The sequence below is a fragment of the Pleurodeles waltl genome, chromosome 8 (genome assembly GCF_031143425.1).
Source record: "Pleurodeles waltl isolate 20211129_DDA chromosome 8, aPleWal1.hap1.20221129, whole genome shotgun sequence".
Lineage (NCBI taxonomy): Eukaryota > Metazoa > Chordata > Amphibia > Caudata > Salamandridae > Pleurodeles > Pleurodeles waltl.
The window spans coordinates 930,178,750-930,250,838 of record NC_090447.1 but is presented as its reverse complement, the minus strand read 5'-3'; positions in this window follow the sequence as shown (position 1 = coordinate 930,250,838).

The following is a 72,089-nucleotide window of genomic DNA, read 5'->3' as shown; positions in this document are numbered from 1 at the left end:
ACCATGATCGGATATTTTCAAAGAGGCATACTGTAAGCCATTGGAATAATCTTAGAGGGCCTAGTCAACTCATGAAGCATGGAGAACTGATAATATGGGCTAAATCAGAGGGTAGCCTTCTTCCTATAGTGATGAAGAGGACATATAGAAAAATAGAATTTGCTAGAGTCTGGATTAAATAGTGACCTCCTTACCAGAAACAGGACTGGGACCTACCCACCCAAGGTGGGCTTCCAGACAACTATGCAGTGCAGAGACTAGTTAAATGCTGATTGACTGATAGATCTGCACCCCCACCGGGAGACCTGTTGGTCACAATATTGAAATTGTGATACATGTGGTCAGAAATGTTGATGACTGTGAGGACAATTGTAAAACTTACTTTATGTTGAAACTTGATCAACTTAATAAAAATAGATGCATGTAAGCTGTGAGAAAGAGCTCACCCAAAGAAAAGGTTTGCTTCTTCTCTATAATATATCCCAGAGTCTCCTTAAATAAACTAATTTCAGATTATAGTTAACCGGAGGATTACATTTTGTCAGATGTCCGAGGTTCTCATGGTTAGTTTTTAGTTCTAAAAACTTTGAAAGAAATGGTTATCAGCACTTAATTATATGTTCTTTCCAAACATTCATAATTGCTTGTGTCAAGATCTAAAGAGGTATTCCTCATAGGGAATCGGAATAATGTATTGTACAATTATTTAAAATCATTACAACATGATGCAAATTGAATTTAAAAAAAATAAAATATTTCCACTAAATGTTTTAAGTGAGAGTATAAAATCAACACAGAGATACAAGTGACTGTCTCAGGCTCTATTAGCTGCATAGTTAAGCTCCCGAATTGTTTACAGCCTCATGATGCACAAGTACAGTTGTGGACAAGTTGGTTTAAAAATGTAGGCACCTCTGTGCTTATATGACTTTTAAGGATATCTTATCTTCATGATGCTAGGAACTTGTTGGCAGATCCGTGTACTGTTTGTGGGTTGTATGGAGTCACTTTTCACTTCTTGAATCCTGCAATAACCCATTCCCATTTCAGCCGTTTCAACTGTTTTTAGGACAGAATCTGCTGTGGTCCAGACTTTCACAAAACAGCAGATCAGTCTTTTGTCCATTGGTTTGAAGCAAGCTAGTATTGCGGGCCTATACGATTGAACACTCCTCTCAATGAAAATCTGGCTATGAAGAGACATCTGGCTACTCATCAATTGTTTTGTAGATGAAGACAAGATGAATTAAGTCCTCTTCCATCATCCAACAAAACCTGCATACTGCATTTACAGGTAGTCTTAACCAGACCGATGTGTGACTGAGTGAGGAGGACGTTTCCAAGCCAATACTTTATGAACTGTTTTTTAAGTGAATTGAGAAGCTGTTTCCAAGCTAAGGTTTTAGAATTCAGTAATAAGAACGAGGGGTGGTGGCGCTAGAAAAATGTGAATTTGTCCTTGTGTAAAGATTGCGCTGTCACTAATTTATTTATTTTTCTCTTGAACATAGTATATGTGCAATTCATTTCCTAAAGTGGCTTAAGTTTTAAGTTGTCCAGTGTTTTTTTTTTTAGTATTTTCCTGTTCACGATATAGGTGCTTCATTGCTCATTACTTGCCACAGGCATTGATTAAGAGATTTTTCCATTACATTTGGTAGCCTGTAGCAACCTTTCACAAATGCACACTCCCTGGCTACTGATTGTTTTGTGAGGCCAAATTCCATTCTTATCTGAGCAGGGGACAAATGTAACTGTATACCTTGGTGACTATAATGTCTGGACATGGCATCCTCTCTGCAAAGTGCCTTGCAGTCATATGTCAGTGATGGAAGCCTTTTTGTTGACATTACTTTCAGCACTAGGAGTAGCGAAGGTCCCTTAGGATTTGGTACAGATTTTGGAATGCTGCCATTAAAGCCAGTCTTTTAGTTCTATGTTGGTACACACAAGATATAAACAGTCCTTTGTTATCAGACAGAACCCCAGGGTACTTATATTCCTTCACTGTTTCAAACTGATTACCTCTCAAATGCCATTTTTGTGCATTTTATCATCTTTTGCCCCTGACTTCACCTTCGCCTTAGCCAGATGTAATTCCATTCTATTTTCGTAGGTATTTTTTTCAGAGGGATCTATCAATCTTGGGAAGCCAACTTTAGTTTTATTTGTCATGATAAATTCATAGTTTTGGTAAGTGGGAGTTGACCATGTTCAATTGTGCTCTCATATCAGCTAGGTATAGTTTGAAAAGTTTAGTAGCCAGCACACAACCCTGTTTTAGACCTGTATGTGTGTTAATTTTCCTTGAGACCTGTGTACCATCTCCGATTTTGATCCTAACCCAAGTGTTTGTGTACATCCGTTATCTTAGTAGCAATGGTGGTATTCCTGAACTGGCCAGTTTTGCCCATAACTTCTCATGTTGCACAATGTCAAATGCTGCTTTAAAGTCTATACATCAGAAATATAAATTTGTGTGTTTTCTTAGTTGTTCGTCCATAATGAGAGACTGCTAGGAAGTTTGTGATCTTTAGCTGAAGTTAATAGTTCTTGCAGCAATAGTGAGGCAACAGATTTTGCTTCATTATACATTATACATGAAATAGATCAATCTATTTTTTCTCTGGTGATGTACAATGGCCTCCTTTGTATATAGGATTGGTCACCAACCCTTTCATGAATATTGTGTCACTTCATTTTGAAGAAAAAAATTGTAAATCTTGGTTAGTTGTCTTGCACAAAACTCTGAATTTGTCTTGCATATTGCTAGTGGTATACCATTTGGTCCTGAAGCTCCATCCTAGCGACCTCGCTTGATAATTTTTATGATCTTGCTTTCAGGGCAGTAGATTGTATTCCTGATGTCACCAAGGAAATTAGAACCATCCACAGTTTATGAGTAGTGATTTTACGACAGTATGATACTATCTAATCAGTCACAGTTCTGCAGTTTAGGGAAAAACTCACAAAGGGCCTAATTCACAAAAATAAACTTAAACTTACATTTTTGTGTATTTTTATCATTGTGTTCAAAGGAATCTTATGAGTAGGGACTTTAGGGTTGTGGAGTATATACATATTAAAAGATAGGACAGTTATTTTGTTTCATGTGCAGATACTCTGCAGTCGAGAAGATACTACTAGTAAAATACCTTTGTGAATAGCAAACAGTCTTAAAATTACACAAACGCGTGAGTTTACTTTTGTGAATCAGGTCCCAAAAGTTGCATGGGTGCACATGCAGTGCTGCTTTAATTTGTGTAGTACAAATTAGCTTTTAAAGTCAATTGATGCAATTTGATTTGCAGCACAAATGTATTGGCTTCAAACATGATCGACCATGCCCAAAGAGTCTTTCTTTCATTCATCATCCATAAAAGCGACATGCAATAAAAACCACTGTAAAATACATAAAATATAGAATAACAAAATATCATGACTAAACTAATTAAAAGGAGAAGAAAAGAGCAATAGCAGCACATGTTAGTTTGACAACATAGACCTGCGAGATTTAAAAAATCCCCAATGTGCAAAACCGCTTCTTAATTACATAATAACAATAAAGATCTAAAAGTGGGCCTACAATGATCCAACTTTTGACAATACCTTTTTTAAATTGCATCAAATACAGTCTTGTGTATCTTACATAAAATTTGCAAGAATAGGTAAAATGTAACATCGATTGACCAAAAAACATCATCACAAGGCAAGGTACATCATCTAGATTATGTACAGAGCCCAAGGGGAAACACTGCTGATATTTCATTGTGTCAGATCAGAAACGGAACAGTAAAGACCTTCCCAGGAACTGCGTGCCTGTAAAATATAATCAGTGCGGCAAACAACTCAATCAAGCTTAAGTAGGAAGACACACTGTGCTTACTGACTGGTTCTCTTATCCATCTACAGTCCTCAAAGCTATAAATTGCATGTGTCACAGTCCTTTTGCTTACACTGCAACAAGACAATGGGTCAGTAAAAATGGACAACATACCAATGTTACAATACTCAGCCTTCACAAAAGGCAACCACGGAATAAGCATACCTCAATCCAAACACAAGCAATCCATTATAATGTCTTTGGATAGGGAAGGTTCATAGTTCCTTCAAATAGCAAGCCACAACCGAATAGGGCAAACTCTAATCAAATCTGTCAGGTGCGGGAGGCCAAGTTCCTTCTGGCAAATGAGATGCGAGGCTGATATGGGAACAGACAAAAGTATTCTGGAAAATCTGTTCTCCACACGTTGGATGATCTCACAATTCGAGATGCTCCACACATCAGCTTCATACATAGCAAAAGTAAACATTGTGAATTGTATATTTTTAAAAGTGGAACGAAAGAGCCCCCTCCCACTGTTTTGGGAGGCTAGTTGGATGCCCAATAGGCATTGGGAATCTAGTATATTGGTGCACGATATTAGAGGCCCACAATCCTCCAGCAGATAAAGTTACACCTAAGTAGGAGAAAGTACTAATACTGCTTAGGTGCTGTGAACCAAAAGCCATACTTGAACAAAGCTTACTTTTGCGCCTGTATGTGATAATATGTAACTTTGAAAAGTTGGCTTGAAGAGCCAACAAGGCCATTAAGCCTACTAAAGTGTTCACTAGTCGACACAGTGCTCTAGGAGTGTGAGCCAGAAGCAATGTGTCATCAGCATAGAGGAATGCAGGTAATGGCTTGCCCTTAATGAATGGAACGTTGGGCGTCAAACATGCTAAGGATGAAGAAAGTTAATTGATATAAAGAGTGAATAAGAGGGGAGCCAGCACTCAACCCTGTCTCTCTCCCCGCTGTATTGCTATGTCACCTGATACCTCACCCTATGTGCTAATATAAACCCTAGCTCTCATGTCTTCATGAATGAATGAAAGGAAGAGAACTGCTATTATGTCCAAGCCCTGGTTTATTAAAAGAGGCTATAATTTAGATTGATTCACACAGTCAAGGGCTGATAAAAGGTCCATAAATGCTAAGTAGAGCGGAGAATGCTTAGCAACTGTATAATTCCCCAAAAATCAAATTTAAATTCAGCCACTGTTCAATTGTTCCTATCTTATGCCTTAACTCATATTAGCAGGGATGTAGCACTGACTCGACTTGTTCCCATTCTCTAATGTTATTATAGATTACTCTTCTTAAATTTTTTGTCATAGTGTCAATTAAAGAGACTGACCAGTAACAAACATGGAGTGATAGTGGGCATCATCACTCAAACACTGCAGTCTGATTCCCAGATTTGTGTGATATTGTGCTGAGAAATTGCACTGGATCGGGCATCCTCCACACCAGCCTGAGATTATCAGTGGAGAGTTGCAGATCACACAACCCAATATTCACCCAGAACTTCCCCTTAAAGCATAGTGACAGCAAAATCACAATGGGGTTATGGTTACTATGGCTAGATGGAACCACTGTGCCATGAATGAGTAGGTCCTCCAAGCTATGAGTAGCAAATACATAGCCTTTTGTTGAGGACATGCCTCTACCCTGGAAAGTGTGAGCTTTGTTGTCAGTCAAACCTGCAACTTCTATTGAATCAACCAGATTGAGAGGGTAAGAAATGTAATTAGTTCCACATTGCATGGATGAGTGCAGGTCGGTACCCCTCACACTCAAATCATATTGGGAAGCCACACATTAGAATCACCAGCCAGCCAAAGGAACACTGCGTGACCCGACAATGAAAGACCATCCACTTTTTTTTAAAATAAAATGGAATGGGTCAGAAACTTTGTGGGTGGAATACCCGTACAATCATTATTATAAAAATTCACAATGTAGATATTCAATCCATACCTTACAATTATGGCTTGAAAACTGTTATCCATAGTCTCCACTAATTTAACACATCCTCCAAAAGCAAAAATGGCAAGTCCCTCAGATGCACACCAGAATCGCAAAGAGGTAACAGGGACACAGTAGCATTGATAATCATCTATCAATAGAGGCGAGGTGTCTCAAGTTTCTTTGAACAGAACATGTCATAACCTTTAATAAAATGTGGCCAGTCGGGTAAGTTAACCTTAGCTTAGAGGCCTGCTACAATCTAGCACCATCTTAAATAGCACAGTCCCACTTCCGAGCTCTCAATGCGTGCAGTACTGGGGTAAGACACAGGGTTGCCGATAAGTGAAGTTAAAGAATAAATCTCAAGAGCAGGCTTCACTCTCCCCTGTCCTTCAAAACATCCCTCCAAGCAGTTGAGCCAGGGTAAGGAGAAAGTGAGTTGTTACCCTTAGAAGTGGTAGATCACCATGGTGTCAATCTACACTCTCCAGCCGTCTAAGTTGTATAAACACATTTGAGCAGGGAACATTGGGGATCAGATCTGAGCTAACACAAATGTCTGGAATGGATGCCAGGGGCTTATAAAATACCCTAAAGATAGGGTGCTGATCTTGGGTTCATTTAAACTATTACATTCCTTCATAAGGAGTATGCCTCGTACACAAGCAGGTCTCCAGAAGGTAACAACAATGCACTCCCCTCCTATATTTTTCTTTAGCTGACCAAGCCAGACTACCCTTCTCACCATGATGATCTCATTGTAACCCTAGGAATTAAAATGTTTATACTTAAGTAACCAGTGGGCAACCCTATTGCGAAGCTGATCCCACAATTCATACTGACCAACCCTGAGCGGGGGCACCCTGCCACAACTAGAGCATATGGAGAAGCTGTGGGAGGGACAGAATCAATGGCACAAGACAGAATCAGGACAGAATCAATACTGCCAGTGGTATGAGAGAGAGACATAAACAATGTTGAACAAGTAGACACCTGGGGTTGTGCTGGAGTGAGCAAGGCACTGGTATTGGGGCTACAGGCCCTGCACAGTTCATTTTCATCTGTCAGTCGGGACAGTGACCGAGTGGCAACATTTGCCATCCAGTAAAACTCTGCTTTACCCAAACTCATGCTCCATTCTTCTTGCAAACCTAGGGGCATATTTATACTCCGTTTGCGCCGAATGTGCGTACAATTTTTTGACGCACAATCAGAGCAAACGTTGCCCATATTTAAACCCTGACACCCGAGCCCGCGGATGACAAAAATCCGCAATGTGCGTCATTTTCTGGATGCGGCAACCCGCCCTCCGTTAATGATATGCAGGGTAGGCGTTCCCGTCCAAAAAACGACGCACACACCCGTGCGCCGTATTTATGCTTCCGGGCAAAAATGACTCTCGGCCGGGAGGCGGAACAAAAAAATGCTGCAAAGCCTGATGTGCGTCAAAATGTAATGCCTGGGTCAGGGCAGGCGTTAAAATGGGGCAAACACACCTGTATTTATTCAGAACACACAGAACAAACAGCAGAGAAGCAGAGCAGCAACAGGGAGACATGGAGGTGATTTTTATTCAGCGTGCAAGTAGACGCAGAGCCCTGCAGCAACAACAGCAGCTACAACAACAACAGCAGGGACCCCAAAGGCAGCGCAGAAGGCAGGAGAGGATATTCCGCCCAAGAACAACACTGCATGGCCTCAGGGAACACGACATCATACAGAGGTACCAGTTGAACTGGCAGGCCATTCAGCAGCTGCTGAGAAATATTGAACAGCAGTTGGCCCCCACTTTGGTGACACCCCACACCATACCAACAGAAACAAAGCTGCTTGCCGTACCTCACCTGCTGGCAAGTGGCTCGTTTCAGACAACTGGTGCCCTGGTTGGTGGAATATCACAACCATCATTCTCTGCATTCCTGCCAAAAGTACTGGATGCCATCATTCGCCTGACACCCCTCCACATCTGCTTCCCCAACACACTGCAGAAGCAGCAGGAAACAAAACAGGGGTTCTACGCCATCAGTGGCTTCCCACACGTCCTTGGTGCAATCAACTGCACACACGTACGCCTTGTGCCACCTGCTGCAACAGAACACCTCTACCGCAACAGGAAGCACACACATTCAATCAACGTGCAGGCCATAGTCGATCACCAAGGATTGATCAGCAACATTGTGGCTAAATATCCTGGGAGTGTACATGACGCATTCATCTTCCGTCACTCTACCATCAACCAACACTTCCAGGATGGACGGTATGGCAATGGACTACTTGTTGGTAAGTACAAAAATCCAACTTATATACACACTGCACAGCAACCCTCTAGGACAAACAACACATACACCACAATAGCAACACCTACCCAGGAACACACTGAGGTCCTCACATCACTAGCCATGTTTCTGAAGTCACCATTGAACCTGTCACACATTGGAATTTACTCTACAGCTTAATGTGAAGACATTAATGAGTGTGGTTGCCTAAATGTCACCTTGCAAATTGTAAGTGTCACAATAACCTGTACATTAATACATTGCATAAGTCTTAAGGTATGGGATGTCCAGGGTACTTTCATATGAACGTGTTAACTACACTTTCATGTTTTAACTCTGCATGGAACTATCATCTCACCCCCAGTGAAGACACACGGACACGTGTATCACAAGTCACAATGCTAGGGAGGGCACAATCCAAATACACACTGCTGACAAACGGTTAGTTAGCAAACACTTGCTCAGCCAAGGAAAAAACTCAATGCTAAAGTTTTCTCCTACAAGTATAGGTTGTCACATTAGTACACAAAAGAGTCACAGACAACACAAGATAACTACTGCCATCAAAGGTCTGTACAAGAGTGCCTCCTACATCTAATTGATCACATTCTGTGTTTCTCTTTCAGCTGATCAGGGGTATGGCATCCAGCCTTGGCTAATGACACTATTTGGGAACCAGACTACTGCTGCAGAGCGGGCATACAACGACGCCCATAAGAGGACACGCAGCATTGTTGAGCGGACCTTTGGGATCCTAAAGTCAAGGTTCCGCTGCCTTGACATCACTGGCGGTAGCCTACTATATTCCCCAGAGATGGTCTGTAGGATCATACTCACTTGTGCCATATTGCACAATATTTGTGTAAAAAGGAACATTCCCCTCCTTGAACCAGACCCAGACATGCCTGAAGATGACGAAGAGGAGGATGCTGGCCTGCAACAGGAGGGGGAACAACCAAACACGGCTGGTGTAGTGCGTAGGCGCCAACAGCTTGTAAATAATTTCTTTTCATAATTTCTTATATCAATACTTATTGCACAATTGTAAATAAACACAGATAACAAACACCACATCATGCTTTGGCCTATTCATTTCTGCCCACCTTTAGTTTGAATTTGCTGAAGAAGAATGTCGTCTCATTGAGCAATAATGACATAACACTCATCACACAAAAAATATACACCACAAATGTCTGCACAGAGGCTATGATGTTTCATGATACATTACCATCCACAGAGGCCAACAGGAGTACAAATGTGGCAATGACACATGCCTGATCCAGACACCTGAGCCATTATCTCACTCAGCACAAAAATGTAGCTCATTTGAAAGTCTCATTACACGTGTTCAGTGACAGGGTGGGACCATCCATGTGTACGTGACCATGTCCTCAATGGCTTTTCTCAATTTCTGCTACAAACAATGCCCAATTGGAACAAGATTAGCTGCCACTAACTCATGAGGAGACCTTGAAGTTACAGTGACAACATACACCCAGACAGTTGATAGTGGATCTACATTCGCCCACACATATAAACATATGTCATCCAATCAACCAATTATTTGCGATCACAGTAGTGTCCCTGTTCGAACCTAGCAGGAAGAATGTAACATGCCACTAAACCAGGTAATGCATAAAGGGCCACATGCATCAACAACCTATTTGTCATCAGCACATGAGGAATGCTGAGATTTAGCAAACATTTTCAGTGCAAAATGGTATGTCAGATTGCTCCAAATAATTAATAGGGCAAACGTCAAATGGGCTAATGGGATTATTGAATGGCTAACAGTGATTCATACCCTATGGCCTTCCATGAGCCTGCTGCTGCAGGTTTAGCATAACAGAATAAATGAAAGCCATGGATAAATTAGCAAATCTGGAAGGGCAAACCCTAGGGTGCTGGGGGCCTAAGTCCACCTCTACCGCCCCCCAAATATACAATAATTATGTACATGTGAAGTAAACACATGCATAAGGCACATGTGTGGCCTACATGTCAAAAGTAAAACACATATAAGATACACAAAATCATTATTAGGACATGGTTAGCCCCATAAAAAGTGTAAGTGACAATTGCACTACCTGTTTGGACTATAGATAAATGCATTACCGTGATAAATGTGGGCACATTTTTGAGAAGGAATACATCCTGGTATCCCATTCATCATTTCAAAATAGCCATCAGCAATTACCCAAAATATGTGTACAAATATGGTTAATAACCATTTTGAGCAATCATTAATATTACAGTGTGAATGCCTTCTATACATCCAATAAGGGCCATGGCCCTCATCCTGACCTTGGCGGGCGGCGGAGGCCGCCCGCCAAAGTCCCGCCGTCAGGTTACCGTTCCGCGGTCGAAAGACCGCGGCGGTAATTCTGACATTCCCGCTGGGCTGGCGGGCGGCCGCCTTCAGGCCGCCCGCCAGCCCAGCGGGAAAGAGGCTTCCACGATGAAGCCAGCTCGGAATCGAGCCGGCGGAGTGGAAGCTGTGTGACGGGTGCAGTTGCACCCGTCGCGTATTTCACTGTCTGCGCAGCAGACAGTGAAATACATTTAGGGGCCCTCTTACGGGGGCCCCTGCAGTGCCCATGCCAGTGGCATGGGCACTGCAGGGGCCCCCAGGGGCCCCGCGACCCCCCCTACCGCCATCCGGTTCCCGGCGGGCGGACCGCCGGGAACTGGATGGCGGTAGGGGGGGTCGGAATCCCCTCGGCGGCGCAGCAAGCTGCGCCGCCTTGGAGGATTCCAAGGGGCAGCGGAAAACCGGCGGGAGACCGCCGGTTTTCCTGCACTGACCGCGGCCAAAGCGCCGCAGTCAGAATGCCCTGCGGGGCACCGCCGGTCTGTCGGCGGTGCTCCCGCCGACCCTGGCCCCGGCGGTCTAAGACCGCCGGGGTTAGAATCACCCCCCATGTGTCATAGCTAACCACAAATGTGTATCACATAGCACCGTTTGGTCATGACAAAGTTCCTTTCACAACTTGAAAAAATGAAGAAATTTTTGTCAAAATGCGTCATATTTCCACGCATACAGCATGGGCGTCATAATTTTTTGACGTACAGGAGTGCACAGAATGCAGAGTCAAAAAATTTCCTATTACAAATAATAGATTAATAAGCTGCATTACATGTTCAAAATATTTTCTATGATGCGTCATATTTCCACGTATACAGCATGGGCGACATAATTTTTTTACGTACAGGAGTGCACAGAATGCAGAGTCAAAAAATGTCCTATTAAAATAATAGATTAATAAGCTGCATTACATGTCCACCATATTTTCTATGATGCGTCATATTTCCACGTATACAGCATGGGCGTCATATTTTTTTGACGTACAGGAGTGCACAGAATGCAGAGTCAAAACATTTCCTATTAAAAATAATAGATTAATAAACTGCATTACATGTCCACCATATTTTCTATGATGCGTCATATTTCCACGCATACAGCATGGGCGTCATATTTTTTTGACGTACAGGAGTGCACAGAATGCAGAGTCAAATATAATTTTCATATTTGGTTCTCATATTTGACAGCAAATTACATTTCTACTCTAGAACTGTAAATTCAGCCTCACACAAATGTAAGGGAACAATGAAGAAATTAGTTTTGACTCTGCATTATGTGCACTGTTATGCGTCTAAAAATATGACGCACAATCTGTATGCGTGAAAATATGACGCATAACGGAAAAATAAAAACGGCGGCCATTTTATGCAGGAAGTGATGTAATAGGATATCCTGTTTACATAATCTGTACTGTGAGTTTACTTTCACTTTCACTTTGCAGTCTCTTCTTAGATTCTTCTAGACTGTGTGAAAAGTGTTGTCCTGTGTTTTACTGCTTCTGTGTCCTGTGTACCTTGTATATTGTGCTTTTGTGATCATAGTCTTGTTGTCTAATATTGTCTTAGTGTGTTTTGCATACTTTTGTCAAATCCAGTGTTTCTTTTTTTTGTCTGTGGGAGTCTGTTCTGGGTAGTTTAAATTTGGGGTTAGCTGGGCTATTTTTCTTAAGTTTCCTTTTTCCTTCACTACTCTACCTTTCCCCATTTCCCCCTTTTACATTTTTTCTAATTTTTTACCCTTTCTAATAGTAAAGATGTCAGGTAGGCCACGGCTTGCCAGGATGGGTGAGGAGGAATTGGGGGGATTCATTTGGCTTGTTTGCCATTTCCTCCCACTCATGCTGGAGGCTGGGGGCCGTGTGATACAGGGGTATCACACGGAGGCACGTAAAGTCCTGTGGGGGAAGGTGCGCCATCACTTGGTCCGGGTCTACGGTAGCATGAGGAATGACCATCAACTCAAGCACCGCTGGGCTGATCTGATATCCAGGGAGCAGGATCTGCTGGACCACCTGGGAATCAGGATTGATGGCCATGTTGGTGAGTACAAATCAATTACATGTGAATAATTGAAAGCTGTGTGGGGACATGTGATGATTGTTACCCAATCTGCTAGATAAGTAGCTGACTGTGTGTAATGCTAGGGAAACCTAATGTGTATTTGTTGCACAATGTGTAGGAAGACCATTGCTAGCAGTCAGATGGCTCATGTTTTCAACACATACCGGATGCCTGTAGCTGTATGTAATGTAGTGTTGCCTTTGTGTCAGACAAGCGACACGTTAATGCCTCTATTTGAACTCTACAGGTCATAATTGCCAGTGAAAAAAGGGATGTTGAAACATCATTCCTACATATGTAGACGCCATAGCTTGACAGAAATTTGTAAAACCATGATGATGCTATAAATGAGTGGTGCCTTCAGGTCACATGGAGTTAGCTATGTTGTCCAACCCGATATTGTTGGGGCATACTAATGGAGGTGTATCTTTGACACCACATGACTGTCCTGGCCACTGCATGTGTGTAGTAGGGTGTGTAACTGTAGCAGGAGACTCCTCCAATGTAAATGTTGATTAAGAATTCTTCCATGCAGTATGAGCATGTGTGAAAGTGTATCATTACGCATGTCATATTCACACAGTGTCATTGTAACTGCAATTGTTTGTCAGTGCACGGAGTCTGAGTATATTCTTCCTTCCATGCTTTACAGGTGGACCTGCACCGTACACCGTGGGAGAGGTGGCTCATTTTGAGGACCCCGACACCTACAGTGAGTGTGGCCTGAGTGCTATTTTTATTGTTTGCTAGTGATGCATGATGGACTACTGTGTGTTCAACAGAATTCAAGGTTTGATGCGCTGCCCGTTCATTGGTATTGTTGCATTAGTGGGATTTCAAATATCACTTCAGTTTCTGTAGACCAATGCTTAGCCATCTCTCAGATTTAGGGGCTGTAGGTCATTCCAGTCGGCCCGCTATGGGGAGTGGGATGAGTCATGTGGAATACACTGGTTAATGTAAGAGTTGCTCTGGGACTTGGCTTGGACTGAGTCTGCATATCAGACTGACATTCTCCCAGATAGCTTCTGCAAAAGGCTTGTATTAAATATGCAGCTTCCTAGTTGAGGATGGACTGAGTACACTGTAGGTTGGATCTTCCGGGGCCATGTACTTCCACAAGTTGAACTAGAAGTGTGTGGGACTAGAGTGCGATGGCCTAGGTGTTCATTCGACTCATGATCATGGGTGTTCTTGCTCCTCTGTGTGTGTGGTAAAATATGCCTCACTGGTAGTATGTGATGTTGGCCTGAGTCAGTGCATTTTGACATGTGTGGACCTTGGATAGGACAATGTTTGGCTGACTCCAAAGTGTTGCTAGCCCTTCATTGGTGTTGTGTGTGGAGGCAAATACTTGTTGACCTTTCTATACACTCCAGGGTGTGCATTGAATCTGGGATTGTTGGTTGTTCTTCCCACCCCACCCTCAAAGACTGCCATGTGATTGGGAATGGGGTACCTAGGACTGTAGCAACCAGTATGTTACACATACTTGTGACCTTTTGCAACTTAGTTTAGAACCTAGTGTACACATTTGGTTATGGCACATGGGTTCAATATTTGCAAACAACAATTTACAAATGGCATTGAGTGAGGGTTGTGATAGTTATCACATAGAGTGACATATTTAGTGAAGTCAGTATGCGGAAGAGGTTCAGCCATAATGTCAGCTGCATTAGCCATTATTTGGATGAGAAGTTTAGGCTGATTTCACCCATCATGTAGAGACATGGATATGCTAGGTGTGAGATGGCCTTTTGTATGCAGGCTTCACATGTACTTCCTCTGAGACTTTCAATGAACTATGTTGTGACAATTGCTGTAACAAATACAGTACAAGTAATGTGCAAATGACCCATTGTGCAATTCCACCCAATGCATTTCCTAAAGTAAATAGTTGCCATTTCTCTTCACAGCTGCAAACATGAGTGCCGCAGAGAGACACCAGTTTGAAAGGCATGCCATGCGATACCGGCACATCCTGCAGGTGCAGTCGGGGTACAGGAGGATGGCCCGCAAATACCAAGCAGATCGGGCCTCCGGGGCATGGTGGGCCTCACCACAGGGTGGCCCTACATTGCCCTCAACAGCCACCACCACCACATCCACCAGGTCTCCCCAAGTGGCCCCAGCAACGGCGGGGACAGTTGACCCTGCCACATCAGCAAGACCTGGACCCAGCCATTTTCAACACCCAGGACAGTCCAGTGGGCATACAACTACTGCCACACCGTCCACCTCGGCCAGCACACAGACTGCAGCAGCCCCTCCTGTAGACCCAGCCGCATTCCTGGCATTAAGCCGTAAATTGGACAAAGTTTTTTCAAAGGTGGACAAGCTAAGCCAGGATGTGGCATATATTAAGAAAAGGGTTCGGTCCATCAGGCGGACCCTACGGAGGGCCAACCTCTAGGACTTTTGCCATGTTTTACTTTTACCCCTCCCCTCTCTCCTCTTTCCTATTTTGTACTGATAGTTGGGTTTTGGGGATTAGTGTTAGGTTAGTGTAGGTTGTTAGCTTAGTTAGTGTTAGGGAGGAGGGTGGGGGGTCCTTATTCTTTCTATTTTTCTTTTTTTTTTTGTCAATGTTGGGATTCATGTTTGTAAAAAAAAATATATATATAGATATATATATATATAAAAAATCACCAAAAAAATATATGATTGTTTAGGATAGTATAGTATGTGTGTAGGTTAGTTTGTGTTGTCCTGCATGTGTCCTGTCTCATAATGGTGGGTGGGGGGTTGATGTTTAGATCGTTTCGTTATATGTGCAGAGTAAGTTTAGCTTAGGTTAGTTCGGGACAGTTGTGGGTTAGTAGTAGTCAGGTTAGATTAGTGTAGGTATGACTTTTCCCTTAGTTGCCTCTTGTGTGAATAAATAGGAATAAACATATAGTTAACCCTTTGCATGATGCGTTAAGTGCTACTTTATCATGGCCTTGACATCAGTGTAGGTGAATGTTTTTCTATGACATTAGTGTCCTATGCTACCCACCACAGAAAATGGAGGTTTAACATGCCAGCTACCCGTGTGCTAACTTGGTAAGTATCCACCATTTGGGAGACCCACCATTGGTAGTTTACATCGATCACCAAGGATTTATGTTAATGAGTAGGTATTCTACATCACAAAGTGTGCTTCCAGACTTGTTATTGTGGGTAATTTAATAGGTCGGACTGCAGTGTGATGTTCAGGGAGATCTTTGTAGATGAGGTGTTGTTAACACTCTTGTCTTGTTGCCTTCATTGCTGACCTAGATCATGTGTGTAATAATTCAGCATGACTTTCCTTCATGGAAGTATACTCAGAAAGGGTGATTGATGCAGTGTTTTCTTTTTTTGTTTGCTTAGATTTTGCTGCATAATTTCATGTTTTAGTATTGCATGGTGCCTACATTTATCAGCCACCATTAGTTGACTAGAATTGCTATAGATGGAGCATTATTCTGTCCAACACAGCATGATTGTGTGTGGTTTGTCCCTCCATCAGTTATTCTCCTCAGGATGGTAAGGCTATGATGCAATCCTGGCCATTGCACAGATGTATCAGAGTACATGATGTCAGGACAGTTGTATTGACAAGCTACATGGTTGCCACACAGGCAGAGTTATCTACTGCACAGTTGATGTGTCAAATAACACAGAGACATATTAGGTGTGCAAGTGCTATTTATTGATAGGTGCTGTAGTGCAAAATGTCCATTGTCCATGTTTGCTGAGTCCGTTCTGGTGCATTCTTACATGGTGATCCTACAGAAGAGGTGTGGATGATGCTCCTGACATGCTGGGGTGATGTCACAGACAGTGCAGAGGGACAGGATTTGGCAAATAGTAGGAGAGAGACATTCACTGGCAATGGTGACAAGTCATACAGTGGATAGAAGAACAGTCATTGAGTGTAGTTGTAGTGAGACTGGCATTTGACAAAACGTAGGACCTTGGTCAAAGTAGGCCATGGTGCAGGGACTAGTGCTTCCGGGTACTCTTCCGTGAGAATGTGATCTGTTCCATGTCTTCTTCTTCTGATGTGTGTGTTGCCTGGTTTGTCCTTGTTGTTGTTGGTTGTGAAGGGGCAACACACACCTCAGTGTTAGAAGACGTGGAGTCAGACATCCCGGGGGCTGCTCCCTGTGAAGTTCTTAAGGGCAGTACTGCTGCAAGGAGGGCCTGCTGGTTTTTGAGAATAGCAGCCACATCACGATGGTAGGCAGCCAGGTCGGCCCTGAGGGGTTCAATGTTGCATTTGTGCACACGTTGACTGGATTGCAGTTGTAGGTGTTGTGTCAACTGGATTACAGCTGTGCTGATTTCTTTCTGTGTTTTCGCAAGTTCCTGCAAGAGAGATGTTAGGGCTTGCATTGCAGCTGCCTGATCTGCAAATGATGTCATGCACGAACGCACCCCCTCAAGGCTGGCTGCCATGTTTTGCATCCCCACCCACACCTCCTTGGCCAGCTCCCGCTGTACACTAACTACGGTTCTTTCAAAGCTGGTGCCAGTGTCGTCAGAGTCCTCAGCTGTGTTGGAGCTGGCAGGTCTTACAATTGGGGTGGTGGGTGGGTCTTCTGTGATGGCTGCTTGTTCTGTGCTCCTCCTTGTGACTGAAGGTGGGGTCTGGAGGGTTTCAAGGACCTTTTGGATGGTCTCCTGGGAAATGTTTATGGGCTCGTCATCCATGTCATCAGGGAAATCAGGGACAGGCATATCAGTAGGATCCATGTTTCTCTGCAATAAAACAGGGTACAATTAGTGTGTCTGTGTTGTGACAATTTTGCCGTAACATGCAAGCCTTTTGATGACTTTACTTTGTGCTCTGGTTTGGTATTGGTATCTGCTGTCCTTCATATGGGCATTGTTATAGGCCTATGGCCCACCTGTGTGTCACATGTATGATATAGAGTTATCAGACTTGTCTGCCTAATCGCCTCTAGGTGTTGCTTTGTACCAATTAGGGAATAGCCATCTTTTTGTCCTACTCGACCCTCCGTGTATATCTATTCGTATGGAGAGACATTTTGTCGCGTGGGCTCTTATTATCCTAAATGAGACTACTGGATTTCTAGGCAGCAGGATAGCTAAGGGTGTGGGGGACTGACCCACTTGTAAAGAACTCTGTCACCCTAATTCTTTTTTTTTGCTCTGGCTAACTAGCAGTACCTCATGTCTCCCACGGCAAATAAATGATTAGGCAGCCGAGCGCATGACATCTTTGGAACTTCTCAGGGAAGTCGTGGTCACTCAGATCCAAACCAACTCACTCATTTCCAGTATGATCTCATATACAAATGACAAAGACAGTATTTGTTTTATATGATGATTTCATAAAACAACTGAATTTTGGTAGAATTGAAATAGTCACCAGGAGAGTAAAACATTAGAACAAAGCTATCATGGTGCCTAACAGTTTCTACTCTCCCTCTGCTTGTTCTATTTAGAGCACAGCATGTTAAGCTTCTAGCTTGCCTTTCCGAATCCCTGGGGAGACATCAGCCCTCATACCTGAGCAAAGGCCTGTGATCTGGTTCAGCATCTGCAACAAGGCAGGCAGCGTCTAGTTGTGGTTCTCTGTTCGGAAACTCCCTCTTGCGTGTATTGGGACAAGGAAGTGATTTTATCAATAACATGTCATCGTGATCACAAAATGTCCCTACGCAGGAATGCCAAATCTAAACTCCTACCACGTCTATTGGCAATGTACCAGACTGTATCCTTGACTGAAGCACAGAGTGAATATGTTATGAGAACTCCAGTGCTGAAATAGGCAAAACAGTGTGAAATGAATAAAAAACAACACCGTAGAACTGGCTATTTGAAAAATAACAGTACGAAGCCTAATAAAAAGCATTTAGTGCAAAGTGCACAGAGGCTCTAAGCTGTCAGCAAATGAATAAAATACATTCAGGGCAAAGTGCACAAAGGCCTAAAGCCTGAAGCTAATGCGCAAAGGATATGTTAAACTTACCACACTACACTTTCACTGGCTGTGGGTGTTGTGATTGCCCTGGCAGCACACTTGCCTCTCAGGACCTGCCCCAAAAACATTTTATTCACATTGACCTAAATGTTATTGTTAGGTGGCATATCCTATGCATGGCAATGTTAGGATGTGATATGGATGTAAACATTGTTGATGTTTCTAGATGATGTTGGGTAATGTGTGTTTAATTGGATTGCCCTGTTTATCGTATCAATGTCCTATTTGGTTCTCAGACTGTGCAGGTGTGTTTCAGTGACCAGTTGCATGTGTCCCCTCCTCAATGTTGTTGTCTGAGCAGTATGACATTAGTGATGTTGACTTGTTAGCCAGGCACGTGAGGGACCCTGACGTATGCAGCATGTGTGTGTCCTTAGTGCTGTGTGGCTCCTATTGCTGTTTACTTTGGCTGATGTATGTGTCTACTATGGGCATTGGCATTTGAGTGTACTGGTGCCTTTGTCTTATTTCTAGAAATAGTTGCAGATGTCATCCTCACCCCCTAATTTAGGTAGCTATGTTTAATGGGGAGGTTCCTGCCATTTGCTACTATAGCTGCACAGAGATCAGAGGTGTTATTGTCAACTGTTGTCGCAGTTACATTGCAGTTGTTGTTTTGGCTACTGGATTACTGATAGGGACCTAGTTGATGTAGGATACATTTTGACTGACGAGTGCCTGGATGTAAGTTTGACGTAGTGGCCTTTCCACCTGTCGCTGCTTTCCCTTAGCTCCATTGTTGTCATGACAGGATGGCCCCATGGGACTGTTGTTGGTGCTGTATTTTGTCGTGCCCCAGCTTCTGCCTGTGCTGGCCATGCCCCCCTGCCGTGCCCCTTTACCCATTCCACTTCATATATATGATGACTTACATGCATTGTGTAGTAGGTATTCCCCCCCCCCCCGGTTGCAGTTATCATTATTGCATTATAATTCCCCATGTGACTTACCCTTCATGTGCGTTGTCTCGTGGTAGTCTGCACTGTCCTGTCCTTGAATCCCTGTGATGATCTCCTCAGGGATGACGGCTGCGACCATCTCCTCCATGTGGTCCAGGGCCTCCTGGTGTGCTGGACTCCCATCTCCAGTCTGCAGTGCTGCCTTCCTGTTCCTGCCCATTTTTTCCTTTGTCCTACGTTTGCAGTCATGCCAGCGCTTCTTACACTCGGTGACCGTTCTGCGTTCTTCAGCCACAATGTTGATCTTGTCCACAATTTTTTGCCATATGGCATCTCTCCTGCTGATTGGCAACTTAGAGGTGATGAACAGTTGGTGCTGGTGTTCCGTCACCTCCTTAACCAGGATTTCCTGCTCCTCTGCACTGAAGCGACACTTTCTTTTTTTTCTATAAATTTCCTGGTTCCTGTATGGATCATCGTGGCTGGTTCCTGGTCTGCTGTCATCTTCCTGGGGTCTGTTGTGGCATCTGGGATCCATTTTGGCTCCCATTTTGGCAGTGTTCGTGGGTGAATTTGACGCTATTGCATCAAAAAAAACGGCGCTTTCCGGGTTGCGCTGTCGTAAATCGACCCACAGTCATTTGCGTCGCGTTAACGTTGGTTTCCTTTACGACTTGATGCCGCTGTGTGTGTCACGAAATAATGACTCCCACCTGTTGGTTGGGCCGCCGTGCGTCAAAGTATAAATTTGACAACCGCATGGCGCATCGAAATGGCGTTAGCCGGCGGTAATTTTTTTGGCGCAAAACTGCAACGGCGCAGCTTGGCGTCAAAAAGTATAAATATGGCCCCTAGTTCCTTTATAATATTACTTAGGTAATGACCCCAGGAGCCTTTGATATTACAGCACTGTGGCTTCTCAATTTCAATCCAGCATAGATTGCTGATGGTACGAATCTCTGCTGCTCGAAGTCTCCAACAGAATTTTATATATGCACTTTTACTCTGATATTTAGATTTTTTCAGTCCAAATTCGAAGCGTACCTGAGCTGGTGACACTGAATTTGGAATCTGGAACACTGTTTCGTCGACCTGTGTTTGAATTTGGTTAAAAGAGACTGTTTTCTGGCCAGAATTATCTTGGCCCCATATGTGACTGTTGGCATTAGCCGTGCTGACATAACAGAGAGCAGATGATTATATGAAGGGCAACTCAGTTTTTGTTTTAGTATCTTGAATCCATTGATCAAGGATTGTATTTTTGCATGAGCAGCAGCAAGTTGAGATTTAAAGGTCAGATGTTGATCCACTATGAAGCCCAAGTAATTATATGAAGGAACAACCTCCACCTGAGTTCTGTTAATAAACCATGCAAATGTCTTACATCTTGGGTCCACCAATCAGATTACTTTAGTTTTGTTCAAATTCAATTCCAGACCTTGCTTGACCATATACCCAATTAATTAATCAATTCAGGGAGGTAAACCAATCTATTGCTTCCAGGGCCAGAATGGGCGGATGACTATTTACAGGGTCAAGAGCATTGGGCAAGTCGGCAAGATTTAGGTTAAACAGCTTAGGGGCTAGGACACTTCCTTGCGTTAGACCATTTCCAGTTTGCATTCTATTAGTGACTTGTCCACCTTCTCCAATATTGACATGTGTCTAAGTGCCCGAGGATAATTCCATCATTGCACTCAATAAGCTGCTGGGAACATCCCAACCTTTCAATTTTCCTCATAGGAGGGTTCTTGCAAAACGATCAAAGGCAGACTTAAGTTCAATAAAACATGCATATAAATGATTTTTCTTCAGTCTGGCTTTTGTACCAAGCAGAGCCAGTGCTGCCCAATTGGTTGAAGTCTCCATGCCTACTCTAAAGCCTGTCTGACTTTGTGGTATAAGCTGTTTCTCATGTATCCAAACCAATAGTTGTTGAAACAGACAAGATGAAAAAGCTTTGCTTCGACATCAGTCAAGGCCATTAGCCTACAGTTTATTGAAGAAGCGGGATCACCCATCTTATAAATTGGATGAAAGATATTGCCTTTCCTTGCATCTGCTGGCTGTTTTATACCGTGAAGATCTTTAAAAAGAAGTGCCAAATAGTAAGCCCAATATGTTGACTCTCCTCTAAAAAAGGGCATTTGAAATTCCACTCTGTCCAACGGCTCCTTCCAATGTTAACTTCTTTATAATGCCTATCAGCTGTTCAATATCCATGAGAACATGGTCTTGATCAAGCTTGGGCAGGGAGGCGTCTGTTTTCAGCTTCACTCTAATGCCAAAGTTGGCTAAACTTGAAGTACTGTGATTTACAGCTAGAAAGTCCTTACCCTTCATCTTTTCATCTGGGGTCTGATACATTGCTAAAACAACAGCTTGACAAGTAGCAGCATCTATACCTGCATTTGAATGTCAATTTTTTCCCTGGAGTAACCCATTCACCAATTGCCAAAACGTTGTATTATTCTTCTGCTTATTGTACACCAGTAGGTTGGACCACAGGTCTTCATAATATGGCTGTGTTTCAGCCCAGCAGTCTATCTTGTATCGTAATCTTAGTTTAAGAGTCTTGATTTTTCAGGGTTCATACCTCGTTGTGTATCTTTAGCCCCTTTTTTTATTTTTCGTGAGACATGTTTTTTTAGTTAATGCAGCATTCTGTTGTACCATGGTTACCCTTCAATACCACCCTTAACTTTATTGTTTGCCTCAAATGCTGTAATTGAGAGATTTTTTTTAAATGGGAAATGTATTCAATAATGAGTCACACAGTTGCTTCCATGCTTTCACCCTTTCTCAAGAGCTCAATTCTGCTTTTTCCTGCTTTCCAAATTATTTCTTAAGCTCTTCGACTGACCCTGCACAGAAGTATACTTCTTCCATAACTTTCTCAATTCCCGGCCCCTGCCATTTTAACTTTTTTATGTTATTAGTCTTCGGGGCTACAATTCTAATATTTGCAGATGGTAACCGATCCATTCAAGCTGTATCTTAATAGATTGTGGAAAGTGATCGCTATCTGGGCGTACATCAATGTTATCAGCGGAGACTAATGGCAGTGCTGCTTCACTTATTAATGTGAAACCTATTGTTGATTTTTTTGGTCCACTAGAGAAAGTTACAGGCGAAATGGCGTCTGCCCCTGAGTGGGTCATCAAGCGACAAAAGCCTAGATTTTTTAACCTTTTATTCAGATATATTTCGAGGTATTTTAGTTCCATTTTTGTGAAACCTTTACTCAAGTCAGTGTTGAAGTCACCAGACTCAATGAAGATGGACTCCTTGTACTGCCTGTACAACATTTTTGGAATACTTATAAGTATTTCCATGTTTTCCCTATTTTGATCCATGTTCAGGTGGATGTGTACATCAATTAACAGCAATATTGTGTTAGCAACAGATCGAGGTTGAGGTTCTAACTTCATTGACAGCAGCGAGTCGATTCTAAGGTCAATATGTTTCAAAACACAATTAACTTTGGTTGAACAAAACATTTAATGTCCAAAATGTTGAGACTTTATTGCAGAGACGTACTTCCCGACATAGCCTGATATTTGAATTGGTTCCATACACCAGGTTTCCTGGAATATAATAATGTCAAACTGCTGAAAGATCGACAATGCCTCCACATCTGTTGTCATATGTTTCAGACCATGGGAGTTCCAGGAGAATATAGAAATACTGTCATCAGCTGCTGTTTGCTATTCAGATTTTCCATCAGGTGCACTTGCTTTTATGATCATTTGAAGATTGACACTCTGGCCCTCATTATGACCGCCAGGGCCACAGTAGCGGTTTCACTGCCAACAGGCTGGCGGTGAAGACCGCCACATTATGAGTGTGGCGGGTTGGCATCTGCCAACCTGCCACATCACCACTCATACTGTCAGGGTGGTTAATCCTGCCGGGCCAGAGATGAGCACCTCAGACCCAGGGGTCCCCAGAAGACGGCTGGCGGTATTAAGAGCCACAAAAATCCTGGCAGAAAGGCTACAGGTGACAGGGAATTTCTTTCCTGTCACTGGTAGATGATTCCCCCTCCCAGCAAGCACAATACCCGTCCACCCCCTCCGACAGGTACAGAGTCTACCTCCAGGTACAGCACCCATCTCTTCCACCCCCCTTCCAGCTACATCACCCCCCTCCCTGTATACATGCACAAAGACACCCACATGTACCACGCATACACTCATTCACCTACACTTACATACACTCATTCACTCACACATATCCATATTCGCATTCACCTCAGCACTCATACACACATTTAACTACATACACATACACCCATACAAACATGCATACACACACACACAGACAAACATGCCCCACCCTCCCACCCCTTCCCCTGTCGTACGATCTACTTACCTGGTCCGGGGAGAAGGTCATCCAGCAGGGAATGGGAAGGGGAGCTTCCACCTCCGTCAGAGCCCCGCCATCAGGGCACCACCACGCCGTATTATTGCACATAATATGGCGGGCAGTATCCTTCTGGTGGGGGGGCAGTGGTGGAACCGCCCATGCACCTCCGCCCGCCAGCACGACTACTGTTGGATTTCCGCCCCAAGTGTGGCCGAAATCCAGCAGTACCCGTAATATGGCGGGCAGAAGACCAGATCGGAGGCCTGCCAATATATACTTGTTGATTCATGAAATTCTGATTCAATGAACATTTTTGTTTTCTACAATGATCTGCTCTTCTGAAAGAATAAATTGAGTTATATTTACTCAGGAGTTCCTGTACATCAGCAAAACTTATCAAAATACTTTGGTACCAGATATGTAATTTGGACCAGGAAGCATTTACCTAAACACTGAGTATCAATACACGAGTGCCATGACAATTTGTTCTTACTGTTATTAGTTTCCTAGGAAACACTGGAGGAGGTGGGAGGTTCCTCCTGCCATGAGCACCGTGCCTACATTGTTTTTTGTCTAAAAATGTGGGGATTTTCTGTGAGCGTTGTTTCCTATGTATTTCTTCCTATTTTTTGCATATAATGTATGGTTTATAGGAGGGCTGCTCCAGACTCTATATTTCTCAAGATACATCTTGTCTTCTTCTTGTATATTCCAATTTGGTTGTATAACATGGACCGGGAGAAATTAGCAGCAGATTTAGTTGGCAATTTAGAACGGACAGGATCTGTACCAAAATCTCTGATAACTGGCACACAGCATACTAAAATGGGTCTACGTGACAAATTTATTCGACTGGAGAAACTGAAGAAACAGGAGGTTTCCAAATGGTGGGATGGAGCCACTTTGAACAGTACTTAAAACTCAAAAGAATACCTAGGGATCTAAGATCACACATCTTTCCTACCTTTGATGATTTAGATCCAGATCTATTGGACAATTGGGAGCAAGAATTAATTTCTAGCTCTTTTAGACTAATGGGTTTACTAATAGAGAACTCAGAGAGAAAAGTGAATCGCCTAGTGACACAAATATCTGTACTAGAAACATAAATTAAAGACATGAATTTAGAGGAACCAACTGCAAAGAATTATAAAATTCTAAATGAGATCATGGAGCAGTATCAAAATGACGTCGCACAAAGAAAAACACGCAAGCTCAGATGTGACGAATTAGACTATAAAAACAGCAGAATTTTCACATTCTCACGTAAATATGACCATCTGATCAAAAGGGTGGAGCATACACAGAGTCAGGATATGGGCTCCTCGTCCTCACTAACCAGTGTTTCCACTAGTAACAGTGATATGAGTGCGGTCTCAAACATCTCTAGACAAGACGTCACATTACAGCAAGGTGCCCCTTGTTTTTTGGCAGAAGTCCAAAGAATAAGACAAGGGCAATGGGAGACAAGTCGACGCAAAATAGACCCAGGAAAACAAGACATAGTAGGAGGGGAGGTAAACACAGAAGTAAAGAAAGGAATGGTAACCAGATCATGGAACAAAGAAAAATAGATTTACCTAATAATAGTTCCATTAATGTGATTAATCTTTCGGATTTGGATCTCACTACACATGACTTGACCTTACTCGGTAGAGGACTTGGGTTCTGTCCTGGAGATTTTGGGGACTTCCAGAAAACCAAAATTGACTTTTTTAAGTTCATTAGACGCTTAAAACTCAAGAAATATTTTGCCAATAGCACTGAGAATAGAGATGATAGCATCCTCTCAGATAGACACAATGATAGTCAATCATTGTCCATCAAAGATATTCATGACATGGTCACCTTACTGTCCATTACGGACTATGAGCAAGATCCTACCACTATCTCACATATCCTACAGGATCTTGACATTCCAGCAGATACATTCTATAGTGGTTTGAAGACTAAATCAAAGTGGACACCAACTCTGATGGGTGGTAACTGCATAGACACTTTTTTCAAATTAGTCTGGCGCGACTTTAACAGATTAGAATTAACCAAAAATACACAACAACACATGTGGCATCAGAATCTAAGTCATGAGGAAAAGACTATTCTAAGGGAACTACGCTCAAGGACGGATATTGTCGTTAGGGAGGCGGACAAGGGCGGCAATATTGTAATTATGAATGCGACAGACTATGATCGTGAAATGTACAGATAGCTTGGAGATGTCACCTGTTACGAAAAGGTCCCTGTAGATCCCATTCCTGCACTTGCTAATAAGATCAACAGGTTTTTACAAGAATGCTTAGACCGTTCACTCCTTAAAGAAGATGAATATATGTATCTACGCATTTGGAGGCCTAGGAATCCATGTATCTATGTACTACCAAAAATACTCAAAAACCCCACAACTCCACCAGGCAGACCAATTGTCTCAGGCATTGATGGCCCTACAGAGAGACTTTCGGAGTTTGTAGACATATTCCTACAGCCCTTTGTGGGAAATTTACCTTCGTATATAAAAGACACCAAACAGATACTGAGTATATTAACTGATATTACCTGGGAACCGGGGATGATCCTAGTAACATTAGATGTTACTTCCTTATATACCAGTATTAATCATGAACAGGGAAAAGACGCTTTGCGGTCCTTTCTCCATAGGAAACAAGCGAACCTATATGATCACACTAGCATGGTACTAGAAATGGTAGACCTGATTCTAAATAACAATGTTTTCCTATTTAAGACTGAATGGTACCATCAAAAACTGGGCGTGGCAATGGGGTCTAAGTTCTCGCCATCCTATGCCAACCTCTTTATGGGTTACTTTGAGCAAAACAAGATTTGGAGCAATGATGGTGGCAGATGGGTTTCAGACATACTCTTCTGGGGCCGTTATATAGATGACTGCCTAATGATTTGGACGGGTGACTTACAAAAACTGGATGAATTCATTGCTTATTTGAATGATAATAACTTCAACATCAAGTTTACCTCTGAGTACAGTACCACTAACATTGCCTTTCTTGATGTGGAGCTTTTCATTCAGGATAATAAAATAGAGAGTCGCCTATATAGGAAAAGTACTTCGTGCAATTCTATACTGCATGCACCGAGTGCTCATCCTAAACATCAAATTGATTCTATACCATATGGGGAAATGGTGCGAGCTAGGAGAAACTGCAGTCTACAAGATGATTTTGTGAAATGTATTGAGGACATGAGTAGTAGATTCAGTTCACGGGGGTATCCCTCTCATGTTATTAACAAAGCACGCAAAAGGATCATGCACGTGAAAAGATCAGACACACTCAGTCAGAAATCTAGGCCAAAAGACAGCGGTATTCGCTGTATAACTAATTACATCAAAACAGCTATTTTGTTGCAGGAATGTATGAAGAGACACTGGCATGTACTAACGTCAGACTTTACTTTCAAAAAATTTATCCCAGACACCCCAATACTTACCTTTAGAAGGGGCTTAACCCTCAAAAACATGCTATGCCCCTGTTATCGCACTAAACTGATCCAGGAGAACCGGCTTACTAGCCGTAGCAAAGGTTTTTTCAAATGTGGACACTGTGGTATGTGCAGATGGGCCAAGTCGGGAATCTCCACTTTTAAGAGTTCCACTGGAGCACATTTCAACATTAACCAAAACATTACATGTGAGAGTAATTATGTTATCTATATGATCACTTGTAAATGCGGCCTATACTATGTGGGCAGTACTATTAGGCCACTAAAGGTGAGGGCCAGTGAACATTTTAGAGCACTAAGACAGGGGGATATTAGATACCCCATAGTGAGCCACATGAGACAATGTCCGAAACAAGAGCGCACCTCGAATTTCGAATTTTTCGGATTTGACCAATTAGGTAGAGACCCCAGAGGGGGCAACAGAGAGTTAACCCTCAGGAAAAAAGAATGCTGTTGGATTTTGAAACTTAGAGCTGTGGAGGAGGGTCTCAATACTAATTTCGAGATGGAATATTTTCTGGGTGACAAATAGAACACCTATGGAGGAACTGAGTGTTTGTGTATTACCATCTGTACAAGAATGTCAACCAATGTGGATATACTTGTCTATGTCGATATTAAGGAAATGTTGATTTTCACGTCATGTTCATAGTTCATATACATCTCTAGGCTATGATACCAATACTAATTCTAATACATACAATGAATAGGTACTCAAGAATTATCTATGTATAGAGCTGTGGAGGAGGGTCTCAATATTAATTTCGAGATGGAATATGTTCTGGGTGACAAATAGAACACCTATGGAGGAACGGAATGTCTGTGTATCACCATCTGTACAAGACTGTTAACCAATGAGGATATACTTGTCTATGTCGATATTAAGGAAATGTTGATTTTCACGTCATGTTCATAGTTCATATTCATCTCTAGGCTATGATACCAATACTAATTCTAATACATGCATTGAATAGGTACTCAAGAATTATCTATGTATACATGAGACTCTGTCTCTTCTTGTTTATACCATGTATATCTGCTCCTATCTCAATCCTCATAATCTATTTGAACTTTTGAACCCATTGCCAACAAATTTCTTCTTTCCTTGTGTTATCTACTTTATGTGCATACTATTCGGACTGTTGTGCTGCACATATGTGTACCATGTCCTATTTTAGCTAATGGCCTCAACTTGTTACAGTAACTCTATACGTTATTTTCTCTTATAATTATTTGTTGATGTCCAAATTTCGGTGTAACTATCTTTTCACCGTTTGACTCATATATCTACACCTTTCACAATTTTAAATATTTCTCAACTCTAATACCTTTTTGATGCTGGGCTTAGATATGCTTACCCCACCATAGCGTGGGATGTGTTTCAGTGTAGAAAGCTACCTTCCTTTTATGCTTCCGGTAGCCTAATCTCACCCGTTTTGATCGCTGGGTTGGTTACGAGCACAATCCAACCAATCTAAGATGGCGCCCGCGAGAGCGGACTCGGTCCATTTTCCATTTCTCCTTCAATGCGTCGGGACGACGTGTTAAATATGGCGGCCGTTAGCTGTTTCGGCATTACAAATATACCGGTTGATACTCGGCAGCTCCGTGCTATGATTTGAACACGGCCTGCATTCAACGAATTTTCTATGTGGTAGGTGAGTTACTTAACTTACAATACGACTCCGTTTGACAACTTTAAGATAGAGATTTCCAATTGAGGGGTTTTAATGTTCACTTCTGATACATGATGTTGTTTTTATCTTATCCCTGACAACATCTATGTTTGTATTCCATTTAGAAATACCTGCACATCACCTCTTCATACCTTATGACATGTAATATGGATATAACGAGGTTAGTCTTAAAAAAAAAATGTCTATGTTATTGGACCACTTACTTGGGTGGATTTAGTTTATCCTTTTGAAGGTATTGATTACTTTAGGGGTGTCTTTTATCATCACTATTTTAGATACTCACTACAATACAAGGATAGATTTTTCCAGTTATGTTGACATTCGAGTAAGGTAGGCTTATGGATATATTATACTATATTAATCCAGGATTACTAACTATTGGTGTCTTCTTACTCCATTATTGTGATTTGGAGTGGTATTATTTGATGGATTTACACTTTTTTATCTTTTTCTGATTTACAACGGCGTAATTTTCGTCGTATTTCAGACAAAGTCTGGGGCTAGGATCTCTGGGCTTTTTGTCTCACATTAATGGTGGCTTTGGGAATTTTACTACCGGATGTTTTTGCACTTTTTCTTTTCTAACTCACAGTGGTCTCGTCGTATTATAGATTATATGGGCCAATTAGCTTCTGCTGGACTTGCGCACTTATGTTCTCATAACACTCCGACTAGAAGATCAATAAATGTAGCATCTTCCATCTGGATGGTTTTGGTAACCTCCTTTTCTGTTGTTACTATTATAATATATTTTTTAATTATTCACTTTTCCCACCTTCAAATGATCAACTATGTACTTATTTGATCATACAACTGTCACGGGCTGAAGGGCTTAGATCGTCTATTGTTAAGTAATACTATTTTTTCTGTTAAACAAACATAATATAGATTGCGTATACTATAGCTATAGTTATTGTTTTATTTATTTCAGCCCTGAGGAAGTCTTTAAGATTATTATCTTACTGGACGAAACACGTGTTGGCGTTTGGCTTTTGATGATTCATGAAATTCTGATTCAATTAACATTTTTGTTTTCTACAATGATCTGCTCTTCTGAAAGAATAAATTGAGTTATATTTACTCAGGAGTTCCTGTACATCAGCAAAATTTATCAAAATACTTTGGTACCAGATATGTAATTTGGACCAGGAAGCATTTACCTAAACACTGAGTATCAATACACGAGTGCCATGACAATTTGTTCTTACTTGTTGGCTCATGCCTTGATGGAGAATATTTTAGCACTTTTCTATAGTTAGATTTTCTCAACTACTTGGGGTGATTTTAACTTGAACCTCTCTTTTTAACACTGAGCCCTCCTTCTCGTTTCCCAGGAGCAAGGGGCTGGGGTATCAAATAGGTTCAAGTCTTTGTAACACAATACCCCATGAACTAAAGGTGTCTTGCTGTTTGAGGATTTGATCAACAATGGCTGGAGAAGCCCAGCAAGTTAATTTAGCCTCCCTATCCCTGTTATTCGGATGGGGGATAAACTCCACTGATCGAAGCTCTGTCATAGTGATATGGGCCAGGGACTGAATTTCTTTTATACGTTTGATGATTGTTCCTCTATTGAAAATGTCAAAAGGTCCCTTCGAATTATAGGAAATGATTAGAAGAAGTTTGTTATCGTCCAAATCCACTTGGAATATCTGGCATCCTGTCGGTCTTATTATTGAAAGAGATTTTAAATAACCTTTGGTGTTGATCCTTACCAATGGTCAGCATGTTGTTTTTCTCAAGGTGATATTGTGATTTTGGGCATTTGTGAGTTACTGCAAGATTTTGGTTGTTTTCCCAATATTTATTTGCTTCCAACCCTGCATTGTCCCATTGAGTCCCTTGGTCTGTACTTTGGCATTTGTAAGGTTCCTCCTCCAAGGGTTTGCTTACTACACCCTCCCACTGTACAGTGCTTCCTTCCCAACAGCCATTAGCTATTTGACTTTTTTCATTGAGTGACTGGTTTTGTTGTTTTATTTGACTTCCACATGCATAAGCTGCTAGCTTGGAGTTATCCTGGCTATCGTGCTGTGTTTCCATCTGCTGTGCTACATTGGTGCTGCCTTCTACCTTATCTCCCTGACTATCCCCTCTAAGTCTTTGCCCTTCATGCCAAAGGTTTTAGCAAATGACTTCCATATGCTTTTTGCTGGCCCACCTTAACCACCTTTGTGCTTTCCTCTGTCGTATCTTTTCCTTTTTAGTGAGTGTGGTAAATGAGGACTTGTTCACTGTGGGCTCATTAGAAACTTCTCCTACAGACTCCTACAGACCCCCTGGCGGGACTTGTTCCTCGGATGCTGAAGCTCTTCTCCTGTGGGGGAAATAAATAGACTCTGAGTTATTGCTTTCTTGAGTTTGGACCACTTCACAGTCAACCTCTTTCTTGGCTGCTGAATTTTCATGCACCATTTCTTCCCGGCTATAGGGTCTGTCCTGGGTTCAAAGGGCCTGGGCCCTTACTTCAGTCAAGATGTTGTATAAAATGTCTGTAGCTTTTTTTGAGTTATCACCTATGGAGGCACATTGACATGACACTTGCTGAGTATAAGTATGGTTTTGGGCCCCTCTTATCAAGTCGTTTAATGTTTGGAGCTTCTTATCAATACTCACTATGTGCGCTGCCAAGATATTGATTAGATCTGCCTGAGTTTCCTGTTTATTGGCTTGATAGTTAACAGCCAAAGACATTGCATCCATGGTTGATAAATGCAATGTTAATGTTAGTTACCTCTGGGTAGACCAATGCAGTGACCGTTGCGATATCATGCTTATCTGAGTTTCTTGGACTCCTTGTGATGAAGGGGGATTGTATCTTCACCGGTGAGCTACTTTTGCAGGCAGTGTGCTGGGTCAAAATGTCTTTTAGGGATTCCAAACTCCCCTCTTCTCCTTGCATGGTATAGGTCTTCAATTGCTGACCCAAGGTTGTCAGTCCCTCACAGGCAACCTGCTTAGATATGAAAGCATCTGAACAAGTATCTGAAAGGTCAATTAAGAGTGGGTCCTGCATCATTATACAATTGCTGTCTGTTGACCTCTTCAGTGCTTGTGAGGTTTGTAAGTGGGAGTTATGACTCCAATTATTCCAGTGACTGAGATTTAAAGTGCAGAAAGAGATTGTAATTGTGCACTTCTGCCATGATCACCATACTTGGCTTACTGAGGTGTGGATTCAGTGAGCTACTCAGCTCTGGGTCAACTCGTGGGCTGTCCTTGTCCTGGAGGGACTTCACAGCAGCTGCAGGAGTTTTCTCAATGTCTGTATACGTCTGTGGGAGGAAGATAAAGTACCATTAAGAGCCTCAAAGAGATTAGCTGTCATCTTAGTTATCAAAAAGACCATGATTTTGTATCCCTCTTTCTTATCATAGCCAACTAATTTATTAATGGTTTTAGTGGTTTTCTTACAGACTGGTGATTATAAGGGGATTTCCTCCTGGTAGGTTCACCCTGGCGCTCAACCGGGACTCTTCCCGTTGGCCCAGTGGAGCACTGCCTTTGCCTCTTTACTGCTGTCATCCTTACTTCTCTTACTGTTGGTATCAGGATTGATCAACCAGTACCGGCCTGCTTGTACCAGTACTTCTGCCAGTTCTTGGGACGCTGAGGCAGCTTCCCTTTAGGCACAAGCCGCACTGGTCTATTACCGACCGCTTATATGCAAATAGGGTGGGCTGTAGCCTATTTCCTTGGAAGATCTCGCACCCTCAAGCCTAAAGCACCAGGTACCTAATTGCTATCTTGTAGCTTGTGGTGCATGGTATCCTTCTGTTACTTCCTGCTAACTTGTACCTCCATGCAATACTCAGTTAGGTCAGTGATACGGGTTAGAATAGGAGTTAGTGCTTACTTGTTTTGTTTGCTTTTCTTGCTGTATTTTCCATTAAAGCTCCTGGATCCCTGAAGTCCGGACTGGTCAACTCCAGCACTACCACTAGCAACACCTGCAGCACACACGCTTCCTGTTGTGTCCTGGACACTTGAGGAACCTGGCTTCCTGCAGCTAATGCTGGCTTTCGATGTCCTGCTTGCCTCCTCCCTTCGATACCAGGGCCACAAAACCACTGGGCCACGGGACAACAGGATTCCACAGGATGCCGCAGGATGCCACCGAATGGTGAATGCGGCCACAGTCCAAACTCCTCTGTGCTGCGGACAACTGCGTCACCTTGCAACTTGTGGCTCCCTCTGCAGCTCAGCAGTTGTGAAGCTCCTCTCTGTGCCTTTTTCCTGTGGCCTTTTCCTTCCCTCAGGCCACTGGTTGCTGGTTTCCAGCAGCTGGATTCCACAAAGCCAGCCAATCTCTGCCCTTCTCTGGCCCTTATCTAAGCTGTGCTGTGCCGAGATTGACTGCCAAAGGGGTGGGGAGGGTGTCAGGCCCCTCAATTTGAGGCCTGCTCATGGTCTGCTCAGGATACGCTTGTGTTCTGCAACTCAGGGCACCCCCACACAGCACCCCGTCGGAGTACAGTGGAAGCAGTAGCGGTGACAGCTCCTCGTGCTCCCGCTCCTCAATCTCCCACTTCTCTCTGCCAACAATCACACAGCAAAAGCATCAGCGCACCAGCACATCAACAATGGTTTAAGTTTATCCGCCATAATACTCCCTAGTTTCTCACACAGAGCATCCATCTTTAAGGGGTCCTGAGATATAATATTGCAAGTCTGGCTGACAGAGGACTGCGTGGATTATTGCATTGAGGGCTGAATCCAAAAGTGCTGTCAGCTTGTCTTACTTTGATTTGAAGGAGGCTATTTCCACTGGCCAGCACATTCTCCCTAGGTTGTCATTTCCATTTGACTGCTAGGATTGGGGCCTAATGCAATGTTTCAAGATTGCCCAAAACTGGTACAGTCACATCAGAGTTGTCTGCAACTGCTAAAGGTTTACAGTTGCTAGGCCAAGCAAGCCCAGGTGAGAGACCAGTTCCAGAGGCAATGCTATCCTCTTGAGGCTGGGGTTCATCGCCTGCAACAGGAGAATGAAGTACTGACAGCAGCCCATGCTCCAATGAAAGTCTACGCTCTGCAAGCTCGATTTTGTTGGCAATCATCCCTACAGCCCTTTCAAGCATGCTATCAATAGAGACAGAGGGGCAAGTGGCAGGAGCGCCCCCCATCATTGTGCTTAACCATAGTAACCAACTACAAACTACAAATGCTCCACACTGGGATGGAATACACAGCCACAGGAGGCAAGTCAAAAACTCACAGAAACTCTGTTGAAAGGTGCAAATAGTCTAACCCCACCTGGGTGCCATACAGTGGACAGAAACAAGGAAGCACCCACGTAAATCCTTAGTGAGGGTGAGGCTGACACAGATGGAACATAAGGGGCCTAGCCCAGCCTCCTCAGGACTCTGGCAGGCATGGATGGGCCTGCCCTTGGCTTGGGTTTCATCTGGGTGCATCCCACACATGTCCCACAGCGAGAGCGAGAGCGCTATAAGTGCTGATGCTATCTCCTCCTCCCTGCAGCAGCTGAGACCGATAACGCAATGAAGTGATGATGCGCAGTACTCCCTGGGACCATGAGTCCCAAAAGGGAGAGGCGAGGCAGAGCAAGGCAAGGCAATCTGTATAGTATCCCCCCAAAGAGTCAAGTGAGCAATAGTAAAGCATTCCTAGGGAGATGTAATAGTAAGGCACTGCAACCATCAATATGAAAAAGACCCAGTGTGTGGACAATTAATCTAAATTTGTTGGGCAGAATGAATTGCTTTATTTTCCTAAAGAGACAACATTGTTAATTTGTTCTGAGTCAATTTAGTAAAATGCTACGCAAGGTCAAGATGACAAAATAACAAAAATGGCAAGGCCTTTGCTGAGAACATTCAAAGTTAGGAGACAAGGAGTCAGATATGCAGCCTGGCTCTTTTGCCCAGTAGTGTATCATAGATAAAGAAGAAGCTGTGGTAAGGCATAACAAAGAGCTACCGTACAGCCTGCCAGCTGACTTGCTCCCCTAAACTAATCAGGGGTTGGACAAGGGCCAGAATTCTTCCAGTCCATTCCAACTTTCCTGGTGTCCCTGGGGCATGAATTAGAAGGGCTGCAAATACCAGACCCAGTAATTCCAGGCCTAAAAACACCGGACACAGAGACCTTATTGGTGCTGCAGTGGCTTTGGGCAGCTGCAGATCCTCGTCCAAGAGTTTACTTTTATAATGTGTTACATGAAAATTAATTTGTTGGAAATTGTTAGCTAGTCTGATTGAAGGCAGCCGCAAAAGCTGTCAAGTTTCAATAGACACTGTGCCTAATTTTACTTTGGTACTCTGTCACCACTCTGACTGATGTCTCTAAAACTGATGAGCTAGCAGATAGGAGAAACACAGCTTGGGTGTAAAAGATCTAGGGGATGATTTAGAGGTTGTCGGATGGTGTAGTGTCTGTTGGCATTGCGGAGTACATTACCTCCATAATCTTGTGCGGCCCCCATCCACCTAATTATGAGGTAGCCTGTGGGCCAGCATAATTTCTGTACATTGGAGGAAACTGCCATCACAGTGGTTGCTCTCAATGTACTTAAAGTTTGGTGGATGCCCGCTAAGCTGTCCACCAAACATTTGACATATTTTTTAGTTTTGCAGCACAAACTCCCAATGCATGAGTTTGTTTCAGAAAACAAAACAATAATGATCCCCACACCCTGGAAGTTTACTCGCAGGGAGCTGGGGTCATTATTGTTTTTTTTTTTTTTTACTGTCCCTCACCATCAGGTTTTTCCTGGCAGTGACGGACAGTAATAAAAAGCAATGACACCGTCCACCCTAGGTAATGTACTTCCTCTGATGGGCCATCTGTGGAAGCATGAAGACAACTGGGAGGTGTCGATGAAGTACATAAGGTTCACCAGTTTCTAAGCAAGGAGGTCTAATGAGAGTTTGGCAGGCCTGATACATGATACTCTCTGCCCAGCTCTAGGCTAGGCTCATACTCTACAAATATAGCAACATTTTGTTCCATTCACAAAGGAAGCACCTTAAAAACTGCAGACAGAATAAGGCTCTCACTCTTCGTGATATGAAATTTAAAACAAGTTTCTAATTTGATAGTAGTACAGTTTCTTGAACATAAAATATACACCCACTGGAATGCTCAGTGACGTGGGTATAATTTGAGTAGAAATATCATGTCTCTGTGGGAAGCTACCTTGAATTGATGAAATTCCGTGAGATGCTTCATAAGTTCTTACATTTTCATTTGAATAGAAAAAAAAATCCCTCTACATTGAAAAGTTCACAAGAAAAAGTATTCTTTTCACAGTTTTTCACTTACAATGCTGTTGATGTCGAATAGCATTGTGCATTGACTTACTAAAGTATGCAGCCCATTATAAACTCCACTCCTACGCTTCTTCGAAACAACAAAATGTCATGGCAACTATCAATCACTTTCTGGCTTGTTAAGTATGGTGGTGAAGGTGTCTTAATTATGTCTGGTATTTGTCCTTCAAGGCACATGGGCTCCTCTTTCTGAGTTTCTTCTATGTATGTTTATTTGACATTACCTATCACATTCTAGTGCTTTTGTCTTCACATGAACATCATTTAGCAAGAAATTACCTGTTTAACTTTCCTGCATAGCAGACATCCGACATCATTCTCAAACAGCAAATAAGTGAGAGGATACTGGAAGCATCCAAACACCAGACTTAAAACAGCAGGACAATAGAAGGAGGAAACAATTGAAATACATTTAATGTTTCTAGTGTCATTGCTGTATGTGGTTAGTCGTTGTGAAATGAGAATGTTATGTCTTCTTTTGGAAATCATTCATTTTTGGTCACTTATTTATGTGCGTACACGTCAGTAGAAACTACCTCTCTATAAATACAAAAATAAAAAACTCAAATGAGGTGTTTTAAAAAATGCAATTATTTGTTTCAATAAAGGATTAGTCTCTTTGACTTTTGACCCCTTCGCAGCCAAGAACGTAACATTTACGTCCTTGGCTGTGGCTCTGAGGCACCAAGGACGTAACTGTTATGTCCTGGTATCGGCTCATGGGGGAAGCGCTAGCGCTCCCCCCCATGAGCCTCACCTCAGCGCCCCACTGCACGGATGGAAGGAGAATCGCTTCCACTTCCCACCCACCTCCGCCCATGGTGTCTGATGATGTCATTGCATGATCATGAGCTGACCTCATCAGAGGACTGCCCCTCAAATGCGATCGGGCAGCAAAAATGCACACTAGACACCAGGGAATTTTAATTTTCTTGTAATTGACATAAGGAGAGCAGCCCCTTGGGCGAGGGCTGCTCCCCAGGCGGGCCTAAATTATTTTGATGCCAGTTCTGGGGGCAGAAACACCCTAGACACTAGGGATAATTTTATTTTATTTTCTTTATTTTTTATATGTGGGGAGCGACACCTTAGGCAAGGGTCGGTCCCTAGGGGCAAATTTAATTTTAGTCCATTTCTGCCCCCGTTGGAGCAGATCTGCATAATTTTATTAGTCCAATCTTCCCCCAAGGGGGGCAGAAACCACTAGACACCAGGGATTTTTTTTTTTTTTTTGCAATTGACATGAGGGGAGCAGGCCCTTGGGCAAAGTCCGCTCCCCAGGGGGCCAAATTATTTTCAGTCCATTTCTGCCCCCCCGTGGGGTCAGATCGGCTAGACACCAGGGATGATTTTATTTTTGTTGATTTTTTTTATATGTGTGGAGCGACCCCTTAGGCAAGAGTCGCTCCCTGGGATGCAAAATTACTTTTAGGCCATTTCTTCCCCCCTTGGGGGCATAGCGGCCTATTTTTATTGGGCCGGCCTATTTTTATTAGGCCAATCTGCCCCCAGGGGGGGCAGAAACCACTAGACACCAGGGATTTTTTTTTTATATTATTCAATGAGGGGAGCGGCCCCTTGGGCAAGGGCCGCTCCCCAGGGGGGACATATTTTTAGGCATTTTCTGCCCCCTCTGTGGGCAAATCGGCCTATTACAATTAGGCCAATCTGCCCCCGGCGGGGCAGAAACCCCTAGACACCAGGGATGTATTTTTGTTTATGTTTATTTTAGTTTTTCATATATGGGGAGTGACCCCTTAGGCAAGTGTTGCTCCCCTGGGAGGCAAATGGTATTTAAGAAATTTCTGTCCCCCTTGGGGGCAGATCGTTCTATTTTTGTTAGGCCGATCTGGGGGTAGAAATACTAGACACCAGGGATTTTTATTTTTTGTGTCAATTTCATGGAAGGGGAGCGAACACTTAGGCAAGGGTTGTTCTCCTGGGGGGAACATTTATTTTAGACCATTTCTGCCCCCCTTGGGGGTGAATCGGCCTATTTTTATTAAGCCGATCTGCCCCTTGGGGAAAAAAAACACTAGGCACAGGGAATTTTTTGCCCATTTCTACTCCCCTTGGGGGCAGATCGGCCTATTTCTATTAGGCAGATCTGCCCCTGGGGGGGCAGAAACCACCTAGGCACCAGGGATTGGTGTGTGTGTGTATATGTGTGTTTTGTTTGGGGGGCAGCCCCTTGGACAACGGTCACTCCCAACGGGGGCACACTACTGTTGGCCATATCTGCCCCCTTTGGGGCAGATCAACCTATTTTGGGATGCCCATCTGCCCCATAGGGAGCAGAAAGCCCACCTGAGAGTAGGGCAGATTTTTTTTTTCAAAATAAGAGGGTGGTATGGTCATACCCACACCCCAAATAAATGGGGACAAAGTTGTTCTGCCCACCAGTGGGCAGATGGGACAATTACCCCAGATCCACACCCTGGAGGGGGCAGAGAGTCTACTAGATACCAGGGAATTAAAAAAAAAATAGTAGGGTTGTGGCTACCAACCAGTATGGGTTTGGTTATGCCCCACCCCAACTGAAGAGGGTAACAGTCTTTCAGCTCTCCCCCTGCACACTAAAACATCTTATCCCATGGCAAGAAAAAAGACAATTGATTATTTTGAGTTATGGTTTTACATTGGGGCCATGAGAGCTTGGCTAACTCTCAAAATCGGCCCACATGGAATGGTGAGAGCTGCACTTTTTGGACTTTGGGATGCTGCCATGTAAAAAAATCCACAAGACCTAGACACATCTGAAAACTAAGGGGCATATTTATACTCTGTTTGCACCGAATTAGTGTCATTTTTTTTTACTCTAATTCGGTGCAAAACTAACTCCATATTTATACTTTGGTGCTAAACCCCTCTAGCACCAAATTTATGGAGTTAAAGTCATTTTTTGAAAGTGGAGACCTACTTTGCCTTAATGAGATGCAAGGTAGGCGTTCCCGTGCAAAAAATGACAGTGACAGAAGTCACAAAAAGTTTTATTGTAGAAAACCTGAGTGAATCTGGAGAGTCAGCAAGATACTTTTGCAAATTGAAATCTTTTGAAAACTGACCTATCTGGCAACTTACTACAACCCAGTCCAACATGGAAAACCATGTATTTTAGAGACCTTAACTCATGTTTTTATTAGATTGATGCAACAAGATGATCGCCATGAAGCATGAATGCACTGTTAATGTAACATCAAAACAACAGATTAAAAGAAATTGCTTACAGGGTCAAACCAATTGTGGTTAATAGGATAACCCTTTACTAAGCAAGACACTTAAAATGGTATAAAATAATCAAAGGAATGAACAATAACGAAACCCAACCCTATCCTGATCACAATCACAAATCAAAACAGGTGAAAGAATCACAAACAAATTCTTATTTTACCCCCAAAAATCAACAATGCTCAATATGACACTGATATTATTATTTGCATATTCCAGAAAGTTATCTTGATTTAATGTGCTCTTCTCCTCTGATGCTCCTGTGATGGACACTCTATCAAAAGGTAGCAAAGACGTTGTGGTCACCAGCCCTGTGATTTTGTAAAGTGCCGAGTTTGTAACCAAAATGGCTTTGTACATCTGTCTCTAAGTATACATTTAACTGATTCACTCATTCATGACCACACAAAACTCCAAACCATCCATTTTTCCTTCTTCCAGACTACATCATAGTTATCCCTAAAAAATGGGTTACAGATCTTAATATGTTTTTGTCTCTCCATTGGGGCGTCTGAGTAGGTGTGAAAGGGCCTAAGCTAAATCCAACATCTCAACAGGGTACTGTGCATTCAATAGCCAGTGTTTCAATGTACGCAATACGCAGTGTTTCAAAAGTCACAACACTAAACTACTTTGCTTAAATCTGATTGGCAGTTTGATTGTTTCAGGGCAGGTTACATTCACATTTTTACTTTTGATTGTATTTAATAAACCAGAGAAGCTTATAAATTGAATTGCATTTCTATTGTTTTGTATTACCACATTAATGTAACACTTCTTACCAGTGACAAGGCAATAAAGCATAGCACTTTTGAGTTAATGGCAGCGGTGACTGCCAGATATGTCAAAGGGGCCGGGGGGACTATGTGTGGTGATGGGGGATTTTTTTTTTTTTAAATGGAAAACACTTACCGTTTCCCTTGCGCCGTCCATCTCCCGCCGCCTCCAGCCACCTCGCTCCTCTTGTGATCCAGCATTCACTGGGACAGCAGCACAGCCTCCCCAGCAAACCTGGTGCTGCTTACATGCTAAACAGAGAATGTAAGCAGCGTCAGGATTGGTCTGACCGACTCTGACTCCCCCTCAGACACAACCCTGGGGCCTGTGCAGTTTCTCTAGCCTGGCTGCTTATACAGCTGGGTTGGAAAAACCTAAGTGCATGTGTGTGTTTGGCTGGCCACAGACGGCCAGCTAAACACACATGTGCACTTAGTGCACTCTCCCCTCCTTCCCCCTCCCATCTCCTGTGGCCCAGACCCGCCCTTCCCTGTACACACTGCTGGCTGAGCCAGCAGATGAAAAATGAATAAAAATAAAAATGATAGCAAGCTATTGTTTTATTTTACATCTGCTGGCTCAGCCAGGGGTGACGCCCCTCCGCAACTGCAGAAGAGCCCCCCCTGGTTAATGGTGAAGTAGGAATTCTATTGGAAATTGTTTGAAAATTACAACCTTTTGGGTGATGTACCTCCAGATTTGTACTTTGATTGTTTTTGCTGGCTGTAGAACTCTGTGTACTCTACCCCTGCTAACCAAAGGTGAAGTGCCTGTACTCCCACCTCAAAAAATTGGTATACACTGATGAGCATATGTATTTTGCATATACATCTATACTATATGGTACAATTGCGTACCCAGGGCCTGTAAGTTAAATGTCACAAGTGGTCTGCAGCACCCAGTGTGCCATGCACTACATGACATTATAAATATAACTGCAGCCCTACCATATGTATCTTTGCTGTGCAGGGGTAGTCAGCAAATTTAACCTGTCAAAATAAATTTTCTAGACAGGGCTAAATATTCCTTTAACATTTTATTAAGTCACCCTATTATAGGCCCTGCTGCCCTTATGACAGGATGCATTGTATTTGAGAGTAGGACATGTAAATGTTGAATGCTGAACATGTCCTTACAGTGAAAGGTCCTAAAAACTATCTTTACTGTTTCAGGTTATTCTATTCCCTAGGGAAGGATTGGTATCCAATAATAAATCTATTTTAATATGTTTATCCCCAGCTAGGAAACACCTATAGAATAAATGATTGAACTTTTAAAAATATGTATCATGGGCCTAATTCATTAGTGAAGTTGGATTTGTAATACATAATTTAGAAATTATACCTTTTTTCTGACTAAAGACTCTAGAGGACTATTTGAATTAGTTTCAGCTGTAACCTGCAACTAAATAGCCCCTTTCATGGAGGTGTGAGCTTGCTCTCCGAATAACCGTGCAAGGTCCTCAAAACCATACACCTGCTCAGCTTCTGGATACCCTGACGGTTGATTTGAGAGCAGTACAAACAACATAGCATAACAGGACATGACATAATATAGCAGGTGAAACAAAGACCTTGAGTGTGAGGTGGTGTTCTGTTCCTCTGTAGGGATGACCATCCGTACTGTGCCCAGAAAAGTAATTAACTTCATAGAGGCCTAACCTGTCACAGGCAAATGTTAGCTGCCACCTGAGCAGGGCCCACGTTTGCCCCCCCAGTCAGGCATGCTTCAATTCCAGTGGGTTGGAAGCTATCCCCAGAACTGGTTTAGAGTAACTCCAGAGGGGAGGGGTTTCTTATTTCCCTAGCCACTCCTCTGGGGTGGGCACAGAGGCTCTGCATTAGGGGAGAAGGTTTCACTATATGCAGTGGTTCACACATAAAGTGCTGCAAAAGTGGGTAGGTTTTTCTCTGGGAACTTTTACTTACATACTTTGGATCTCAAATCAATGTCCAACAATGCTACAAATACCCCTATCAGTGCCAGGGAAGGAATTACCTAGCAATGATAGTGCCTACCACCATGGTTTTCGTGGCGATAAGATTGCACAAAAACCATGGCGGTAGGATCATAATCCAGAGGGTGGGCTTGTGAGGGCTGCCTGGCTGGAGACTTCGGTCTCCAGCCCCGTGGCTGTTACCACCCTGTCGGATGGAGTAGTACATATTTTTGGGGAAAGGTACTGCCAGCCTGTTGGCAGTACCTTTCCCCAAGTCTCTCTGCTGAGACTCTTACTCTGCCAAGTGGTGTCCATTCAGTTCCTGGGACCCTGAAAGAAGAATCTGGCAGCCCAAGAGTGAGAAATCCATGCACAGACTGCCGTGCGGGGAAAAGATCGACGCAACCCCAATCTGTGGGTAAAAAATTCACACACTGCTGGCTTCAAGGCTGAAAATCAATGCTCGCCTACACCGGAAAATCAACGTCCGCGGGTGGAGAAACGACTTGCTGCATCGCTGACGGAGGCTGGTGAGATCGCAACCCGCACTGCGTAAAATTGGATCATCGTGCAGCAGGATTTCTAACACAAACATCGCAGGGTGTGCAAAAAATGACAAAAAGCCTGCCAGGACCCGAGAGTGTGGTTTGAATAGATGCATCGCTCTCCAGGGGAGAGAAGAAACAACCCACGCTGACTCAACTGAAGAAGAAACGACGCAAGGTCTTGCTCATGAGTGAAATTGACGCATCGTAGGCCCTTTCTGACGCACACTCACCCATGCAGGTTTTTTTTGTACTCAACCAGGTACATTTCCACACTAACAGTGTTAGCGTTGTGTTTAAATTTTCAGGAAGACTCTTTTTGTTTTTTAATTAATAACTTGAATTGTGTATTGTGGATTTTTGTTGTTTTGGTCTTGTTTTGTTTAGATAAATATTTTCTATGTTTCTAAGCCTGTATTGTGTCATTTTGTAGTGTTTTCATTGAATTACTGTGTATGTTGTTACAAATAATTTACACTTAGCACTCTTCAGTTAAGCCTGCTACTCATGCCAAGCTTCCAAAGGGGCGAGCAGGGGTTAACTGAGGGTGTTTCTCTTTTACCCTGACTAGAGTGAGGGTCCTTACTTGGACAGAGGGTAACCTGACTACCAACCAAAGACCCCATTTCTAACATTGGTGATCAGTGGTTGGGATTTGACTTGTATTTGTACTTGACATACAGTGATTAAGTGTGCACTACTGTTTTGAGTTCAGACCACTACGTGACCACATAGTACTTGTCTTGTGATTCTTGATTTTTTCTCTTTTTCTTGGATTTTCCCTTACATCCATTTTTGTGGTAATCTTTGATTGACTTCTGAACCTCATTGGGAACTTGTTTTCTGCCTTTTGGAACTTTGCTCTTTTGTTGTCTTTTCATCATGTCCCAATCTGGAGATGCATCAGTTGGAGCTGCTTTTGACCTAGAGAAATTGGAGAGCTATACAAAGGCGGCTCAGTTGAAGCAGTTCTGTAAAAGTTTTGACTGCCCCATTAAGAGCTCATCCAAGAAGGAGGAGCTGCAAAAGGCGCTGATGGCCTGGGTGATAGCCAAGAGCACTGAAGGGCACACAGAGGATGAGGAGGATGAGGAGGAGGAAGAGCATTCAATGCACAATAGTATTGTGGGTGGGCCTCTTATACCCAGGTAGAGGGTCTTCCGGGCAGGTAGCAGTGTCTCATCTGAGGGTATGACACCTGAAGAGTTGCAGGACAGACAGGCAGAGAGGGAGCACAAGAGGGAGTTGGAGAAAATGAGGATGGCCATAGAGGAGAAAAGGTTGCTGTTGGCTAATGAGCTCAGCTTAAGGGAGCTGGATCAGAGGAGCCAGATTAGTAGGGATGGTAGCAGCCACATCACAGTGCAGTCTGAGAGTAAGGTGCGCATTCCTAACGATCTTGTGAAGGATTACAAGAGGGAGGATAACGTATACTTGTGGTTCAAGGGGTATGAGTCTGCTCTCCACCTAAATCTGGTCCCTGAAGCTCATTGGGGGGCAGGTCTTTGGAAGCACTTTGAGGTAGAGGGGAGGGATACACTTACAGCCTTAGGGGATGCTCAGAATCTCACCTACACTATCATTAAGGATGCCCTGCTCACAAGGTATGGATAAGTTTAGGTCCTATAAGAAGAATGAATCCTAAACATGGTTGGAATGTGTTGATTCTTTTTGCAGGTCACTGGATGGTTGGTGAAGGGCAGTAAGGTAACTACGTATGAGGGGCTTTACAATCTGATTGCTTGGGAGCACTTGTACAGTTTATGTTTTCCAGAGCGGTGGCAGCACCTAATTGACAGCCAGATGATTTACCCTAGGAAGCTTGCGCAGGAAGCGGACTGCTGGGAGAGCACCAGGGTCCAAAAGAGGCATGGGGAAACCACGTCAATGGTGGCCAGGGTCCCTCTCAGAAGAAATGGGGTGTTAAGGGTAAACAGGGCGAGTTCTCTAAAGGGCCCCAAACTGATTCCCAGGGTAAAGATTCCTAAACCCCAGTGAGAAGATCCATGGTTCTCCAAAGGGAAGCCAGTGGCAGGGGGACCCCCATGTAAGTGTTATGCATGTGACCAAGTAAGTCATGTGAGGGCGGACCCCAAATGCCCCAAGAGTACACCGGCACCCACTGATGTGCTGTCCCAGGGTTTGGATAGTGTAGCGCTTTGGGAGGAGTTGGTTCCAGGTGGGTGGGAGCCAGCTGAGATGACCCTTGTCTCACTAGGGGACATTGAGATGATCCAGAGAACCCTCATACCTGAGAACACTAAAAATTACAGGCAGTGGGTGACCATCAATGGACAGAGGGTGGAGGATCTGAGAGACACAGGAGCCAGTATGACAACAGTGAGGAGTCACCTGGTGTCTGAAGAGCAGATTGATCCCCGGGTACTTCACCAAGTGGTTGTAGTGGACAACTCAGAGCGCCTGTGCAGAGTGGTGCAGGTTCCCTTTGAATGGGGGGGATCTCAGGTTCCTTAAAGGTAGCTGTGAGTACTACCATGGATGTAGATTGTTTGCTGGATCCTGGCTCCAAGTAAGACATCTCCAGGTCTTACTTGGAGATGTTGGGTCTGCCTGGGTGGGTATGCGTATCCACCCGGTCAATGGCAGCCCGTCAGGGTGGTCAAGAGCCCCTGGAGCCTGAAACAGTGCCCAAGGGACCTCCAAGAAGAGGAAGGGCAGGGGGAACAGGAAACCAGCCCCAGAAGTTCCCACAGTCTGGGAGGAGGCTGAGCCTGAGGATGACACCCCGGAGCCTACAGGGGAACAGGTGGCTTGACTAGGTGTGGTCCCTGAGCTGTCTCACTGGCAGCAGGAAGGGGGGCCCACCAGGGAAGCATTCTGCGCAGCACAGAAGACATGCCCTACTCTGGAGGGTTTACGTCTGCAGGCTGTAGACCAGGTGGCTGTCAAGGAGCAAAGGATCCGACCCAATCTGTTGGGAGGATGACCTCCTGTATAGTGAGCCTAAGGTTCCTGAGCCTGGGTCAGCCTGTGTGCTGGTGGTACCCTAGTGCTTCAGGGCCTTCCTCCTGGGGTTGGCTCCTGATGTGCCTTTAGCTGGACATTTGGGTCAGGACAAGACCTTTGAGAGGCTTGTCACCCACTTTTACTGGCCCTTAAAGCAAAGGCACTCGGATGCACTTTGCAGGTCTTGCCAGACTTGTCAGCCAAGTGGCATGAGTGGGGGGAAATGTAAGGCTCTCCTCCAACCTTTACCTGTTGTCAGTACTCCCTTTGAAAGAGTAGGAATTGACATTGTGGGGCCTCTGGATCCCCAGACAGCCATGGGCAACAGGTTCATCCTGGTCTTGGTGGACCATGCCACCCGGTACCCAGAAGCCATTCTTCTGAGTTCAATCACTTCCCCTGTTGTGGGTCGTGCTTTGATAGGGGTTTTTACCTGCATGGGGTTCCCCAAGGAAGTGGTATCTGATAGGGGTACCAACTTCATATCCACGTATGTGAAGTCTTTGTGGAAGGAGTGTGGGGAAACCTACAAGTTCACCATCCCTTACCACCCCCAAAGTAATGGTCTGGTTGAGAGGTTCAACTGTACATTGAAAGGCATGATTATGGGCCTTGAGGCGAAAGTGGGACATCCTCTTGCCATGCCTTCTGTTTGCTTACAGGGAGGTGCCTCAAAAGGGACTTGGGTTTAGTCCCTTTAAGCTGATCTTTTGCCACCCTATGAGGTGACCTTTAAGTGTGGTCACGGAGGCTTTGCAAGAAGCTCCTAGTAAACCCTTGCAGGATGTATTCAGTTACATGCTGATTCTGAAAAACCAGACTGCCCGCTTCAGGAGTCTTGCGCAGGAGAACCTGGAAGCAAGCCAGGAGGACATGAAACGCTGGTATGACCGGAATGCCACTCTGGTCGAGTTTCAACCTGGACAAAAAGTGTGGGTGATGGCACCAGTGGAGCGTAGGGCACTCCAGGACAAGTGGACTGGGCCATTTGAAGAGCTGGAGTGCAAGAGTGAAGTCACCTACCTGCCGGACTTACAGTCTCCAAGGAACCCTTTAAGGGTCCTACATGTCAACCGCCTCAAGCCGCACTTTGAGGAGACTGAACTGTCCATGCTCCTTTTGACAGATGATGAGGTAGAGGAGGAGAGTGAGCCTCTTCCTGACCTCCTGTCTGCAGGAGAGAAAGATGGGTCTGTGGAGGGAGTGATCTTCTTCCCCTCCATGACTGAAAAGCAGCAGAGGGACTGTCGCCAGGTGTTGGGATAGTTCGCCTCACTGTTTTCCCTGATCCCAGGCGTCACACACTTGTGCACACATGATGTGGACACTGGGGACAGTCCCTCCATTAAACAGAAAGTTTAAAGGTTGACTGACAGGGTCAGGGCTTGCATTAAGGATGAAGTATCCAAAATGTTAACCTTAGGGGTTATTGAGGTTTCCAGCAGTCCTTGGGCCAACCCAGTGGTATTGGTCCCAAAGGCTGCTGCACCTGGTGCCACTCCAGAACTCAGGTTCTGTGTGGACTACCGGGGACTCAATGGGGTCAGCAAGACTGATGCACACCCCATCCCCTGAGGTGATGAGCTCATTGACCGGTTGGGAGCTGCCCAGTACCTCAGTACGTTTGACTTAACGTCTGGGTACTGGCAGATTGCCTTAACTAAGAGGGGGTGTGTGAGTGCGTGTATGCGGGCGGGGGGTGCTGCTGTGTCTATGGGTAATGTGTGCTGTTCGGCAGGTGCGCATGTCTGCATGTATGTGTGCGGGTATGTGTCCCCGTTGTGTATGTGTGTGTAGGGGGTGTGTATATGTGCATGTTGGGGGTGTGTGCATGTCGGGGTGCATGTATGTGCATGTCGGGGTGGGGGTGGGGGTGGGGAGGGGGTTCGTACCACCTCTGGGGGGTGGCAGGGGGGTCGAGGGTGTGGGGGGAGGACTCGGGTGGGTAGTGGGGGGTGGGGGAGACCCCTATCAGTGCCAGGGAAGGAATTCCCTGGCCCCGATAGTGCTTACTGCCATGGTTCGCACGGCAAGACAAGGAATCCACAAACAGGCAGAGTGTGGCTCACTTTCTGAAAGTGGCATTTTCAAACACACAATCTTAAAATCAACTTTACTAAAAGATGTAGTTTTAAATTGTGAGCTCAGATACCTCAAACTCCGCTCCCAAAGGGAATCTATACTTTAATCATATTTAAAGGTAGCCTCCATGTTAACCTATGAGAGGGACAGGCCTTGCAACAGTGAAACACACATTTAGCAGTATTTTACTGTTAGGACATATAAAACACATTACTATATGTCCTACCTTAACCACAGACTGCACCCTGCCCTTGGGGCTACCTAAGGCCTACCTTAGGGGTGCCATACATGTAAGAAAAGGGAATGTTTAGGCCTGGCAAATGGGTACACTTGCCAAGTCGAATTTACAGTTTAAAACTGCACACACAGACACTGCAGTGGCAGGTCTGAGCCATGTTTACAAAGCTACTAATGTGGGTGGCACAACCAGTGCTGCAGGCCTACTAGTAGCATTTGATTTACAGGCCCTGGGCACCTCTGGTGCACTGTACTAGGGAAATCAAATATGCCAATCATGGATGAACCAATTAAGTATACATTTTGAATAGGATTGCTTGCACATTAGCACTGGTTAGCAGTGGTAAAGTGTCCAAAAAGTGTAAAAGTCTAACACATGTGTCCCTCAGGTGAAAGTGGGGTGCAACTATCCAACCGCATGGGAGTTCTCATCTCCCCACCTGGTCTCTCAAGTACACCACAGAACCCTGCCCTATTTGGGACTTGTCTGCCTTAATAGTGAGGCTTTCCGTCTTCAGAGCCTCGAACACTCTCCAGAGGTGTTGCAGATAATCCTCCCATGAGGAACTAAGCACAGCAATCTCATCCAGGTAGGCAGCACTGAACTCATCCAGCCCAGCCAGCACCTGGTTGACCAACCTCTGAAAGGTGGCAGGGGCATTCTTCATCCCAAATGGCATGACTTTAAATTGAAAGTGTCCATCTGGGGTAGAAAATGCTGACCTCTCCTTGGCCCCCTTAGTTAAGGCAATCTGCCAGTACCCAGACGTTAAGTCAAACGTACTGAGGTACTGGGCAGCTCCCAACCGGTCAATGAGCTCATCACCTCAGGGGATGGGGTGTGCATCAGTCTTGCTGACCCCATTGAGTCCCCGGTAGTCCACACAGAACCTGAGTTCTGGAGTGGCACCAGGTGCAGCAGCCTTTGGGACCAATACCACTGGGTTGGCCCAAGGACTGCTGGAAACCTCAATAACCCCTAAGGTTAACATTTTGGATACTTCATCCTTAATGCAAGCCCTGACCCTGTCAGTCAACCTTTAAACTTTCTGTTTAATGGAGGGACTGTCCCCAGTGTCCACATCATGTGTGCACAAGTGTGTGACGCCTGGGATCAGGGAAAACAGTGAGGCGAACTATCCCAACACCTGGCGACAGTCCCTCTGCTGCTTTTCAGTCATGGAGGGGAAGAAGATCACTCCCTCCACAGACCCATCTTTCTCTCCTGCAGACAGGAGGTCAGGAAGAGGCTCACTCTCCTCCTCTACCTCATCATCTGTCAAAAGGAGCATGGACAGTTCAGTCTCCTCAAAGTGCGGCTTGAGGCGGTTGACATGTAGGACCCTTAAAGGGTTCCTTGGAGACTGTAAGTCCGGCAGGTAGGTGACTTCACTCTTGCACTCCAGCTCCTCAAATGGCCCAGTCCACTTGTCCTGGAGTGCCCTACGCTCCACTGGTGCCATCACCCACACTTTTTGTCCAGGTTGAAACTCGACCAGAGTGGCATTCCGGTCATACCAGCGTTTCATGTCCTCCTGGCTTGCTTCCAGGTTCTCCTGCGCAAGACTCCTGAAGCGGGCAGTCTGGTTTTTCAGAATCAGCATGTAACTGAATACATCCTGCAAGGGTTTACTAGGAGCTTCTTGCAAAGCCTCCGTGACCACACTTAAAGGTCACCTCATAGGGTGGCAAAAGATCAGCTTAAAGGGACTAAACCCAAGTCCCTTTTGAGGCACCTCCCTGTAAGCAAACAGAAGGCATGGCAAGAGGATGTCCCACTTTCGCCTCAAGGCCAATAATCATGCCTTTCAATGTACAGTTGAACCTCTCAACCAGACCATTACTTTGGGGGTGGTAAGGGATGGTGAACTTGTAGGTTTCCCCACACTCCTTCCACAAAGACTTCACATACGTGGATATGAAGTTGGTACCCCTATCAGATACCAATTCCTTGGGGAACCCCATGCAGGTAAAAACCCCTATCAAAGCACGACCCACAACAGGGGAAGTGATTGAACTCAGAAGAATGGCTTCTGGGTACCGGGTGGCATGGTCCACCAAGACCAGGATGAACCTGTTGCCCATGGCTGTCTGGGGATCCAGAGGCCCCACAATGTCAATTCCTACTCTTTCAAAGGGAGTACTGACAACAGGTAAAGGTTGGAGGAGAGCCTTACATTTCCCCCCACTCATGCCACTTGGCTGACAAGTCTGGCAAGACCTGCAAAGTGCATCCGAGTGCCTGTGCATTAAGGGCCAGTAAAAGTGGGTGACAAGCCTCTCAAAGGTCTTGTCCTGACACAAATGTCCACCTAAAGGCACATCAGGAGCCAACCCCAGGAGGAAGGCCCTGAAGCACTAGGGTACCACCAGCACACAGGCTGACCCAGGCTCAGGAACCTTAGGCTCACTATACAGGAGGTCATCCTCCCAACAGATTGGGTCGGATCCTTTGCTCCTTGACAGCCACCTGGTCTACAGCCTGCTGACGTAAACCCTCCAGAGTAGGGCATGTCTTCTGTGCTGCGCAGAATGCTTCCCTGGTGGGCCCCCTTTCTGCTGCCAGTGAGACAGCTCAGGGACCTCACCTAGTCAAGCCACCTGTTCCCCTGTAGGCTCCGGGGTGTCATCCTCAGGCTCAGCCTCCTCCAAGACTGTGGGAACTTCTGGGGCTGGTTTCCTGTTCCCCCTGCCCTTCCTCTTCTTGGTGGTCCCTTGGGCACTGTTTCAGGCTCCAGGGGCTCTTGACCACCCTGACGGGCTGCCATTGACCGGGTGAATACGCATACCCACCCAGGCAGACCCAACATCTCCAAGTAAGACCTGGAGATGTCTTACTTGGAGCCAGGATCCAGCAAACAATCTACATCCATGGTAGTACTCACAGCTACCTTTAAGGAACCTGAGATCCCCCCCCATTCAAAGGGAACCTGCACCACTCTGCACAGGCGCTCTGAGTTGTCCACTACAACTACTTGGTGAAGTACCCGGGGATCAATCTGCTCTTCAGACACCAGGTGACTCCTCACTGTTGTCATACTGGCTCCTGTGTCTCTCAGATCCTCCACCCTCTGTCCATTGATGGTCACCCACTGCCTGTAATTTTTAGTGTTCTCAGGTATGAGGGTTCTCTGGATCATCTCAATGTCCCCTAGTGAGACAAGGGTCATCTCAGCTGGCTCCCACCCACCTGGAACCAACTCCTCCCAAAGCGCTACACTAGCCAAACCCTGGGACAGCACATCAGTGGGTGCCGGTGTACTCTTGGGGCATTTGGGGTCCGCCCTCACATGACTTACTTGGTCACATGCATAACACTTACATGAGGGTCCCCCTGCCACTGGCTTCCCTTTGGAGAACCATGGATCTTCTCACTGGGGGGTTGGGAATCTTTACCCTGGGAATCAGTTTGGGGCCCTTTAGAGAACTCGCCCTGTTTACCCTTAACACCCCATTTCTTCTGAGAGGGACCCTGGCCACCATTGACGTGGTTTCCCCATGCCTCTTTTGGACCCTGGTGCTCTCCCAGCAGTCCGCTTCCTGCGCAAGCTTCCTAGGGTAAATCATCTTGCTGTCAATCAGGTGCTGCCACCGCTCTGGAAAACATAAACTGTAAAAGTGCTCCCAAGCAATCAGATTGTAAAGCCCCTCATACGTAGTTACCTTACTGCCCTTCACCAACCATCCAGTGACCTGCAAAAAGAATCAACACATTCCAACCATGTTTAGGATTCATTCTTCTTATAGGACCTAAACATATCCATACCTTGTGAGCAGGGCATCCTTAATGATAGTGTAGGTGAGATTCTGAGCATCCCCTAAGGCTGTAAGTGTATCCCTCCCCTCTACCTCAAAGTGCTTCCAAAGACCTGCCCCCCAATGAGCTTCAGGGACCAGATTTAGGTGGAGAGCAGACTCATACCCCTTGAACCACAAGTATACGTTATCCTCCCTCTTGTAATCCTTCACAAGATCGTTAGGAATGCGCACCTTACTCTCAGACTGCACTGTGATGTGGCTGCTACCATCCCTACTAATCTGGCTCCTCTGATCCAGCTCCCTTAAGCTGAGCTCATTAGCCAACAGCAACCTTTTCTCCTCTATGGCCATCCTCATTTTCTCCAACTCCCTCTTGTGCTCCCTCTCTGCCTGTCTGTCCTGCAACTCTTCAGGTGTCATATCCTCAGATGAGACACTGCTACCTGCCCGGAAGACCCTCTACCTGGGTATAAGAGGCCCACCCACAATACTATTGTGCATTGAATGCTCTTCCTCCTCCTCATCCTCCTCATCCTCTGTGTGCCCTTCAGTGCTCTTGGCTATCACCCAGGCCATCAGCGCCTTTTGCAGCTCCTCCTTCTTGGATGAGCTCTTAATGGGGCAGTCAAAACTTTTACAGAACTGCTTCAACTGAGCCGCCTTTGTATAGCTCTCCAATTTCTCTAGGTCAAAAGCAGCTCCAACTGATGCATCTCCAGATTGGGACATGATGAAAAGACAACAAAAGAGCAAAGTTCCAAAAGGCAGACAACAAGTTCCCAATGAGGTTCAGAAGTCAATCAAAGATTACCACAAAAATGGATGTAAGGGAAAATCCAAGAAAAAGAGAAAAAATCAAGAATCACAAGACAAGTACTATGTGGTCACGTAGTGGTCTGAACTCAAAACAGTAGTGCACACTTAATCACTGTATGTCAAGTACAAATACAAGTCAAATCCCAACCACTGATCACCAATGTTAGAAATGGGGTCTTTGGTTGGTAGTCAGGTTACCCTCTGTCCAAGTAAGGACCCTCACTCTAGTCAGGGTAAAAGAGAAACACCCTCAGTTAACCCCTGCTCGCCCCTTTGGAAGCTTGGCATGAGTAGCAGGCTTAACTGAAGAGTGCTAAGTGTAAATTATTTGTAACAACATACACAGTAATTCAATGAAAACACTACAAAATGACACAATACAGGCTTAGAAACATAGAAAATATTTATCTAAACAAAACAAGACCAAAACAACAAAAATCCACAATACACAATTCAAGTTATTAATTAAAAAACAAAAAGAGTCTTCCTGAAAATTTAAACACAACGCTAACACTGTTAGTGTGGAAATGTACCTGGTTGAGTACAAAAAAAACCTGCATGGGTGAGTGTGCGTCAGAAAGGGCCTATGATGCGTCAATTTCACTCATGAGCAAGACCTTGCGTTGTTTCTTCTTCAGTTGAGTCAGCGTGGATTGTTTCTTCTCTCCCCTGGAGAGCGATGCATCTATTCAAACCACACTCTCGGGTCCTGGCAGGCTTTTTGTCATTTTTTGCACACCCTGCGATGTTTGTGTTAGAAATCCTGCTGCACGATGATCCAATTTTACGCAGTGCGGGTTGCGATCTCACCAGCCTCCTTCAGCGATGCAGCAAGTCGTTTCTCCACCCGCGGACATTGATTTTCCGGTGTAGGCGAGCATTGATTTTCAGCCTTGAAGCCAGCAGTGTGAGAATTTTTTACCCACAGATTGGGGTTGCGTCGATCTTTTCCCCGCACGGCAGTCTGTGCATGGATTTCTCACTCTTGGGCTGCCAGATTCTTCTTTCAGGGTCCCAGGAACTGAATGGACACCACTTGGCAGAGTAAGAGTCTCAGCAGAGAGACTTGGGGAAAGGTACTGCCAACAGGCTGGCAGTACCTTTCCCCAAAAATATGTACTACTCCATCCGACAGGGTGGTAACAGCCACGGGGCTGGAGACCGAAGTCTCCAGCCAGGCAGCCCTCACAAGCCCACCCTCTGGATTATGATCCTACCGCCATAGTTTTTGTGCAATCTTATCGCCACGAAAACCATGGTGGTAGGCACTATCATTGCTAGGTAATTCCTTCCCTGGCACTGATAGGGGTATTTGTAGCATTGTTGGACATTGATTTGAGATCCAAAGTAGTGTTGTTAATTCTACTTTGAAGAGGTATGTCCTGTTGGGTAGTTAGAGGGGATCAAAAACTACCCAAGGGACCTCTGGGTCTACTGTGCAGGATCGGCCAGATGGTGAACATTAACTTCATCAATGGAAATTAATCTGTTTGCTCTGGAACCAGGCAGCGGTGGTAAGATGACAGTTCTGGTACCTTGTACTCCCAGGACTGGGGCTGGTGCTCTGTAGGATGGATTGGATTCTTTCTTTACAGCGATCTTCTCATGAACCTGATCGCTGACTTTAGGAATCCAGCCAGTGGAAGTTGTTGGTAAATTCCTTATTCCTAAAAAGGCAACACTGGTGGATGATTTACCATTATGGAATTGCTTAAGCTCCTGTAAGAAGGTGAGACCTTCATTTATGTCAAAAGGTGTGAATGCTACCACCAAACCGGGGCCATCAATATCTGGGACATACATAGGTATCCCAAAGAGAACCTCATGAGGAGTGCATTCCCCCAAGGACCGTCTTTGCAGATTGTTCAGTGCTCTCTGGCCCCCATATAGGTTATGAAGGCAACTGTGGCCAGAACCTAATACTCTAGCTATTCAGGACTGCGTTAGATCGCGGTTCTGCCTATCAACAACTGAATTTCCCTCGGGATGGTATGGTGAGGAGTAATTGAGTTCAACACCCATCATCCCTATGGTGTCCCTGATTGCCTTAGAGGCAAATTCAGGGCCCTGGTCTGAATGGAATGCTGCAGCTGCATAGATACTGATAAAGATTCGCAAGTCTTTTACAATAGTTCGAGCGTCAGCCGACCGCTGAGGCCATACCCACAGGAATCTAGAACAAGAATCTACAGTGACTAAGATGTATTTGTATGCACCATCAGGTTGGAGTGGAGCAGAGTGGTCCAGGTACACACATTGTAGTGGCCTCCTGGACACTAAGAGGGATGTCTGCGGTGGGTGTTTAATGTTAGAGCCCTTTATTTGCTGGCAAATGTCACAACAAAGGACGTATCTTTTTGTCTGTTTGAATAGACCTGGCCACCAGAAGCATTTCTGTAAGAGTGTTACTGTGGCTGAGATACCAGCATGTGCAAAAGCGACACCCTCATGCGCTGCTTTTATTAGATCTAATCTCTGGTCTTGATTGGGGATCGATCAATCTCCAACCTCAGGAATTGTTGTGTAGGCAACATTCTGTACACTTATGTGGTAAGACTCTTGTGCAGTGTATGCTTTTGGGAGAGACTTGACTTCAGCCGAAGCTTTCACGGCATTCAGAATTTCATTATCCCGTCTCGTCTGAGAACGAGTCACTGCAGCCACAGAATCCTTAGGTAGTGGATGTAGTAATATGAGTCACAGACAAGTAATGTCAGCAATCCTGGCTCTATGGGGGTCATTCCAACCCTGGCGGTCCGTGTTAAAGCGGCGGCCAACCGGTCAAAAAAATGGAATTCTGACCCTTGCGGAAACCGCCAACACAGACCGCCACTTTAACACTCCGACCGCCACGGAGGGACAAACAAACAGCGCGGCGGTTACCGCCAACAGACAGGCGGGAGACAATGTACCGCCCACCCTATCACAACTCACCAATCCGCCACATTTTACGGGGCGGGAGCCCCGCCGATAAAAACACGGCGGAAACAGACTACGAACGGGAAAACGCTCACCTCTACACACTCCACGAGGAATCTGGACAGCATGGAACCAGAACTACACATCCTACCAGCTATTGTCTACCTGCTCCTCTACCAGGAGCACGAACGCCGGCGCAGAAGACAGCGGTGAGTACTGCACCTACGACACAGGGGAGGGGGGAGGAGAAAAGATTACGGGCACACACATACGCGACACACCCACCCTCACCCACAACTACCTACACATCAATGCAGAGCAACAACTCAGAGTGACACCCCCCAAACCCCCCGGAAGAATGCCAAGACAAAATAAAATGATCATGAAATGTAAATATATTGTAAGGCTAAGTAAAAAATTATTTCCAACATCTATAACTATATACACATATGTAAATTGTCCTGTCCAAATTGGGTTTCAGTCATTGTACGTGGGCCAATGGGCCTCAACACATGGGCAAAGCCCACACAGGAGACCTGAATCCATTGGAGAGAACACTGCAGGGGCATCAGATAGAAAAACTACAGGCACCTCAGGGGGAAGGGAAGGGGAGGCACCTCAGCCACATGAGTCCACGACACCAGATCCACGAGGGGCCTCCATGGCCACTGTCCCATCCTGGGGAGTGCAAAGCCACAGTCTCTCAAGTCTCTACAGTGGGTGGGTTTCCAACTGTGCCATCCTGGGGAGTGCAAAGCCACAGTCTCTCAAGTCTCTACAGTGGGTGGCTTGCCCACTGTGCCATCCTGGGGAGTGCAAAGCCACAGTCTCTCAAGTCTCTACAGTGGGTGGCTTGCCCACTGTGCCATCCTGGGGAGTGCAAAGCCACAGTCTCTCAAGTGGATTACAGACTCCACTGGTACTGGAGGAGGTATGGTGCCCAGAGTGCATCGTGCAGCCCTGCCCGACACAGATCCGGGCCTGCCCCTTCTGCCAATGGGCCAGCGGTGCTTGACTTCAAGGGCCCAGCGGAGCGGTGCTTGAGACGGCGGTGCCCAGCGAAGCGGTGCTTGAGATGAAGGGCCCAGAGGGGCGGTGCTTGAGATGAAGGGCCCAGCGGAGAGGTGCAGAGATGAAGGGCCCAGCGGAGCGGTGCTTGAGACGGCGGTGCCCAGCGGAGCGGTATTTGAGATGAAGGGCCCAGTGGAGCGGTGCTTGAGACGGCGGTGCCCAGCGGAGCGGTGCTTGAGATGAAGGGCCCAGCGGAGCGGTGCTTGAGATGAAGGGCCCAGCGGAGCGGTGCTTGAGAGGAAGGGCCCAGCGAAGCGGTGCAGAGACGGCGGTGCCTAGCAGAGCGGTGCTTGAGATGAAGGGCCCAGCGGAGCGGTGCTTGAGATGAAGGGCCCAGCGGAGCGGTGCTTGAGACGGCGGTGCCCAGCGGAGCGGTGCTTGAGATGAAGGGCCCAGCGGAGCGGTGCTTGAGATGAAGGGCCCAGCGGAGCGGTGCTTGAGATGAAGGGCCCAGCGAAGTGGTGCAAAGACGGCGGTGCCCAGCGGAGCGGTGCTTGAGATGAAGGGCCCAGCGGAGCGGTGCTTGAGATGAAGGGCCCAGCGAAGCGGTGCAGAGACGGCGGTGCCCAGCAGAGCGGTGCTTGAGATGAAGGGCCCAGCGGAGCGGTGCTTGAGATGAAGGGCCCAGCGGAGCGGTACTTGAGATGAAGGGCCCAGCGGAGCGGTGCTTGAGACAGCGGTGCCCAGCGGAGCGGTGCTTGAGATGAAGCGCCCAGCGGAGCGGTGCTTGAGATGAAGGGCCCAGCGGAGCGGTGCTTGAGATGAAGGGCCCAGCGGAGCGGTGCTTGAGATGAAGGGCCCAATGGAGCGGTGCTTGAGATGAAGGGCCCAGCGAAGCCGTGCAGAGACGGTGGTGCCCAGCGGAGTGGTGCTTGAGATGAAGGGCCCAGCGGAGCAGTGCAGAGACGTCGGTGCCCAGCAGAGCGGTGCTTGAGATGAAGGGCCCAGCGGAGCGGTGCTTGAGATGAAGGGCCCAGCGGAGCGGTGCTTGAGACAGCGGTGCCCAGCAGAGCGGTGCTTGAGATGAAGGGCCCAGCGGAGCGGTGCTTGAGATGAAGGGCCCAGTGGAGCCGTGCTTGAGATGAAGGGCCCAGCGGAGCGGTGCTTGAGACGGCGGTGCCCAGCAGAGCGGTGCTTGAGATGAAGAGCCCAGCGGAGCGGTGCTTGAGATGAAGGGCCCAGCGAAGCGGTGCAGAGACGGCGGTGCCCAGCGGTGCGGTGCTTGAGATGAAGGGCCCAGCGGAGCGGTGCTTGAGATGAAGGGCCCAGCGGAGCGGTGCTTGAGATGAAGGGCCCAGCAGAGCGGTGCTTGAGATGAAGGGCCCAGCGGAGCCGTGCTTGAGATGAAGGGCCCAGCGAAGCGGTGCAGAGACGGCGGTGCCCAGTGGAGCGGTGCTTGAGATGAAGGGCCCAGCGGAGCGGTGCTTGAGATGAAGGGCCCAGCGAAGCGGTGCAGAGACGGCGGTGCCCAGTGGAGCGGTGCTTGAGATGAAGGGCCCAGCAGAGCGGTGCTTGAGATGAAGGGCCAGTGGAGCGGTGCTTGAGATGAAGGGCCCAGCGGAGCGGTACTTGAGATGAAGGGCCCAGCGGAGCGGTGCTTGAGACGGCGGTGCCCAGCGGAGCGGTGCTTCAGATGAAGGGCCCAGCGGAGCGGTGCTTGAAATGAAAGGCCCAGCGGAGCGGTGCTTGAGATGAAGGGCCCAGCGGAGCGGTGCTTGAGATGAAGGGCCCAGTGGAGCGGTGCTTGAGATGAAGGGCCCAGCGAAGCGGTGCAGAGACGGCGGTGCCCAGCGGAGTGGTGCTTGAGATGAAGGGCCCAGCGGAGCCGTGCTTGAGATGAAGGGCCCAGCGGAGCAGTGCAGAGACGGCGGTGCCCAGCGGAGCGGTGCTTGAGATGAAGGGCCCAGCGGAGCGGTGCTTGAGATGAAGGGCTCAGCGGAGCGGTGCTTGAGACGGCGGTGCCCAGCGGAGCGGTACTTGAGATGAAGGGCCCAGCGGAGCGGTGCTTGAGACGGCGGTGCCCAGCGGAGCGGTGCTTCAGATGAAGGGCCCAGCGGAGCGGTGCTTGAAATGAAGGGCCCAGCGGAGCGGTGCTTGAGATGAAGGGCCCAGCGGAGCGGTGCTTGAGATGAAGGGCCCAGTGGAGCGGTGCTTGAGATGAAGGGCCCAGCGAAGCGGTGCAGAGACGGCGGTGCCCAGCGGAGTGGTGCTTGAGATGAAGGGCCCAGCGGAGCGGTGCTTGAGATGAATGGCCCAGCAGAGCAGTGCAGAGACGGCGGTGCCCAGCGGAGCGGTGCTTGAGATGAAGGGCCCAGCGGAGCGGTGCTTGAGATGAAGGGCCCAGCGAAGCAGTTCAGAGACGGCGGTGCCCAGCGGAGCAGTGCTTGGGATGAAGGGCCTAGCGGAGCGGTGCTTGAGATGAAGGGCCCAGCGGAGCGGTGATTGAGATGGCGGTGCCCAGCGGAGCAGTGCTTGAGATGAAGAGCCCAGCGGAGCGGTGCTTGAGATGAAGGGCCCAGCGGAGCGGTGCTTGAGATGAAGGGCCCAGCGGAGCGGTGCTTGAGATGAAGGGCCCAGCGAAGCGGTGCAGAGACGGTGGTGCCCAGCGGAGCGGTGCTTGAGATGAAGGGCCCAGCGGAGCGGTGCTTGAGATGAAGGGCCCAGCGGAGCGGTGCAGAGACGGCGGTGCCCAGCGGAGCGGTGCTTGAGATGAAGGGCCCAGCGGAGCGGTGCTTGAGATGAAGGGCCCAGCGGAGCGGTGCTTGAGACGGCGGTGCCCAGCGGAGCGGTGCAGAGATGAAGGGCCCAGCGGAGCGGTGCTTGAGGCGGCGGTGCCCAGTGGAGCAGTGTTTGAGATGAAGGGCCCAGCGGAGCGGTGCTTGAGATGAAGGGCCCAGCGGAGCGGTGCTTGAAATGAAGGGCCCAGCGGAGCGGTGCTTGAGATGAAGGGCCCAGCGGAGGGGTGCTTGAGATGAAGGACCCAGCGGAGCGGTGCTTGTCTTGAAGGGCCCTGTTCAGCGGTTCTTGAGACGGCGGTGCCCTGTTCAGCGGTGCTTGTTTTGAAGGGCCCTGTTCAGCGGTGCTTGTCTTGAATGGCCCTGTTCAGCGGTTCTTGACATGTGTCTCCAGGGCACCATATCCGGCCAATATATGGAGTTCACTCACCATCCCACTTCTCGCTTGCGGGGCCCTCCTGTGCTGGAGTCCCGGGCCCGTGGGTGTCCTCCATCACACCCGGAATGGGGCTGGTGGGGCCCTCCTGGGCAGCTCGCCTGCTGCCGGACTTGTCGGCCGGGCTGCCCTTGCCATCCTTCCATGATTCTCTGTGGCCCTTGCCTCCCTTTGTAGATGTGCCAGGTGGCACCCCACTTCCTGACGGTGCCAGGGTAGTGCCTTTGGAGGCTGCCGTCTCTGGCCTCTCGCGCCGGGCCTTGCCTTTCTTGGATTTTTTCCCAGGGGGTGGGCTGGCTGTCCCTTTACTGCTGGCCGATGTAGCTGCCCTTGAAGGTGGTGGACTCCAATATCCTTGTCCTATGGGTCTTGTAGGTGCAGGGGTTGTGGTGGCTGAGGTGCTGATTGGACTCTTACGAGATGGAGGGGGTGGGTCAGGTGATGGAAAGAGGTTAATTTTGGACAGGAAAAACTTTTTAGGAGCAGTGGGAAGGGTCGGTGCAGTGGGTATGGGAGTGGAGGAAGAGGATGTGGTTGTAGGAGAGTCAAGTGTGGTGTCTTTGGGTGCAGGTGCTTGTGACGGAGGCTGTCGTGAGGTGGATGGCTGTTGGGTGGGTGGCTGCCTGCGTTTGTGTGGTTTGGAAGAGGGGGTGACAGACACACTGGGAGAGGATAGTGGGGGTGGTGACTGCACGTGTGCGGAGTGTTCTGGTGGGCGTGCTGGTGATGGACGTAGTGGCTGATGATGTTGTGCATGCAAGTGTGAGTGGAGACGTCACATGGAGGGAGGAGGGAGACGAGAAGGAGGGGGACACAGAGGAGGCAGTGGCTGTTGGTATGTCTGCATGTGGCTGTTGCTTGTGTGAATGCTTGTGTGATGTGTGGTGCTTATGTCTGGATGAGCTGCCCTTGGGTGTTGAGGTGTGTGCAGGCTGGTCTGTAGGTGTGTCTGGGATAGGCAGAGGAACAGGGGAGTGGGACTGGGTGGAGGAAGTTGGAGGAGGGAGGCAGGAGACAGGGACAATGGCTGCCGTCAGTGCTGAGGCCAGAGCGTTGAACGATTGCTGATGGGCAGCATGACCCGAATGAATGCCCTCCATGTATGCATTGCTTCGGTGCACCTCCCTTTCTACCCCCTGGATGGCATTCAAAAGGGTAGACTGCCCAACAATGAGTGTCCTGAGGAGGTCAATGACCTCCTCACTGAGGGCAGCAGGGGTAACTGGGGCAGGGCCTGAGGTGCCTGGGGCGAAGGAGATGCCCGCCTTCGTGTGCGAGCGGGCACGGGGCGAACGCTGAGGGGCTGCTTGGAGGGCGGAGCTAGTGCGCTGGGTGGCGGCTGTACCTGTTGTTGCGGTGGGCACGGATGTTGCCGCCACCACAAGGGACCTCCCTTCCGAGGACGTCTCTGTGTCGCTGATGTCTCCACGTGTCCCTGTTGTGGAGTTGCCCTCGCCCTCCGTCTCACTGGTGTACTCCGAGTCGGTTGCATGGCCCTCCAGGGCCATGTGAGATGCAGCTGCCTCGTGCTCCGATGCCACTTCTCCTCCGCCTGATGATGCTAATGCACACAGGAACAGGAAGAGCAGCAAAAAAGGGGGGGGAACATAAAGACATGTTGAGTGCATGCATTGGGAACACAGTTGGCGGAGAGGACAGACACAGAAGCCCCCTGCACTACGCCGCGCACTTGGGGTACACTACTCAATCATTGGGACTTGGCCTACAAGCCTATGGACGACAACTGCACACATAGGTGACACAGGGCCATGGATATCTGTACTTGGCACCCTACAGAGGTGGGGGGCGGGGGCACAGGGCCATGCCTTACGGAGGGGCCTAGCCTACAGAAATCGCCCTGGCCTAGGGATACCCACAGCCCTCCTCCCCCACCCAGACACCTCCACTGCACGCTAAGATAGCAGAATGTGCTGGTACTCACCCCATTGTGTCTGCTGTGATGTTCTCAAGCGCCCATCCAAATCGGGGTAGGCCACCGCCAGGATCCGAAACATCAGGGGGGTCAATTGACGAGTGGCACCCCTCCTACGTTGGGAGGCCATCCCCAGCAGAGCCTCCGCGGTCTTCCTGCTCCCGCAGCGGATGTCCTCCCACCTCTTGCGGCAGTGGGTGCCCCGTCTGTTGTGGACCCCCAGGGCCCGGACATCCTTGGCAATGGCACGCCAAATGTCGATTTTCTGATGGGCGCTGACCTATGTGACATGTACAGGGGGAGAAAATAAAATATCATCACCTTCTGCATACTTGATGTGAGTGGCCCCCCATCCCCACCCTTGCCATGTGGCACATGCTCTCATCTGTCGTTTGATGCATGCCTCAATCGCTCCCCTCCCCACCATCGTTCATTCACCCCACTCAACCCAGGCATTGGCCATAAAGCATGGTCCCAGTGTACTCACCTGTTGGTCTGGAGGACTGTAGAGTAGCGCATACTGGGGGAGGACCCCATCCACAAGTTTCTCCAATTCTTCAGAAGCGAAGGCAGGGGCCCTTTCCCCAGTCGCAGCAGCCATTGTCTCTTCCAGACCGAGGTCACAGCAGCACTTGCAGTATAGGTCCTCTCCTGTGGATGATCAGGTCTCGAATGATTAAGCTGATAGAAAATGGCGGTCACACCACGGTGGTGCGTACCGCGGCAGTGCGTACCGCGACCGCCGGTGCACATCGTCATTGGCTGGCTCCTGAAACCCAGAGGGTTCAATGTTAACCAATGCGGCTTTGCACCGCGGTCTTCGACCGCCTACCGCCACGGTGTGCCACGCCAGCGCATTGACCTCACATCCCATTGTCGCACTTCACAGGTCAGGCAGCCGCCATTTCAAGGGCCCACATGGCTTAAATTCTACTGCGTCACACATGCCTAGGCCTTGCATCGCCACTCATACAAGCCATTCAATGCATAGAGAATCGTGTACTGTGCAAGCTGTGGGAACGTACCTGTGGGTTGATTGACTCTGTGCTCGCTGTTGTCCTTCCTAGGCACCGTCCGCTGGGACTTGCGAGGAGATGGAGAGTGTACAGACCTCTGGTGGACCTGTCGACAATGGAAGAAAGACATGTCATATTGACATACAGGCTTGACCGAGCCACTATACAGGAACTGTGTGCCCAGCTGGAGCCATACCTGATGTCACCCATCCGCCAACCCACAGGGATTCCCCCTCTAGTGCAGGTTCTGTCAGTACTCCATTTTTTGGCAAGTGGGTCATTTCAATCAACAGTGGCCATGTCATCAGGGATGTCTCAGCCTATGTTTTCAAAGGTGTTGTCCAGAGTGTTGTCTGCCCTGATGAAATACATGCGGAGCTACATTGTTTTCCCTGAGGTGGGCGATTTGGCTACAGTGAAGGGTGATTTCTATGCCCTTGGACATATTCCCAACATCATTGGTGCCATTGATGGGACCCATGTGGCTTTGGTACTCCCCAGAGAAAATGAACAGGTGTACAGGAACAGAAAAAGTTATCATTCGATGAATGTCCAGGTGGTCTGTTTGGCTGACCAGTACATCTCCCATGTAAATGCCAAGTTCCCTGGGTCAGTGCATGACGCGTACATCATGCGAAATAGCAGCATCCCTTATGTGATGGAACAACTACAGAGACACCGTGTGTGGCTAATTGGTGACTCTGGTTACCCCAACCTGTCATGGCTACTGACCCCAGTGAGGAATCCCAGGACCAGGGCAGAGGAACGCTACAATGAGGCCCATGGGCATACTAGGAGGGTGATCGAGCGGACCTTCGGCCTCCTGAAGGCCAGGTTTAGGTGCCTGCATATGACAGGTGGGTCCCTAATGTACTCACCAAAGAAGGTGTGCCAGATCATCGTGGCCTGCTGTATGCTTCACAACCTGGCTGTGCGACGCCAGGTGCCTTTCCTGCAGGAGGATGGTCCAGATGGTGGTGTTGTGGCAGCTGTGGAGCCTGTGGAGAGTGAAGAGGAGGAAGACGACGAGGACGACACAGACAACAGGGACACAGTGATACAACAGTATTTTCAATAACACACAGGTAAGAATCAACACCAGCATTTTACATTTACTTACAGTCTCCTGCCTCTCTACTGTCTGAGTTTCCCCCCAGTGTATGTTAACTGAGTTGTGACTTTCCCTTCCAATTTCAGAGATGTGGGCCCCACTGCGTGACCTCGGCTTTGTTTCCCCATGGACTACAGCTGTGTGACAGTGGTATGTTGTCATCACAATGTAACTGGACATTTTGGCACGGTTATGTCTTATACCTATGTTCAAAATACAGGCAGACTCCAGATTATTTTTGTGCAATAAGTGATTTTATTAAAGTGCTCAATTTAGTGACATGGTTGAAAATCGGTTATGGGTGATGGTGGAGGAATGTCCATGGCAGAGTCCAGATTTTCAGTCTCACAGGTGCATTGTCCATATGCCTGTGGAAGGATGGAGCAGGGGCAGTTTAAGATTGGACAGGGTGACAATGTGGGACAGTGGGATGACATCAGGGGGTATCCTTTTCTGGCGGGGGTCTTGGCATCCTACTCTGTCTTCTTCCTAGATCTCAGGGCCCGCTTGCGGGGTGGTTCTCCTTCTGCAGGGGGTGGGGTTCTGGTGGCCTGTTGTTGTGTCGGGGCCTCCTGTCCACTAGCGCCGGCAGAGGTGGTAGCCTGTTCTTGGTCCATGCTAGTGACAGGGGCCCTTTGTGGTGACACATGGTCCCGCAATGTGGTGACAATCTGGTTGAGAGCCACGACGATGGTCCCCATTGCGGAACTAATGCTTCGAAGTTCTTCCCTGAACCCCGTAAACTGTTCCTCCTGCAGTACCTGGATCTCCTGGAACCTGGCCAGTACCGTAGCCATCGTCTCCTGGGAGTGGTGGTATGCTCCCATGATGGAGGAGAGGGCCTCGTGGAGAGTGGGTTCCCTAGGCCTGCCCCCCCCTGTCACACAGCAGCCCTCCCAGTTCCCCTGTGTTCCTGTGCCTCCGTCCCCTGGACCGTGTGCCCACTACCACTGCCCCCAGGTCCCTGTTGTTGTTGGGGTGGTGGGTTAACCTGGGTGCCCTGTAGTGGTGGACACACCGCTGATTGACGTGTCCTGGAGACAGAGGCATGGGCCCGCTGGGTGGGAGCTGTGCTGGTGTTCCCAGAGGGGGTTAGGTCTGCTGTGGCCTGTGGCTGTGTGAGTGGAACCGACTGTCCCGAGGTCCCCGATGCGCCGGGCTGGTCATCTGGGGCCAGGGAGACAAAGCTGCTGTCATCACTGGGGGCCTCTTCTGGGGGTGGGATGGACATTTCTGGACCCTCCTGGGCGGTGTGGTGGCGTTCAGGTCCTGCAGGGGTATAAGAGTATGGTTATTGCTTCTGTGTGTGCTATATCGTGCAATGGGTGGGTGCCCGTGTACACCAGTGCTGGCATTCCCTTGTGGGGGCTGTTGTGACGGTGGCTTGTGGGGGAGATGGGTATGTGCAGTGGGCATGCTTAGGTGATGGGTGTCCATGCTTTGTGGACGCATGCAGGGCTAGGTGTTGGGATGGTGAGGCATTTGCAAGGAGTTGGTGTGATGGGGGTGGGGGTGAGGGTGGGGGTATGATTTGGCATGCAGGCGGGGTGGATGAAGTAGTGAAGATGAGACTTACCAGAGTCCATTCCTCCAGCTACTCCTGCGAGGCCCTCAGGATGCAGGATGTTCAAGACTTGCTCCTCCCATGCTGTAAATTCTGGGGGAGTAGGTGGGGGTCCGCCGCCTGTCTTCTGCACCGCGATGTTGTGCCTTGATACCATGGAACGCACCTTCCCCCGTAGGTCGTTCCACCGCTTCCTGATGTCGTCCCGATTTCGTGGATGCTGTCCCACAGCGTTGACCCTGTCCACTATTCTTTGCCATAGCTCCACCTTCCTGGCAATGGTGGTGTGCTGCACCTGTGTCCCGAAGAGCTGGGGCTCTACCCGAACTATTTCCTCCACCATGACCCTGAGTTCAGCGTCTGAAAACCTGGGGTGTCTTTGGGGTGCCATGGGGTGGTGTGGATGAGGTGTGGGGTGGTGTATGTGTTGATGAGTGTGGTGAGTGTGGTGGTGTGTGGTGTTTTGTGCGTGGATATTGTGTGGGTGATGGTGTAGTGTGCCTCTGTGTGATGGTGTTCTCTATTCTGTGCTGTCTCTCTCTGGCCTTCTGTCGGATTTTTTGGTCGTAGGGGTTTGTGGGTGTGTGTTTTATATTGTATTGGGGGTGTGGGAGTGTTGTGTGTATGTATCTCAGGTGTGTGTATTTTGAATTGTCCAATGTGGTTGTGTTTTGTAAAGGTGTGTGTATTTTGAGCGCGGCGGTGTGTACCGCCAATGGAATACCGCGGTTGAAAGACCGCCGCGTGGATTCGTGGGTCGGAATGGCATGGGCGTATTTCTGTTGGCGTGACGGTGGAGATTTGGTCATCGCCAGTTTTTCACTGGCCGTTGGTGTGGCGGACTTTTGTGGATGTCGGGTTTTTGGCGGTTTGCCAGTTGCGGGTCAGAATGACCGTGGCGGTTTACCGCGGCGGTGTTATGGCAGTCTTCTGACCGGCGGTAAGCGCCTTTTACAGCCGAGGTCAGAATGACCCCCTATGTGTTTTAGCACTAGAAGGGCTTTAAGTTCCACCAGCTGAGCTGCGCAGTCCCCTAGGGCCTGCGTGTAGGTATTATGAGGGTGGAAAACTCCATTCTTCATCACTCCACTCACGGCTGCGCAAGCAGCTAAATATTGATGTTTGGTACCTACAGCTGGTTGTGCTAAACCATCAGTATAAATGACAGTATGGTATCTGTCAAGAGGCAAAATATCTAGAGAAGCAGGATACTCCTTTTCATATTGAAGAAATTCTTGTGTCTGAAATTTTGGATCAAAGATGTAGTCAACATCAGTGGCAGTCAGGGAGGTTGTCCAATGAATCCAGCGTGGATGTAATGCTTTTGCATTAGGAACGCTCTCTTTGGTGACTACCTCTAAGGCTGGCACTGGGATAACGACAATGATGCAATTCCCTTGGGCAAGTGGTCTCTCCTTCATGACAGCCATTTGATCTGCAGTTTGAATTTTCTCAGTGGGTGCAAAACTTGGTTCTGCATTGGAGTATAAATGTGATTTATATGCTATGGGCAATGTGTTGTTCTCGTTAAAGGTGACGTAAGGAAACCCAATGGCACCAGCAATTATTCTGATAACCAAATTTGTTTTAAAGTCATGGGTGTGCAAGTATTTGGCTTCTAGCATGTCCTGTTGCAATTCCCTAAGGATACATGTGTGTTCGACTGTCCAGTGTTTGCTAGAAAAAATCTGGGTATATTAAGTCATAAAGTGGCTTGACACATTGTGCATAGTCAGGAATGTATGTTCTGCCAAAATTAAAGAAACCAAGTAAAGACTGTAGTTTCTTGAGGGTGTTAGGTGGGTGGAGCTGATCACATTTCTCTAGAAAGTGCAGTGCCAGGCTCTTCCCCTCATTTGATAGCTCGTATCCCAGGAACAGCATGCTGAGAAAACCTATTTTAGTGTTTCTAAAATTGAATTTGTAGCCAATGGCCGATCCGATTGACCCTGGCAAGAGGAATGTTGAGGTCATCATCTGTGAGATAGATATCATCCACGTAGAACAAGGCCTCGGGATCAATATCATGTAATATTGATTTTACACAGGCTGAGAATAGCCCTGGGCTGTTCTTATAGCCTGTGAGAAAATGGCAGAAGCGATTCTGTGAGCCAAATAAGAATGCACTCAGGTCCTGACTTTTGTGTGCTAAGTTCCGGCAGTAAAACCCGTTGGAAATATCCAATGTTGTTGTTAAACAGTGTGGTGTTATGTGAATTTTGTATAGCGTATGTATGTGTATGACTGTTTAAGTGTCTGTAATCTAGGACTACTCTGTAGGAACAATATGGTTATCTGGTTTTGCAATGGGGAATAACGGAATAAATTAAAATGTATCATAATAAAATCTTTTAAAGTGCCAAGAGCATCAATAAACACAAATACACCCCAGAAGCTAAATGGTTAGAGTGCAGTTATACCCAACAAATCACACTTCTCAGGATAGGGCAAAGGCTTGCACTGCTGTTTAGTATTAGTGGCAGGATGCTAATTTGTTTTGAATGACAGTCCCCTCTATATTCATTCATTCACAATTGTTTTGTGCATGACTAAGGGCCTCATTACTGCCGTGCTGAAAACCGCCAGGGCAGGCAGTTTTCCACGCAGTGTATCATGACTGCTGGCAGCCCCCCGTCCTTTTTCGGACAGAGAGCCATCAGCAGCCATGCTGGCGGTCGGCGAGGAAGGGGAGGCTGCTCCACCTCCACCTCTCTGTCATTAGGACACCACCCATCGAATCCCAGCCCAGAATTTGGTGTGGCAGTGTTCTGGTGATGGGGAGCTGGCGGCGGAGCAGCCCCCATGGATCCTGTTCCCTCCCGGAGGATCACCAGACAAAGTAAGGTGATCGTTCGTTAGGGAAGGGGGCGGGGGTGTTGTGTGTGTGCATGGGGGTGTTCTTGTGCGTAGGTAGAGAGGGTGTGTGAGTGCGTGTATGCATGCAAAGGGTGTGTTGTGTGTCTGGAAAATGTATGCGGGTCAGTCTGTTTGCATGTCTGTATGTGTGTGGGTATGTGTTGTTGTAGCGTATGTGTGCGTGTAGGGGGTTGTGTGTCAACGTTGGGGGTGGGTAGGGGTGTCCTGCCACCTTTGCAGGGTGGTAGGGGGATCAGGGGTGTGGGGAGGACTTGGGGGTGGAGGGGTGGGGGAGACCCCTATCAGTGCCAGGGAATTAATTCCCTGCCACTGATAGTGCCTACCGCCATGGATTTCGTGGCCGTTCCATACCACACGAAATCCATGGCGGTATGCAGGGTCCTGATACCCCCAGCGGTCTGGTGACGGCCGCCAGGCTGGAGATCGAAGTCTCCAGAGCAGCGGTCGTCACTTCCCTGATGTTCAGAGTGAAGAAGTGGCGGATGACCATGGCAGTAACCGCCATGGTCATAATTCCATTTTGTTTTCTGCCAGCCTGTTGGCGGTATTACCGCCTCTTCTCCCCCTCCCGCCAGGGTCTTAATGAGGGCCTAAGTGTTGAAAAATGCTACATGCTGTAATAAACAAAAAACACTCCAGAAGCTAAATGGTTAAAGTGCATTTATACCAGATACTGGTTTTGTGAACAACTAATCTTTGAAAAATGCTACAAGCGATTAATGTCCTATGAACAGTGCAAGCTAAGCATTCCAAGTATATATGTGCATTAGTCACCAATAAGCTTTTTTAACACACTTAGGCCCATATTTATACTTTTTTAGCCCTGCTTTTTGACGCAAAAACAGCACAAACGTACAAAAAAAATGGTATTTCGCAAGTTTGTACCGCTTTTGCGTCAAACAAATGACGCAAATGCTGCGCTAAAAAAGTATAAATATGGGCCTTAATGTGTTGGGAGTCCATTGTTCAGAGTTGAAAAGCATGCAAAGGGGGCATTCCCCAGTTAGGGGAGACAGAAAAATGGCGTAAGGAAATCTATGAGATTTCCTTGCGCCATTTTTTACGGCACTTTCAATGCCTGCTCAAGAGCAGGCATTGAAAGGCGGCTTCCATTCTTTAGAATGGGGCCCTATGTAATCTGCAGGAGCAGCATCAATATTTTGGCACTCCTCCTGCAGAATACCTCAATAGCGTCATGAGAAACTATGCTATTGCCCCTAACCTGCGCCATGGTGCGCTCTATTTTAAATATGACGTACACATGGTGGCGGTAGAGCGGTACTAGGGGGTGCAGGGAAAGTGGCACTGCACTCAGTGCAGCGCCACTTTACATAAATCTGCCCCTTACTTTCTTATTAAGGCAGAAAAGACTGACTAATAATCACAGCTTTATTTTTTAGCAAGACTCTGTGGGCCTCAGATTTGGAGGTCTCAGTAAACCGTACCTCCAAGTAGATATATTTGATGCAGTTTTGATAAACTTGGTCCCCATACGACATGAAAGAGGTTTTAGAAAGGGCTGTGGGGATACTGTTTGTGGAGAGACTGATACTCTGGATGGTGTAGGACTGATGGATCTGCAATTGTGCTCATTACTAAATACAGGAGTTTGTGCCAATGATGCTTCAATATAGGCTTTAATCTGGGCTTCCAATGTTGCAAGGAAGTGGTCTGCTTGATTTCCCAGATCTTGATCTGATATACATTCCCTCCCAGACTTTTTTTGTGAGGGATTGAGTAGAATGACCCCCGGTGTATGTTTTAATTGTTCAATTTCCTGTGGTGTTGCCTGAAATAAAAGGCAAGTCACATTGTTGTGTATTTGCTCATTCACTGTGATCACGTACAATCACGCCACATTCATAGCACTTGGGTGCTAAACAAATACCAGACAATACAGACATACAACAAAAAGAATTCCCCCAGTCCTAGAGGGTGGATCTGATGATGAAGCATGTCACACTATGTGGGTGATGGCCTACCCTCCTGTACAAATTCTGTATGAACATATGATACATACGTGACTGAGAGAAAGGGGTAAGATCTGTTCCACCACAAGTTTCCTGTGAAATCCAGATGACATGCTAAGGACTGGCTTAACTTAAGAAAATGGGCAAAGCATTTAGAAATACCAAAGCAGTTAAAACGTCAAAAACACAACACAATAAAAAAATCATACTCCAATTTATAAAAATAGAGAATAATTTAATCAAAAATGACAACAAAATCACAATCCATTTTGGGGAAAAATAATGCCAAAGACCATTAAGCCCATTTGCGTTTCAATTGTCATGTTAGACAGGGAACCTCAGCACAATTTGAGGGCATTCACAATGGAGTGCGGGTCAAATACACCAACCAGGTTAAACCCAGGCAGAGATATTATCTTTGGACTTAAGGCCTGATTTAAATCTTGGTGGATGAGTTACTCTGTTACAAATATTGTGGTTATTCCATCTGCCATATTACAATTTCTATAGGATACAGTGGAATCCTAATACAGTGGACAGGACATCTGTCACATTTGTGTCAGTGTAACCCCACCTGCCAAGATCTAAAACAGGCCCTTAGTCTTAAAAACGGAAGTCAAAGTACTTTAGTGGGAGAAGGCAGCAAGATGTATCCAAGAAGGGTTCCACCACACCGGATAGGCATTAGATGAGGTCATGATGAAGCTGTTGGTTTAGGCAGAAAAACCTCTGAGTGATAAAATTTGAAATTCACTCCCAGAGAAGTCCTATCACTGGCCAGATACTATTGACGCCTTCACCCAGTAAAGTTTCCCTAGTCTCCTCTTCGAGCTCAGATGCTTCCAACGAGGCACGGAATCAGACTGCAGCTAAAGATGGCCCAATGAGGCCAGATACCTTCTCCCCAAGGTCCCACTGAAACTGATTTGCTGCTGCAGAAATGCTCTGAGCAGGAGAAACCAGATTCTCCAGTCCAGCAGCAACACACCTTAGTCGGATTGATGTGACAGGTTTGTCTTGGCCCTCCTGAGGTCTTTTAAGCCACAAACTTTGTAAGTCCCAGAATTTTCAGGGTGTTAGAAGAAGTACAATTTGACACAACCAAGGGTCCCAATACCTCAAGAACAGCACTTGGGGGTCAGCGGGAACAAAGTGAGGCTTCAGAATTCGAGCCGAAGAGCGTGAGCAAGATTTGGTTTCCCCAGTTCAATGTCCGGTTGCTAGGAGGACTTCCAACAAGATGTTACGAATGTGAGTTATTGTGAGCAGTTGTGATCAGAAGGCTGCTTCCTGATTAGACTTTCGACTAAAGTGGCAGCAGAAGCAATTTGAAAATAGTTTTCTGATGAGGTATTGTACCAAAATGGATGGTTCAGGTAGTTTTCATAGCTTGAAACACATTTTAAATGATACTTTATTTTTTTAACAGGAAGGAAGTGTTACAGAGACTTTAACTCCATCTTTCTGTCCAGAAGCCTCCTCACATTGCTTTATCGTTTCTTTGCCACTTTTCTTCTGGATTTAGAGGGTACGGATGACTGTCTTTGCCTCCAATCACTGCTGCATATATATATCACTGGGTTTAAGTCTTTTTGTGAAAAATCAAGAAGATGAAGGAAAATGTGGACATGGTTGTTGTTTAATGAAGAGAATGCACCAGTATATTTTCACCATTTTAGTTTTTTCTTACATTTTTACATTTGATTGTGGGTGGCCTAGAGTTCCAGTTGAGGATTATTTTGTATTACCTTTATTGTTTTTTCTAAGGGAAAAAGTTTGCACATTTAGGGAAGGCCATGGGCTTGGGTTTAATGTACTTTTCCTGCATTTTCCTGTATGTTGTTTGTGAATGTTAGTGTGTCAGTGGGTTAAGTTTCACCACTGTAATGTAGGTTAGGCTGG